At 43.5% G+C, this 72089-nt stretch overlaps 1 protein-coding gene across 2 annotated transcripts; it reads left to right on the top strand.

The window, feature by feature from the left end:
- Nucleotides 1-21113: 21113 nt before the first annotated feature.
- Nucleotides 21114-45209, top strand: LOC147614526 (uncharacterized). 2 transcript variants are annotated; one of them, XM_086781080.1, is made up of 7 exons: nt 21114-21332; nt 21570-21764; nt 22173-22239; nt 22348-22682; nt 39975-40116; nt 40251-40376; nt 44677-45209. In XM_086781080.1, exons 1-7 carry the CDS (start codon nt 21251-21253, stop codon nt 45053-45055), a joined length of 1326 nt encoding a protein of 441 aa, XP_086637206.1. In that variant the 5' UTR covers nt 21114-21250; the 3' UTR covers nt 45056-45209. The 2 variants fall into 2 exon arrangements, with proteins under 2 accessions (XP_086637206.1, XP_086637208.1); XM_086781082.1 differs by lacking the exon at nt 21570-21764 and having other exon boundaries at nt 21139-21332.
- The last annotated feature ends 26880 nt before the right edge of the window (nt 45210-72089 follow it).

Here is a 72089-nt window from a genome sequence, read left to right as displayed (position 1 = left end):
ACAAGTGGCCAGTCCACTTTGTGCCTCCAAAAAGTGCTCCTGCTCCTATCCCTCTACCCATGGCTGCCATGATTCAAGGTCACCCTGGGAACAACCCTCCAGTTTGAGAACCCTTGTCAGTGGTGTTGGGCTCGATTAACATCAAGTTTCCCATGTTCAAGGGTTCCACCTCAGAAGATGGGGATGACCACGTGCGGCACTTCATCTCTATGTGCAAAAGTTGTGGTCTCGAGTGGGAGGATGCCTACTTGGCTTTATTCCCATCCACTCTAGAAATCTCCACTGACAAGTGGTTTAGTTAGTTCGCGAGTGACCATTTCGTGGACTGGCCCACCTTGAGGGATACCTTCCTTCACACCTTCAGGCTAGGCAACTATGAAGACCGCATTCTTCAAGACTTGGGAAGACTTCAACTCTTGCCCGGTGGGGAGAGCGTGTCTAAGCTGATGATGCAGACAAGGGTCTTGGTATCTCGTCTGCCAACCTACCCAAGTGACCTTATGGTTAATGGGCGCTGCAAGCCTGCCCCGATCCACCCAACAAAAGATCAAAGAAAGCAAGCCTGCACCTTACTGGACTTCCAAGAGCTGGCCTCTCAACTAGAGAATGCCCTCTTGACTCCCCACCCCATACCTTCAATAGCTTCCCTGGCTGATCTCCTCAAGGAGAGCAAGGTGGGGATGTCACTCTAGCAATTGCTCCAATTTAGACCGACTACCCAAATGCAATTGGATCTGCTACTACTGCACCAACTAGAGGAGGAGTCAAAGCTTCCAGGTAGTGATGAGCCACAGATTCGGGTGGGCCTGCAACAAGTGGCCAAATGTCTTGGCATCACTCACGCCATCAGTGCCCTCATTGATTTTAAGAGCCCTCATCTCACAATACAAATCAAGGGTACCCTCTCTCTGGAGCCATTATGGATGGTGGATCCGGAGTCAACCTAATGCCGGAGTTCACTCTCAAAGTCATTGGTCTGTAGATCACCAAACCAGCCAACTTCCATGTCCAAATGGCTGACCAGTGTGAGGTGACACCTCTGGGGCTAGTGGAGGGAGTACCAGCCAAATTCAAGCAGTTGCCTTCTCTCTTAATTTTGTGGTCATCCATCTTCCCAAAGTCAAAGGGGCATACTCCTTTTCACTGATTGGCTAGCAATGGCTGCGAAGTGTTGACGTGTTGCACGACTGGGGTACCGGTAGGTTGTGGATCCCTGAGTCCCATGGCTAAAAGGAGTTCAAACTTGAAGAAGGTCTAGACCAGGCGGTGCATGGCGTGGTGGTCACACCCACACCAATGGAGGAAGGCATAGTGCCTTACGGGGACGACTCAAAGCTCTTGGAATGGCTCCAGGCTACAGGGGATCTCTCCTACTACATGGTGGACATCACGGAGATTCATGACGCTTCCATACCTCATGACCTCATGATTGAGCACTTTGAGGTGATTAGCTTGGGAGAGCCTATCTCACTGATAGGAGTCATGGCAAGCACTCCACCTCCATCACATCTGAACCATTGGCCACCACCAAGGGAGCAGCCACAACAAAGGCGCACTCAAATCCACCCGTAGCCAAACCCATCTCGGGCCAACCCAAGGTCACGGGATACCGTGGAGCCCCCAATCCCTCTAGAGGAACTGCCTCCATCTTGGCCCATGGAGCAGTTTGGTGACTTTCCCCTGGACCAACAACTAGCACATGGCCCTGGCATCCTTTCTAACTCCGCGGCCACTGGAGAGACTCTCCCACTTCCTTCATGTCAAGGAGTTCAACCTAGGCACCTTGAGGATCCACGTCCCATTCTGCTGGCTTCCTGGTTATGGGATCACCCTGCTTTACTCGACTAGTAGGCCACCACTTTTTTCCACTCTCACAAGAATGTATTCACCTCTGGACCTACGAGGATCTAGATGACGTGCCAGCTAACATAGGCGTGCACACCAGGGTACCCATCCAGTTCGAGACCACGCCTGCAAAGTCAACCCCAAGTATGCAGAAGCCGTGAAGGTGGAACTCGAGAAAATGGAGGCCGCTTGCATCATTGCCCTGATGGAATACATCGAGTGGCTCTCCCCCATGGTGATCACCCCCAAGAAGAAGATTAACAAAATTCGGGTCTGTGTTGACTTCCATACTCTCAAGGCCACAATCAAAGATGGATTCCCCATCCCCTTCATGGATAGGGTGTTGGAAGATGTAGCTGGTCATGCTCTCTATAGTTTCATGGATGGTTTCAGTGGCTACAACCAAGTGGCCATCCATCCAGATGACTAGTCAAAAACAGCCTTTGTCACCCAATGGGACACCTACCTCTACAACAAAATGTCATTTGGGTTGTGTAACGCTCCGGCCACCTTCCAACCCATCGTCACCATCTTTCGGGAATTTCTCACCAGCTTCCTCATAGCATTTGTGGATGACTTCCCCAACTTCACCGGCACACATCTTGCAACGTGTCTAGAATCCTTTGTTGACCATCTCCACCAATTAGCCTTAGTCTTTGGTAAATGTCGCTCCTCTCATCTCCATCTCAACCCCTTCAAATGTCACTTCTTAGTTGTGCAGGGTACACTTTTGGGCCACATAGTCTCCGCCCAAGGCCTCACCCCCAAATCCCAACAAGATAGTTGCCATCTTGAGATTACCCCCTCCCATCACTCCTAATGGCACTCACGTCTTTGTTGGCGGCACACCAGCTATCACCATTGCTTCATCTGCATGTATGCCGACATTGCCTTACCCCTCACCCGCCTTGTTAGTCCTACCACCCCATTCCTTTGGTCCACCTCTGAGTCCTATGCCTTCTCCTATCTTAAGCATTGTCTCACACACACACCCATCCTCATACCTCCCAATTGGTCCATCATATTTCACGTGTGTATAGATGCTAGCCTCACTGTCATGGGTGCAGTACTAGCCCAACCCAATGAGAAGTACCAGATTGACTAGCCCATCTACTATGGTAGTCACCTCCTCAACACTGAAAGAAACTACAGCACCACCGAAAGGGAGGTTCTGGCCATAGTGTATGCCTGTCAAATGTTTCGCCACTTCATAGTCATCACCGATCATCATGCTCTCAAGTACCTCCTCAACAAATCCCAAGTAACGGGCCGAGTGTGGAGATGACTCCTCTTATTCCAAGAGTTCGACTTTGAAATCCTTCTGTGGCAGCTTGGCAAACACCATGTGACGGCGGATCATCTCTCACGTATCGACTCCGACGAGCCTGCCACCCCTGTATCCATGATGATCTTCCTGAAAGTGTGCTTTTCAAGGTAGATGATGCCCCAACTTGGTATGGGGATGTGGTTGCTCTTTTGTCCACATGTGAATTTCCTACTGGTCTCTCTCCCAAGGACAAGCGTCGTCTCGTTGAAAAGCTGTCCATTTCAACTGGTGGTTGGCCAACTCTACAAAGCTAGTCAAGATGGCATCCTCTGTCGGTGTGTCAACCCCCACAAGGCCCCTGCGGTTCTGGAGGATGCTCGTGATAGTCCATCTGGGGGTCACTATCCTGGTCACACCACTGCTAAACGCCTTTTTAACTCAGGACTCTAGTGGCCCTCCATGTTCAAGGATTGCCGGGTTTATGTCCAATCTTGTGACATTTGTCAACGGTGTGCTCCCAAGCTGAGTAAGCAGGCCAACATACCTCTCCACATCTCCTAGGATGGTCTCCATTTGAAAAATGGGGACTAGACTTCGTGGTTCCCATTGAACCCATGGCCCACCCCAGTCGATGCAGGTACATCCTTGTGGCCACGGATTATGCCACTAAATGGGCTGAAGCCAAAGCCACCTAGTGTACCTATAGCAGATTGGGATGCCCGTCGTGCAAGCACACTAAATCACTAGGGTCCTCTCTAGGGCAGTATACCCTCAGGAGTTGGCGTAGGCTAGGGAGATGGCGACCTCTCTATCCCACTCCACTACACACACACAGACTCAAGAATGGAACACCACACAAGACCTACCTCAGTGACATACCATGTATTGCATTGGGGATCCTCTCTTGTTACAACAGGCTCTCTATATACAATGGGCGTGCCTCTTTGGCTATTATGAGCTAGGTGCTAAAAGTGGTCACTGACAGATGCCTTTAGAGTAGGTGAGAGCGTCGAGCACAAGTAGGTGACAGATGCCGTTGGAGTGGGTGTGAGGCGCCTAGACGAGTAGGTGGGCGCTGTTTTGTAGGTCAGGTGGGTAGCCAAACTTGGAAGTGGGGTTGCCGGAGATTCCCACTTTGTGTGGCTGGTGGTTGGCCTTGTGGGCACCCTTGAGGTTCACGAACTCTGGGATGCCTAATCTTGGGGGTGCCTAATCTTGGGGTTCACATAGGGAGGATGCCGACTTGGGGATGCCTGATCTTGGGGGTTCACACAGTTAGGATGCCAACTTGGGGATGCTCGATCTTGGGGATTCACAGGGCTTGGGTTCCAGACCACGGGCAGTGAGGGTGACTACAGGTCCCCCAATTAACTCGTTCATCGTCCGGTGAACACTCGGAGTGGAGAGGCGTATGAGGGGAACCTGCAAAGGGAAGGGGAAGGTGCTGAAGAAGCAGAACCACCAAACCACCAAACCACCAAAGGTTCAGGATGGTGAGGTGTTGAAGAAGTAGAACCCCCATGGGATTGTAGAGATGATAGACTACTAGAGAAGGTTCAGGATGGTGAGGTGTTGAAGAAGTAGAACCACCATGGGATTGTAGAGATGGTAGACTACCAGAGAAGGTTCTGAAGAAGTAGAACCACCACAGGTTTAGGATGACGAAGACCAGAGACCACCACAGGTCAAGAGTGTTGTGGAAGAAGTGTGACACCAGATGCTCCCAAGAAAGATGGAGGAGGAGAGAGGCGGCCACCACAGGCCACTACCACCTTGAGAAGTAACCATGGTGCATGCTGGTGTGTGGAACAAAGTAAGCAACAGGAAATGATTCATATATAGCACTAACCATGTAGCGTAACCAAGTAGCAGTATATACAATGAGCTACCAAGACAGGCATAATAACATGAAAAAAAACATATGGGGTAAAGTAAAGACTAAGAAGCAAAACTAAAAGTGCTACGGTCCACCCAAGGCACTGCCAGAAGGGTCCTGTACGCCGAAACGAGTGGGAGGGGGGAAGAGATGCTGCCAATGTGGGGGGTGAGGTGAAGAAGGAAGACAGTGAGGGCAGCCTCGAGGCGAGAGCGAGTGGCCACAAGATCGGTCTCGGTGGTGGTGACACGCTCGAAGGGAGGCTAACTCACCCTCTAATAATGCGGACCGCCCGCTCTCGGATGCTGTAAGAAGGTGACACAACTCAATGCACTCCTGGCGTGACTCCATGAGAGAGGCCCGGGCCTGCTAAAGATGGTGTTGGAGAGGTGCGACAAAGTCGAGTGAAGGGCAAGATGTTCCGAGGCAGGTCCGGGTAGCATCAGTGAAAGGGGAGCGACTACGAGCGGGATGGCGAGGAAGAGGATGGGGGAGTACCAATGGAAGAGGGGGTCTCAAAAGAGGATGGGGAGGGTGGGGTGTCATGCAAATGGGTGGAGAGGCCCATAGAAGTGTGAACAGGTACGATGGGGCAAGGAGGGGATGTCTTCCAGTGAAGGAAGTAGCTCGAGGTCGAAGGGAAGTGGGGTGTGGGTGACAGCCGGAGGTGGCGAAGAAGTGGGGACGCAAACTGTAGTAGTAGGCATGGAGAGAGTGTAGGTAGTGGTGCCAGGTGCGATGGAGGCAAAAGCAGTGTATATCTAGGACCTGAAGATAGTGGTGGCGCGGCAACTGTGGGGAGAAGGAAGCAAAGGGGACCATAGGATGAGGATAAATGAAGAAAGATGTGATGAGATGAAAAATGATGTGATGAGAATGGGAATGGGAATGGGAATATATATGAAATGAATATGGATTAAGTAATGTGGATTGATATGGAACAATGTGGAAAGATGAGAGTTCGTTATAGAAACTATATTTATGACCTTTTTAAATGACTATTTTATGTCAAGAATGCTAGGGAAGCATTTTTACCGTCTTGTGAATGAGGTCGTGGAGACCTAACTGATAAAGTTGCAACAGTTGATGGAGAGTCAACGGAGGACGTCTCGCGTAGCAAGGTCGGGTCTTGACTAGCCTCGGTTCGATTTTTCGAAGCTCAGTAATGTGGGCTTCGCATGCTGGCCTAGACCAATTTCTCTTACAGCAGGGAGCATAATCGGGTTCTACTTGGAAGTGGATGTCCACCTTTTTCTTCTTTTGCTTCACAGGTTCCATTGCATTGTTCTGTGCTTTAACAACACCAAAAAGCATCATGAACTCACACTTTAACCAAAAAAAACCAAAGATATTACACTTATCTCCCGTGAAGAAGATTGCTTCATTAAAACCAAAAGACAACATCACTAAATAATACCTCCTTGTCCATCAAACAAACTTGTTGGTATCCTGGATGAACCAAAATGTACAGAGTACTTGTAAGCACAACCCTCACTTGAAAAAGGTAAGAAATGGGATTGTTATTCATGCACAAGCAGGTATGGCGCATGAAGAACAAATACTTTTCCATTTAGCGTTGGTGAGGGCGAGGGGAATCCTGACGTACCCTTGCCCAAATCCGATGGCATTGATGGCAAGGTGAGGAAGGGATGTTGCCGGGGTGGGCGAGCCGAAGAAGGATGGCAGTGATGAAGAAGCAGATGGAACCCCAACGAATTTTGAGCCATTTGGAGTGTGGTATTGAATGCGGAAGTTACGGCATTTGGCATAGATGGATTTGTAGATGAAGTGGCCGAAGGGAAAGGGTGTGGCGGTGGAGAGGCAGTAGAAAGCCTCCATGGTGTGGGTGGAGATGAGAGGGTGGGGGTAGAAGGGATGTCGCGGAAGAAGAAGTAGTGGAAAAAGGTGTAGAGGTGGAGGTTGCATGGGTCGGGTGGAGAGGGATGTTGCGGAAGAGGAAGTAGTAGTGGAAAAAGGTGTAGAGGTGGAGGTTGCATGGGTTGGGTGGAGAGGAACTAGAACCATGGAGGAGGGAGATGGTGGCAGCACTGAGCTCAGTGGATGATGGTGGGTGAAGAAGATATGGGAAGGTTGTCCACGTGTAGGTCATTGTCTGAAGTGATGGAGATGAGAGGGGCAACAGGGGGACGGGCTGCATGAGTGAAGTGAGTAGGCTCTGGCAAAGGGTGTGGCTAGGGCGCCAGCCTGGATGGGGACTACGGGGGCAGGGAGTATTCAGGATGGAGTGGTTGAGGGGGGTTGGGAGTTTCCATGGGTAAGAAGAGGTGAAGTCAGTAAGATGGTGGATGGTGGTGGGGTTCGCAAAAAGAGAGGGGAGGATTAAGGTTGCAGAGGAGGATGCGCAAGGGGGTTGACATGCAACACGACACTATGGAGAGAGGGCTGTTGAGGGTTCACGAGAGGGGTAAGACCCACAAGTTTGCGAGGGGAGGGGTGGGTATGTGCGAGAGATGCGAGGGAGGGGGGGCGGTGGAGGTTGCACGAGAGGGGATGCGCTTTTGATGAGGGAGCGAAGGGTGGGGGTGGGGGGGCATAGAGGAAGGTGCGCAAGGGGGTTGGGATGCGGGGTGCACTTCTGATGAGGAAATGGTGCGCAAGGGGTTGGGATCCATCCCCCTGTTGTCCCTCTCATCTCCATCACTTCCAACAATGACCTGCAGGTGGACAGCCTTCCCATATCTTCTTCACCCACCACCACCCCCACCAACTCCTCTCCATCTGCTCCTAATGATGGCTCTGGTGAGGACGATGGTCCCACTTATGTTCCTATCCCCACCAATACTCACCCTCTGTCTGCCTCTTCCAATACCCTTCTCTTCATGGTCATGCCCTTCCCTATCACCCCTCATCACACCTCCCACTACTATTCCTTTCAAATTAACTTCCATGAGCCACATCCCTTTCCATGTCCTCCTGTCACCACCACCACTCTCTCCACTTCCAATTAGCTTGTTTCTCTTGGCCTTATAGGTCTCGCATCCCTACCCCTTCCCACTGGGTGACCCCTCTCTCTGCGCATCCCTCATCAATAATTTTCCATCTTTCAGCCACCTTTCTCTCCTGGATCGCCTCTCCGCCCAGCACATCACTGCCCTCCTTGGTCCCCCACACCCTTCCATGGCCCTCGCCACAGTTCCACCACCATGATTACCGGTAGATCATCCACTAAGCTCAGTGCCACCACCATCTCCCTCCTCCATGGTTCTGGTTCCTCTCCACTTGACCCACGCAACCTCCACCTCTACACCTTTTTCCACTACTACTTCCTCTTCCGGCGACATCCCTTCCACCCCCCGCCCTCTCATCTCCACCCACACCATGGAGTCTTTTTACTACCTCTGCAACGCCACACCCTTTCCCTTTGGCCACTTCATCTATGAATCCATGCGGGCCAAATGTTGTCACGTCCGCATCCGATACCACACTCCAAATGGCTCGAACTTTTCCTAGCGTTTCATCTCGTTGGGAGCAAGCCTTGTAGCTTCATGGGATTCAACAAACCCTACAGCTCGCTTTTGGTGGTCTCGGTCTTGTTCCTACAGCGCCACCCTCCAGCACTACTTCTACGGCACCATTGCTACCACCCAAGGGCTTCCAACCGCCATTTCGGCGTCTAGTTTTGCTTCTTAGTCTTTACTTTTCCCCATATGTTTTTTTTCATGTTATTTTGCCTATCTTGGTAGCTCATTGTATATATTATCAGAACTGCTACTTGGTTATGCTACATGGTTACTGCTATATATGGATCATTTCTTATTGATTACTTTGTTCCACACACACCAGCATGCACCAGGGTTACTTCTCAAGGTGGAAGTGGCCTGTGGTGGCCGCCTCTCTCCTCCTTCATCTTTCTTGGGAACATCTGGTGTCACACTTCTTCCACAACTTTCTTGAGCTATGGTGGTCTCCGGTCTTCACCGTCCTGAACCTATGGTGGTTCTACTTCTTCAGCACCTTCTCCGGTAGTCTCCCGTCGTCTCTGCAGTCCCATGGTGGTTCTCCTTCAAATCCTATCATTTAATGATTGGGTTAAGCTACTGACTACTATAGACAAAAACAAAGAAGATGGAAATTTTTCCATTTTCGATTTACTTACCCAGATTCCGGTAATTACCAAATCATATCAGATATCACCTCCTTTGCGTTAAATGGCACTGATTTATCCAATTTTCTAAAGAAGTTCTATGTTCTCAACCCCACATTCATGTCCACTCCCTCTACATCGGTCATCCCCACAACCGGTAGCATTTTCAATAGGGATCCAACTACTCTGGAAGCGGTTCAGGACATTCAGATGGATATGTGGACCCTAAATAAATCTTGCCTCTTGGAGATGGTTCCCAAAGTTTCTAGGTGTTATCCTTTTCTCCCTCTTAGACAAGTAGAGGTCGAGTCTGTAAGTGTCAACCATCGACTATGGACACTTATCAACAAGAGCTTCATGGCCCCCCTACAGGTTGAAACTTGGATTTTTCTAGCTTATCTCTTGGCCTCAACTTTAGAAGAATGCAGGATGAATACCCTGAAAGGGGTCCTTAAGGCTCCCTTCTCTATGTCTTTTCTTGATCCTGCAAAATGCTCATCACCTACTACGGGCATCTACGGACGTACAAAGGGATCTATGGCCTTCACCAAGGCAAGTGTTGATTACTACTCTGAGAGCATCTCAAGCATCTATAGACCCTAGCTCAAATGTGCCTAAAATTCTTGGATCCAAAGGTGCCTTGTGAATCTAGCATTATCTGGTTTGACCATGCTATTTGGTTTGTCCTTAATCATCTAGAAAGTTTGTTTCTTGACAAACCAATTGTTTTTCACTTACTATGCTCTTGGCTGGGGGGACAAGCAAGAAACTTGGAACCTTTGGTGGCTTGGTGGTTCTGCTTCTTCAGCACCTTTCTCTTCCCTTTACAGGTTCCCCTCACACGCCTCTCCGCTCGTAGTGTTCACTGGGATGGTGAATGGATTAATTGGTGGGGGACCTGTAGTCACCCTTAGTGCCCATGGTCTGGCACCCAAGCCCCGTGAATCCCCAAGATCGGGCATCCCCAAGTTGGCATCCTCACTGTGTGAACCCCCAAGATTAGGCATACCCAAGTCGGCATCCTCACTGTGTGAACCCCAACATCGGGCACCCCCAAGATCAGGCATCCCAAAGTTCGTGAACCTCAAGGATGCCCACAAGGCCAAACACTAGCCACACAATGGGAATCTCTAGCGATCCCACTTCCAAGTTTGGCTACCCACTTGACTAACAAAGCGGTGCCCACCTGCTTGTCGGCGCCTCTCACCCACTCCAACGGCATTTGTCACCTACTTGTGCTCGGCACTCTCACCTACTCCAAAGGCATTTGTCAATGACCACTTTTAGCACCTGACTCATGATAGCCAAAGGGGCATGCCCATTGTATATAGAGAGCCTGCTATACCGAGAGAGTATCCCCAATGCAATACATGGTCTTGTGATGTCCCAACTATTGCCTACTTCCATCTTGTGTTGCATGTATGTCACTGAGGTAGCTCTTGTGTGGTGTTCCGTTCTTGAGTCTGTGTGAGTGCATAGTGGACTGGGGGACAGAGAGGTCGCCATCTCCCTGGCCTGTGTTAACTCCTGAGGGTATACTGCCCTAGAGAGGACCCTAGAGATTTAGTGTGCCTGCGTGATGGGCATCCTAGTCCGCTACATCTTGCTTTGTGTATTCACTCCGTGATGTACATTACCATTAAGTAGATATTCATGGGGACATCATTAAGTGTACTGAGATTATTATTAAATTCCAAAACAAATACATTTATTTCCAAGATATTATTTGCAAGAGCATCCACCCCATGATGATCTCTCCTTGTTACATGCAAAATTTGAGTTTTCCCAAACCATTTTAATTCCTACATAACTTTGTCAAAGAATATTTAAAGGTTACAATTCCATACCTTCCAAACACCCTCTGCAATTGCTTGATCATAAGCAAAGAATCACCTTTAATCGGTAGCTGTTGAATCCCAGGATTTTTACATTTCTATAGTCCACAAAGCAAGGCACTATACTCTGCTTCATTGTTATGTTGATTTGAGCTTACAATTATTACAAGGTCCTAGACCTAGCCTACCCAACTTTTATAGACCTGGAGGGAAATTTTATGTCATGAAGAGGACATATAAGAACTAATTGTCCTAGGAGGTTGCGCCAAATCCTAAGCCTCAATGTAGAGTTGAAAGAATAGAGCTAAGGAATCCAAATGGGTATGTTAGAATCAAAGAAGCAAGAGAAACCCCTCTACATGCAATTAATATTGAAGAAGAGGAAGTGAAGGTATTAGATAACAAAAGCGAAAGACCTCCTCTAGATCTCCTGTAGATCATGGAGAAGTACGAGAAAGTAGCAGGAGAAAGAGAAAGAAGAAATCCATAAAAAAGATTGGCCTTGGGGATTTCAAGTTAGGGGATGAAGTCCAAATCTTTAAGATGATCTTAAAGGAAGAAAGGTAGATATTCCTCAACTATTGGCCTTTTTCCTAGTGTTAGAAAACAACTAACCAAGATTGTGAGTACTAGAACTCATCTCAGTTGGAGGGAAAAAAATGTGCATAAAGTGGATATTGAATTAACAGATGATATCTCTTATCTCATTGATGCCTTATAAGTGGTATGATAGTTCAAAGGGTGGATATTGATAGAGGTGTAGCATTGAATGTCATGAGCCAGGATACAATGAAAAGTCTTGGTCTTGTTTATCTTTACCCTTCAAAATTAAATTAGTCGATAGCTCAAGGGTGAAAGCCTTAGGGGCTATCCTTAATCTACAAATGAATGTGCTGGGTGTGGAAGTCACGAGTAATTTTCATGTTATCCCTACAAAATCAAATAGCTTAGGTTATCCAATTATATTAGGGAGACGATGGTTGAGGGAAGTAAAAGCTACACAAGACTAGGTAGAAGTGAACTAATTTCTCCTTGATTCACTCCACCTCTGCTAGAATATCTCCACCTCTTTTGGTTGATTCTCTCCACCTCTATGATGGAAAAAATAAACTCAAATATAGCTTGAAGTCTAGATAGAAAATAACTCTTCACCCCCACTAGCTTAGCCAATGATAATGAGTTTTCTATTGAGGCTTCTGGAGATAGTTCATCTTTAGTTACATCTACTGAGGAAGATATTGAAAGTGAGTCTGAGCTGATGCATTTATCACTTGATTTGTTTGGAGTCTCAATTAAAGAAACTCATAGAGATGTTATTTTTAACCTAGAGAGAAAAGGAAGAGAGCCATAATAGAAGAGAGATAAACACAAAAATGTTGGCCTTCACCCTCACTGAGAAAGAGAGGGAAGAATATTTGGATATGTTGGAAGGATTTCCACAACTCTTTGCTATAGAATACACTCAGCTTAGAGGAATGACTACTATTAAGCATGAAATAGAACTTAAAATAGGATCTAAACATGTTGTTCAAAAGCTTAGAAGACTTGGGAAAGTTCAATGTGACACTTTTTCAATGGACATCCAAAGACTTTTGGTAGTAGATTTTATCTTTCATGTGGACAATTTTAAATGGGTTTCTCTAGTGGTGGTAACACCAAATAAAGGAAATAAATGGAGAATATGTGTTGATATGAGACCTCCTAATCAATACACAAGAAGGGATACTCTTTCAAGATGAAATCCTTAACCAAGTAGCAAGATATGAGAGATACCTTAGTAATTTCTTAGATACTTTATCACAGCTCTTATTTCCTCTTCACATCATCTTTCTCAATAGAATGTTATCTTCTCATGGAATGATATGCATCAAGAGGCCTTTGAAGTGGTGAAGTTAACCAATGATATGCTTAAAGAGGCCTTTGAAGTAGTGAAGCTAGCCATTAGCAATGCACTAGTATTAATGCCACCTGATTGGGATAAGGAATTCTTTGCTAATCTTAGAATCAGCATAGATGCATTAGGGACAATCCTATTGTAAAAAGATCATAGAGGTTTCATGAGGCCTATTTACTTTGTAAAAAGGGTTCTTTTTCTTCCTCAAAAGAAATATGGTGATGTGGGAAAAAATTAAATTGGCCCTATCTTTGTGGTCATGAAATTTAGGGCTTATCTTCTTCCTAAGCCTTTTACTTTCATTTCAAATTATTATGTACTTCCTCATATGGTTAAGAAGATGACCCCTTCTAGGAAATTATCCAACTAGCTAATGGAAATACAGGAATATGACTTCACCTTTCTCATAGAAGACTCCACTAGAGCCACTCTAGCAAATCTTATGGCTAGGAAAGAGTATCATGAGTAGTTAGAATATACAAAGAAGGTTCAATCAGTTCCTAGTCATAAGCCTATGATATTGGATAATGCATACACACGTTTTTAAATGGGGCATTTAAAAGGAGAAGAAACAAAGGCAATGGTGGCATTGTCATCTATAATCATGAGATGTAGGGACATGGTTGCTAAAACTATTAAACTCTTGGATGCCCTTATTGATGTCCTTTTCTTCCCCTTTATTAAGAGTTTGTAATTCCTTCCCTAAGGTCTCAGGTGTGCTATAAAATCCCTTTCTAAGGCTTGGGTAACCATATCCCAGTCACGAGAAATGTCTTCAAGTAGATCTAGGAACCATGAGAGAGTATTCCCTTTAGGGAACATTGATACATCCTCTAAAATTTGGGTTGGTAATCCTTTTCCCAATATAAAACAAGAGCATCTAAAATTCATAAGAAAGTACGAGGGTTCTCATTTGATTCACCACAAAACACCAGAAATTTCCTTCTTTATTTCTCCTTGACAACTTGAATCTAGTGTCCCAGTAGGACCTCCAAAAATTTCACTTGTAGAAATTTCTTAGATTTAAACAGCAATGGGTTTAGTGTAGGGGTACGATTCCTGATGGGTGGTTGTCTAATTATTGGTATTTGATACTTAAAGCTTTAGGAGTTTACTATGTTCACACAAAAGTAAGCAAATCCAAAATACACTAGACTTAATGTGCATTCTAAGGAGAAAAAAAATTCACTTCCAAGTTACTCCGAATCCAAGTTTTCCATGCCACATCACATACTCATAAAGCGGGAAAATCCCATCTTTCTAGCACTTCCAAGGTAAAAAGGATATTGAGTTCTTTTCTTTTTGAGGATCTTGGTGACATGTAATTTCTCCTATAGCTTAGGTTTAGAACTAGATTTTTTGTTATTCTATGGCATGATTGTTGGAAAATTGTAACAGACTTTATTTGAAGAGTTTTATAAGTGAAGAGAGCTTCCGTAGCCTTGTTTTGTCACTAACCAAGATATATGTATGCACAAAAGACCTGCCAATTTACTCCTTTGTCTCAACTTTTTGTCAAAGAAGATTTTTGTCCAATTACAAGAGAGGAAGAAACATCAGGCATGGACTCAAACCAGTGCAAGCCTCAAATAACATGAAATATATACATTAAGTCATCAACAAAATAATGATGTCACCTTTGATATTCTGATCACTGATAATTATTTGTGATGATCCCTTCCACCTCATATACATACAACAACAAACACAACCCACTGACTCTGCCAGTTGCACCTAAACTCACTATCCTCCTACATGCTACCTTATGATTCTCACTCAGTAAACCAAGGTGGCATCTCTATGTGTAACATCTTTGTGCCTGTGCAATCCCGTGTCTCTCTGAGTACAAGCACATTCTTGTTGCTTTCTAGCTGCCTCATAGTCACAAGGCTCTCTAATAGCCTCTAGTTCTTTCCTGATACAACCCCTGAGCACATTCTTGTTGCTTTCTAGCTGCCTCATAGTCACAAGGCTCTCTAATAGCCTCTAGTTCTTTCCTGATACAACCCCTGAGCACACTTGCTCTAGTAACCCCTCATAGGTAGCAACAACAAGGTGTCTTTTGTTGATGCTCATCACAAATAACTGCCCTCTCCTGTTGTGTTTGACATTTGTCACACACATGCCTCTTTCTCTCTTCACCTTTTAAGCATTCTCCTCACAATTCTCACTATTGGTGGCTATTCCCTCTCCTTATTATTGATCCATACTAGGATTTTCCTAGTACACTAATCTCTTTCTCATTCACATAGTTGCCATGATCATAATAGATCTCCCTCACTCCTTGTCGCACACATGGAGTTAACTTCCTGTTATGTTCCTGGTCATTACCATATGTACATGTGCACACTAGATGATTCGGTTTCTCACATAGCATGGATAGAACAACAAGCACACTAGATGATTCGGTTTCTCACATAGCATGGATAGAACAACAAGCACACTAGATGATGGATAAATTACCATAATTATATATTCACTAGGCCTTGATAATATACACACACACGTATTAAGGAAGAATGCCAATACTTTGAAATAAGGTTAATATATATCAATGCTCTTCAGAACCCATAACCCACCCATGATGGTTTTAAAAAAAAACCATGTACTTGTATGAAGACCACTGCCAAATTAGCTTTTTCCCAATTGTGGATAACATTTGACTATCAACCAAGTGAATAAAAGGCACCCAAACATTGAAAGCATGGTAGTAATGAGCATATGTCTAGGCATTTCATGATTCTTCAAACCTCAATCCACATTGCTTACAAGCATATATTATCATGTCCTCTCCCAAAGAGGTCTCACATTTGCTTTAGTGTAAGAAACTAGGTTCTAAAAGGTAGATACCACCACTACAATTGCATTTGAAAGAAGCCATTGCTGCACACTGTTATTTACAAAAACCTCAACTATAATTTTTTCAACAAAGTAAACATCATCTAAATGCAAACTAGAATGCAGGAAAAACACCAACAATCTCATGCATTTGTACATACAAGTGTTTGGTTGTAACCTTTTCCACTAACATTGTTCTTTGTAATGCACATCTTTACTTATATTGTAACCCCCTTCATTTGACATTGTAGGCACTTTTAAGATGCTCTCGAGTCTTATACATCAAGGTCATAACATGAGAAACTTGGCTAGAAAGGCCACACACTTGTAAAATCCCTTTAATTGGTCATGGGCACCACTTACTCTAAGGTAGCCTAGTGAGAAAAGACTTACAAAGTATAAAATCTGATTTCTCTATTTGTAATGATACTCCCCATTCATGCACAATAGAGTTTAGTATTCTCTATACTCTCTCTTTTCTAGCACGTGTGGATGTGATTAGGATTAGGGTTTGGGGCATGCTTTCTATTGATTGACTCGTCTCCTCTTGCTTCATCTTCTTCTTTTGCTTTATCTTCTTCTCTTGCTTCATCTTCTTCTCTTGCTTTATCTTCTGCTCTTACTTCATCTTCTTCTCTTGCTTTGTGCTAATCGGTTCGTTCTTCTCTTCTCTTCCCTCTTTCTTGAGCAACTTCTTTTGCTTTATCTTCTTCTCTTGCTTCATCTTCTTCTCTTGCTTTATCTTCTGCTCTTACTTCATCTTCTTCTCTTGCTTTGTGCTAATCGGTTCGTCTCCTCTTGCTTTATCTTCTTCTCTTCTCTTCCCTCTTTCTTGAGCAATGAAGAATAGCATAGACATTGGATTCATGTGAGGATTGCCACTCCAATCATCATGAGGAACCACCTATTGGAGGAAGATATGCATCGATGTGAAAATGATTGTGGGAGAGGAGCAGAACTAAGTATCTCTCCACACTCGGGGTGAAGCTCTTTCTTGAGCAATTGAGAATTGCATAGACATTGGCTTCATATGAGGATTTCCACTGATCATCGTGTGAGGAACCACCAATTTGAGGAAGATTCACATCGGTGTGAAAATGATTGTGGAAGAAGAGCAGAATCAAGTAACTCTCCACACTCGAGGGTGAAGCTCTTAACCAGTTTGAGCTTGGAAATTTGGTGAGTTTCCCACATGATTAAGGTTAACATATTTGGTTCCACTATCAAGGAGAGAACCTTATTGCTTTCCAGTTGTAGGGCTTCTTATTTTGAATCCAATGAAGTTTGCCATTGCTACCAATGGCATCTACCATTATGCTTGGTGTTGACACCACAAAAGGCATACCAATTTGAAAGTTTTTTGTGTACAATTCATATTGATTTTGTGTTGTTTTTTAGATTTATGCTTTGATTTCATGATTTATTTTGTGTTTAGAGTAGATTAGAATAAAAAATTACAAGGTTTAAAGCATTTAGGAAGAGGGTTTTTGCCTAATCTTGGAGAGAAATCTCTAATTTTGGGCTTTAATCTGGCATTTTTGCTTAAGTTAATTGCATATAGATGTCTAGCAAGGTGCTTAAACCATGATTTAGCTTAGATTTTGTTCAAAACTTGCATTGTTTTCTTTATTTTCACTAATTAGGTCTTCATTAGCTAGGCTAATTTGGCATTTTGATGTTTTCATTAGCCAGGCTAATTTGGCATTGAAAAACCTAAAAAATAAAAAGCAAAGCTTAATTCACCAACCATTGATCACTTGGGTAAGTTTATGAGAGCCCACTAGTAGGAGGATTTGCATTCATTTACATCATCAAACACACCCTTAATTGATCAATGTTGAGCCGTAACCATATAATTAAAAAGCAAGGGAGGGAAGCCTTAATTAACATTAATAAAATAATCAAAAGCCTTAATTGGCATTCATCTAAAAACTTATCATTTTGGGTGTTGGCATTTATGCATGACATCTAGTACGATCTTATCTAATCACAATAGCTAGATCCAACGTGCATCAATTCCAAGCAAATAACACATTACTAAAAAATGATACATCCTATTAGGTCTTGTTGATGATAGCTTCTTTGTCATAGGGATTTAAAGTAGAGGTAGTAAACATGATTATGGATTGTTGTGGATAAAAGATGATGCACCAATCTAAGGTAAAGAAAATGAGGAAACTATCTTTTAATAACATATATCATTGAACATAGAATTATTCCCCAAACGTTGGAGGACACCATGAATGCATTGTTATAAAACATCATGAAAGAAAAGAAATAATGCATGTAGGCTTAGATTCCCATAGCCATTGATGAGGTGCACTTACTTACTATGGCTAATCCATACATATAACAGTTACACAAATATGGTACACTACAAAATACTAATAATACAAATCTATACATATTGCAACACAAAGATGATACAATACAAAATACTAATAATACAAATCAAACAAATGACTATAAGACACGAGTATGAAAACCATTAGCCATCAAAATTGACTCCAAAAACTTGAGATGAATGAAGTAGAATATATTAGAGCTCTACATTATGATATTTCCAAACAAGTTTTTGTCAAACACACACACTTAAAGATATTAACATGAATTTTTTTTAATGTAGGCATAATATAACATAATGAAATGGAGACATATATATATATATATATATATATTGATACCTTATGGAGCCACAAGTTATTATATATCATTCATGTTGACAAAGGTAGACAAAATAGTTTCCAAACAAGCATTCAAAGTAATGAATCTAACAATATATCAATAAGTTAGTGAGTTCAAAATATGCGCATAGCCATCTTAAGCACTCAACTAAGTTTGTAACAAGTAATCTATGTATCATTGTCACTTTCTTTATTGTTCACTACTTGTTAATTCACATTCATGAACACCAACCTATCAAAAGAATGTGTCCTTATTAACTTCTTCTTCAAAAAATCATTTGATATATTTGTGAAGATATCATCACTAAGTATACAAAACATAAGACATCCCTTCATGTGTGTAGTGCTTAGTGGAGTTTGCAAGATCTAGTCCTAGACAACTTGACCTTGTAATATCAACTAGATGGTATTGTAACCATGAAGATGGTTGTTTGACTCTTGGGTATTCATACCCATAAGTGCCCATAAATATATGTTGGGCTACCTTCATTTGTGTAGTGTTTAGTGCAGTTTGCAAGATCTCGTCCTAGACAAGGTGACCTTATAATATCAACTAGATGGTATTGTAACCATGAAGATGGTTGTTTGACTCTTGGGTATTCGTACCCATAAGTGCCCACCCATAAGTATATGCTGGGCTGCCTTTTGTGACAATAGCACGCTAGTATTGTTCAGGGTATAGAGAGTGTTACTTTAAATTATAAATATTTAACTAGTAAGACTTAAAAGGCTGATAAAAATATTTGATACGTTTGATGCACCAAATGTGGAGAGCCTAAAAACTATTTTTGTAAATAATTCTTGTTATTCCTAAAATAATTTGCATGTGCAACAGATGTAAACTTACAAAATTAAATGCCATAGGAGGATAAAAGAATTGAGTACATTTTTTTACAAACAAAACAATGTGCAAAAATGAAATGAGACTGATGAAGAAACTCTTCTTTATTTAGATTGATTGAAAGGATAGTTCTTTTAAAAAGAGAGAGCATATCTAAATTTGGCATTTAGATAGAAATGGAAAGAGAAAATATCAAAGACACACCATTTAATCTAGTGTGACATTGATTTATGAAATAAGAGGAATACCACAAGTGTTTGTTAGGCTTGAATAAAAAACAACACTTGCTCTTCACTATGTGTCACACTTTATAAAAGAATCAACCCCAATGAAAAAATATGAAATTATGAACAAACTCTTCTTGATACAGAGGAGGACTCTTTTATGAGTAAAAAAAGAGAGAACACGTCTAAATTTGGCCTTGAGATAGAAATGGAAAGAGAAAAAAATCAAAGAGACATAATTTAATCTACTGTGTAAGACATTGATTTATGAAACAAATTGAATATCATAAGTGATTGCAATAAGGATTGAATAAAAAACAACACTTGCTCTTGATTGATGTCACACTACATATAAAAGAATCAACCCTAGTGAAAAATTCCATTTGTTTCTCACTGATGGTGTTAGCACACACACACATCCTTGCTTATTATTCAAGGCCTCCTTAGAATATACATAGAAAGAAAAATGAAATTTTGATCCAAAAAACCATAAGCATATTTATGATGCACATAGGGAAGATACCCTTCAATGTAAACAAATAATCGTTCATTCAATAGATTAACCAAAATAAGCCATCACAAAACAAATAATCATTCATTCAAAGCTAGCATACGACAAAAATTAAAGATATACTTCAATGTAAATAAATAATCATTCATTCAATAGATTAACCAAAATAAGCTAGCACAAAACAAAAATTTGACACAAGGGTGACATAAGAGATAACAAAATTTTAAATGACTACAAATGATAACAAAATTTTAAATGACATAAGAGATAACAAAAATTTGACACAAGGGTGACATAAGAGATAACAAAATTTTAAATGACTACAAATGGATATGTAAACAAAGAACATTGTAAGACAATAATGTGAACATCAAAGGTATTATAGAATCCTTGAACACTATCCATTAAGAAGCACGTTGAAGATATAAAGGTGAATGATAGCCTTCTAGCTATGAGTTACCTTACTTGCTATATCGAAAAGTGTTACCGCACCAAAATTCTTAACAAATGTTAGTGTTGGTGTTACCACACCAACATTCTTAATGAATGTACATAAGAGCAAGCCACCTCAACATGAAAATCCATATCATGGAAGGACTTAAAGCTGTAGAGGCATACCTTCATGTTGGCTATATAACCACAATCCATGGCAATAAAATATCAATAAAATCTTGGCTATATAACCACAATCCAACATGGCAATAAAATGTCAATACTACTAAATATTCTTGAAGATCACTTGGAGAAAATCAACCACATATGCAACACGAGATCATGATTGTAGGGATTTCAATGCTGACAACATGTGAAACACATAGTTGCAATAGACTTAAAGTGCTACTCATGCTGTACAATTGCATCCAAAAAATCTATAATGCAACCCACATCTTGCCTCGAAACGAAAACCACTTTTACTATTTTGATCACTTTAGCCGATACATTTTGCTCAACAAATTCTTGTAGGATAAGTTACTTTGTAACTTGTAATTTGCACATATTTCATATCCATAGGCCTAATCAAGCAATAATAATTTGCTCAACAAATTCTTGTAGGGAAATTCATTGTGTAATTTGCACCTATTTATCCATAGGCCTAATCATGCACTAATTTGGTCTCCTTATTACATGTCAAAACAGGTGTGTGGGAAAAGGTTTGAAAGCGTTTGAAACTGGCCACTTGTACACCTTGCGCGTGAAGCAATTGCTTCTTACTACCCTCTCTTCACACACGCGCACACTCTCGTCCCTCTCTCTCTCTCTCTCTCTCTCACTCACACACACACACAATCAATCGATTGAATCTTGTGTGTGTACAAGAGCTCTCGTGGCTATGGCGGATGATCCAACGCAACCCCTCCTAGAATCTGCCCCTTCTGCCCTCTTTGCAGATTTTCAGGCTACTCCTGCTTCAGGTATGTCACAAACCCTCTGTACACATTGCATTTTTTTTAGCTTCAATCTCTTCAATTAACTCTAAAATGATAAACTAAAGAAATTGATGCATTGCTTCGGGTTATCCGCAATCTCTTCAATAAACTGTAAAATAATGGCAGATTAGAAAAAAAATATTGATATGGTTACATTGGTAGACATTATCACATGGGTATATTACACTTTGTGTATTGATGGACTTATCTGCATACACTCAGTGGAGAAGGAAGGCCAACTGTCTGAGTGGGCCCAGTATGAGTATGTGAGCACATCTCTGAGCAAACCCACTGCCGTAGAAGCTGACACTGCAGTCAGCGGAAATGAAATCCGAGCAGCCGCATCTGTCGATCCTTATCCGGTGTGGATTTATGGTGCCCTTATCACTCCTGAAGATCCAGCAGATGGTGTTTCTGGTACTGCACACATGCGATTTTTTGAGGTCACATCTCATGTTTGGCATCGTTGTCATCACCGCTCATGATATATGCATTCACGTGATTTGAATTATGTACTCAAATAGGTGAAGTGGTCACATTTTTTCACCACCGTAAGTAAACGTGGATTCTGTAAAATTTACTAGTGTTGGAGGGACAGTAGTTCATAATTTATATGCTCAAATGTATGGTCTTTAAATCTGACAAGCTAAAGTTGATACCAGCGTGTTTTCAATATGAGACTTTGAAATACATACTCTGTGTGTGGATGGATGGATTTATTCATGCATGTATATTTGTTTGTTTGATGCGGAGCCATACACTAGAACTGTGCTATGCGTTTTCTACCCTTTGAATGCCAATGCTTTAAATTTCATGTGTCTCCAGGAAGAGCAGAGCCTTTCACAGGTCCAAGTACACCAGCACTGCAGCTGCAGGATGAGGGTCAGAGAAGGTTTCGAATCTAGTCTTTTATAAAATCCTGACTAGGCTTTTATCACGTGCTTGTGCAAATTTGGCTTCTCAACATGAGGAATTCACTGATGTTTTGTTGTCATTCCAGTGTCCAGATCTTAGAAGAAGGAGAGATAAGAGAGTTGCTGACTGATCATGTGGGTCACCATTGCTGTTGGGGTGGGTTCCCAGCCAGAAGGTGGGGCATTCAAAAAATAGAGGATTGCAATTCGTATATTGGTACACTGGAGACATTCATTGAAGAAAGGGATGTGGTCGATGAAGTGGAACCCTATACAGGAGGGATTGTTGATGGTAAAGATAGTGGCAGAATGCTGGGCGCGTGGGAAGTGGATATGAAAGCAGAGTTTCCTTTACTCTTTGTCTCTAGAAAAGAGGCTCAAAAAAAGCTTCCACATTCAGAAGTTGTGGAAAAATGCCAAGGTATTTTTTTACTAAACTCCTTACGTTTGTATCACATGTAGGGCATCTAGCACGGCATTGCAGAGAGAGAGAGAGAGAGAGAGAGAGAGAGAGAGAGAGAGTTATATTAACGTCTTCAAATGACCCAAAGGGTCCATGAGACCAAAATGATGTGTAGATAGTGTCCATGAAATCTGGTCATGGATGAAATAAGAAAAAGCAACAGTAAACTAAAACTGAAAACTGAAAGCTAAGATCTCAGACTCTGAGATTATACAAGATGAAAAAATCTAGATCCTACTGTGCCAGGTATAGGGTACAATAAGTGATGGGATATGGGAGAGCTCAATACAAACTGTCAATCAACCATGTATGTCAGGCAAGGGCCCATCCAGGATATCCATCATGGGTGATACAAGAAGGCTAGAGATGTCAATAGTCTGTTGTAGGGATGAGGCTGCTCGATGGCGGGCCAGAATCTCTTGAATCTGGGGCTGATGAGCTGGGGGTGCTCGGGGTCTAACAGGACGAGGGCGTCTAGCTCTCTGGAGTGTGTCCATTACGTCTACAAAAGACCAAAGGGCTATGAAACCAAAAGTGTTACAATGTGTCCATGAAGTGACAAAACCATGGGGAAAAACATGATAAAAAGCAAAACCCAGTTAGAGCTGAGAAAAGAAACAACAGCCCTGTAAGTGCCACTGGTACAATGCTACATTGATATAATGTGGGGATCCAAGTGGGTCCTTCACATCTATTACTGCATAGAGGCTCTCCACATCCATTGCCTATGGAGGGCCACTCCTGTATCTCTGGACGATCTCAGATCTGAAGCTGTGGGGTGGAGCATCTCCTTGGACCAATGGGTGTCTTGGCCGTCTAGCTTGCTGCACCTGAATTGCTGTCTAGGGAGACTGGCACATGTTCTATAGCCAGGCTTCTGAATGAAGTCAGCCTCATAAAGTGATCCCAGTAAAACTGCATCTTTGTAGGAAGCCACAAGGCATGAGTTGTTGAAGATCATAACCTAGGCCTTTCCAGGTTAACTGTGAGGTCCCGTTGCTCATAAAAGGTCTGCAATGTGATCAAGTGTATCTGTAGCCCCTCTGCTGAGATCAATACTATGTCATCTGCATAAAGCAAAATGGGTGCCAACGTATCACAGTGTGTGGAGACTGGCCCACCAAATCTGTCAATGAAGTCAGAGATCTCATCTATGTAAAGGCCAAAGAGTGCTGGAGAGAGACGGCATCCCTGCTTTACCCCTATGGTGCGAATGATCACATCTGACGTGCCTCCTAGTGCTCGGACTCTCCCTGTCACTGAATCATATAATGCCATGACTCCCCATATCATCTCCACTGGAAGGGCCAACTCCTAAAGGTGTCTAAGAAGATGCACTCAGGGTATTGTCATGTGCATGCCCATGCCATGGCTAATCTTCGGCATGAACAGTGTTAATCCCTGATTAGTGCAGCAGTTAGGACAGCATATAGCAGTAGCATCAGAAGCATCGTCATCATCATCAGATCATTATTATCATCATCATCGTAATCATCAGTAGTACCATCGTCATCAGCACCAGCATTGTTAGCATCATCACGAGGAGGTTCAGAAGGGCTGTCGGCTGGCAGCAGGCCTCTGTACACCAGTTGGCTAAGGGCTAGATGGTGGGCAGCAGGAGTGGCAGGGGCAACAGTCAAAAAGCGCATATTTAATGAAGTATTTCATTTAGGTCCTTGTCCACAGCAGGCCGACACGGTTTAGCAGCGCATCCCTCAGCAATCATCAAGTCATTATTCAGTCATTCAGCAGTTCATTCATCGCATCCTTGTCCACAGCAGGCCGACATGGTTTAGCAGCGCATCCCGCAGCAATCATCAAGTCATTATTCAGTCATTCAGCAGTTCATCGATCACATTCATCAGTAGAAGCTATGTAGAAGGGCTAGGGCATAGTTGTCACGGTACGAAAATACGATACGGTACGGTACGATACCGTACGGGAATATTCGGTACGATATGAAATTTTGGGATACGGTACGATAAAATACGGTTTTTATTTTTTACACTTACAAGCTATGGAGCTTCAAGCTTGAATGTGAGGGAAGGTTGGGAGGGGAGGAGTCCACAGTGCTTGAGAAACCAGTACATGGATATGTGTCTCTCCCGGTTGGATCTCCCGATTGTCTCCAAAAAAGAACCTGGATGGGTAATGCAATACCAAAGGTCTCCCAGTGTAGCGTTTATGACTAAGGGACCATCCTTGCACAAATACGAGGAGTGCATCTAGGGTGATAAGTTTAGGGACTCCTCTCTAGATCAAAATGGCCATGTCCAAATGTTCTCCCTTGTGCATAACTTGAGAATCTAATTGTCTAGCCTACCTATACCAGGGATCCCCAAGTGATGTAGCAAGATTCTCTCATCCTACCAATCAAGTGTACACTACCAGTCTACCTCGCCAGATTTTTTAGGTCTCTCCACAACCCCATATGGAATACTGAGTGGACACGAAAGTTGCGAAGTATTGCGAGCATTTGGGATCTTCGTACAGCAGGGTTTCTATTTTTTTTTGCATTTGGAATTTTTTTTTCAAGGAAAATTTTTTTTTTTTGGGGGGGGGGGGGGGAACCTAACTCGTACCGTACGATATCGTACGAATCCGTACGGTATCGTACCGTACGACTCGTACGTACGAACAGGTTCGTACGCGTACGAGAAACAACTATGGGCTAGGGTCACCCCTACGGGGCTGACCATAGCCCTAAGTCATGTACAAGCATCATGTAATCTTTTTAAGTATCAAAGGTCTTGCGGAAGTCCACAAAGCAGCAATAGACCTTCCGCCCCTTCAATTGGGCCTCCTCAATGACAGCTCTCAATGTAAAAATATTATCCACGGTGGAATAGGTCTTCCGGAAACCTGCCTGTCTCCTAGGTCTAGCCCATGTCTCTCTCAAAGGCGCTAACCTCAGACTTCAACACTGACCTGTAAAGTTTGGCCAATGTGTGGCCAATCATGGTGATTTTTATTTGGATCTAATGGGTTTTTGGCCTTATGGATTGGCACAATGGTGTACTAGAACATGAGGGTGGAATGGAAAACCTTGGCAAAGGGCTATGTTGAACATATCAGCTAGGAAGGGGGCCATAGTGTCACAGGCATGAGCGACATGCTCAGCTAGTAAGTCCTCGTGGTCCTTGGCCTTCCCATGATTTGTCCTGTTGCTTTATCATGTAAGATGTGTAGGCATGTGGTCTTGCACTCGTCATCATACCAACTATGTTGAGGCAGGGTCCACTGGGAGGCTTGGTGGTAGAGTGGTCTGTGGATGGGACAAAGATGCGGGCTGTATCATGCAAAAAGGTGGTGATCTGGGCCATAATGGTGGATAGTGGAGCAGAAAGATCAAGAGTGGAGAGTTGGGGCTCTAGATGACCTTGATAAACATTATCTAGGTCATGGTGAAAGTGGATCTTTGTGTGGGCGGAAATGTGTCTGTGAGGGGCTGTTTGGAAAGATGGCTGAGATTGCAAGAGACAAGTGTGATCTGCATTCATGGGTGGGGGAGATGCTTGAGATCGTGAAAGGCAAGTAAGTGTGATCTGCATTCATGGGTAGGGGAGGGACGGAGAAGTCAAGGATGCGTCAGGTTAAGGCAATGGACCCCATCAAATAGTCAACTATACTAGTGGCCCCCTTTATGGGGAAAGCTTGTGAGACCTCCTGAGAGAAAGAAAGTTATATTAATGCTTCCAAAAGACCTAAAGGGTCTATGAGACCAAAAAAATGATGCATACGTAGTGTCCATGAAATCTCGTCATGGATGAAAAAAGAAACAGCAACAACAAACTAAAATTGAAATCTAAAAGCTAAGATCTCAGACTTTAAGATTATACAAGATGAAAAATCTAGATCCTACTATGCCAGGTATAGGGTACGATAAGTGATGGGATAAACAAAAACAGTCAATCAACCCTGTATGCCGGGCAAGGGCCCATCTAGGATGTCCATCATGGGCTAGAGATGTCGATAATCTGTTGTGAGGATGAGGCCGCTCAATTGGATGCCAGGATCTCCTGAATTTGGGGCTGATGAGTTGGGGGTTGCCAGGGTTCGATAGGACAAGGGTGTCTAGCTCTCTGGAGTGTGTGCACCCAAATTGATGCGACTCCCATGGGCCTGCTATGAGGGGGCATTGTGGTATAGGCTCCTGTATCCACCGTGGTGGGCTTTGGTGCCTCCCTATCCACCCCTCTAGGCTGGAAAGAACTGGTGATGGTAAGCTAAGAGGAGTGTTTGGGGTGATGATCTTTGAGTAGTTACTTTCTGTGTCGGCTGAGGTCGAGTAGGAAGAGTCCAAGGCACCTCTGATCTAGGTACTCCATGATCTGGGATAAGGGTCCAAAGCCCTCTCTCAATTGACAGTGAAATCTCCCTCTGATCTCATAGAAGACTGGGCAGTGGCAAACATAGTGCTCCTCAACCCCGTTTGACACAGTCTACATGTCCTGTCCTCTTTGGGCATCTGTTCAGCTTTGCCAGTCTCTATCCTCAATCGATGGGATGATACCCTAAGCTAGCCAATGGCTATCCTCATAGCATGGGACATGAAGACATCGAGATAACTTGGTCACTATATGAAACCATCTGCTATGAATCTAGGAAACATCTTTGTAGTACTACATCTTGGTAGGGTGTCATCCATGTGTTACGTGTATAAACCCAGTAGATTGTATCGGAACATCTGGTTCTTGTCCTCATGTGTAAGCCTAATGTATGGGGAATCTTGATCAGACTAAAATGGAGGGAGCTGGTCCATCTATAGTCCATGTGCCTGAAACCAAGTGAGTACTGTGCCATACCAGGTTGAATGCTCTCCTTTGGTTGCTATTCGTTGTGATGAATGCAGTGAACGTTGGGGGAGTTGAAGTGGATCCATCTTCTTCACCCTGTGTATATAAGTGACTGTGTGGAACAGGGCCTCCATCAACATAGGAGCCACAATAAACTCTGCTTGGATGATCTGGTGTGGGCAGATGGTTTGCTGCGTATCATCCGTGATAACGTCATAATCTGAGGACGCTCTATGTGCTGCCAATCCTCTAGGGATAAATCTGGTGCCTAGAAGGGAGCTGCATACATAAGTGCTTGGGTGACTAGGGTGTCAAAAAGCCAACCCTTCGTCCTTGGCTCCTAAAAATGCGCCTGGAAATACTACCTCTCCGATAGGGCTAGAGCCGCATATCCTCTAGTCAATCTATCCTTTGCTGCTTGTATCATAGGGAAGAGTGGACTAGTGAAGGTAGCTCTGAGTGCACCACCCATGTAAGTGATCTCAGTATGGCCTGCAAGTGGGTAGGAGATGTTGAATACCATAACCTTGGTTTTTCCAAGGTTGATTGAGAGCCCCCTCTGTGTGCAAGAATCCTGTAAAGCATCCATGTTCTCTCATCAGTGATCACCTAGAATGGGTCATCCGAGGAGGCCAGGAGGCTAATGCTAAACAAGGAGCCTTAGATAATGCAACCTTAAGGTCCTCGAAAGCCTGTAATCCATGAGGGCTCATGTGAATCCTTTTCCTCTGAGTCTTGACACCTTTAAGCAGATCAGTGAGAGCTGCCGAGACGCCAGAAAACTTGTTGATGTGGGTGGAATATGCCTGGCAAATGCCACAAACGACTGAATGTCATAAGCGGTTTTCAGGATCTCCCAATTAAGGATTTTCGCCACCTTTGCAGGGTCTAATTGGATGCCTTTGGCACTGATTATATATCCAAGGTAATGAACCTCGTATAGGTAAAACTGTGATTTTTCTCATTCACATAAATCTCATTGCTTTCTAGCAATTTCATCACTCTTTCTACGTCAATGTTGTGCTGCTCTTCCATAGCTTGAAAAAATTAGTATGTTGTCCAAAATGATAAAGACACACTTGCCTATCGAGTCCCTAAAAACTCGCATCATCATGTAGCTGGGGCGTTTGTCAGACCGAAGGGCATGACCACAAACCCGTAGTGGGCCCGGCCCGCTCAGTTCAAAATGCTGTCTTGGGGATGTCCCCATTGGCACATGCACTTTGCACTGGGGTGATATGTTGGCTCATCATTCATTGCTACATTGTACATCATTAGTACCCATTTAGGCATATGTTGTGCCCCATTGTGAGCGCAGTCTGGGACATGTTAGGCATGAGCTATGTAGGTTAGTCTCCCAGCCTTAGGTGTTAGGTCAAGTCCCTTAACCCACTTGGAGAGCAAAGCATACAGGTCATATCCAAGGTTATGTCACATTGGCTGACATCTAATGTTAGCACACATGTGGAGCCATTATCAGAGTGACCAGCCATTCATCTTGATCACAACAGTTTAAGCAGCCCAAACAGCCTTACAAAGTAGGGATTATGAACTTTTGGTGCATTAAATGCTAAGTGCTGGCATTTAATGTTATCCAAACTTGTCCTTTCAGCATTTTCTGCTGGCCAACAGGCTCTATGTCACGTGCTCCCATGCACTGTGGTACACGGTGACAAACTGCCTCATCAACAATGCAAGATTCATGTAGTGAAGTAGTACCTTTTAGGTTTATTTGTCGTATGCCGTGACCCCTTTGTGAGCCCAGTCCGGGACATGTCAGGCACAAGCTACATAGGTCAGGTCAATCCTCTTAACCCACTGTGGAGAATTCAGCAAGCATTCATCATTCAGAAGCATGTAGAGGTCAATCGTAGCAGTAGATCTCATTTAGAAGGGGGCAGCCCTAAGGCCAGCCCCAAGGCAGTCCCAAGTGGTGGCCAGCCTTGCAAGTAGAGGTCAATCGTAGCAATAGATCTCATTTAGAAGGGGGCAGCCCTAAGGCCAGCCCCAAGGCAGTCCCAAGTGGTGGCCAGCCTTGCAAGAGGTAGCCAAACCCCTTGCCATGCTCACAGGACCCTATCGGCCAGGACAGGCAACCAGCCGACCAGCCATTTAATCAAACAAGAGCCAATCAAATGCTTGCAGCAGCCAACTAGCATTAAATTCTAGTCGTGAGCAGTTGCTGCAGCCGATTGACATTTAATGCCAATTGAGAGACTTTTCTGCCAGCCGACTGGGCAAGCATTAAAAGCATTTAATGCCAAATGAAGCAGTCGTGAGCATAATTTGCAGGCCGACAGCCTCTACAGGCAGCCTCTCAATTGGCAGTTGCTGCAGCCGATTGACATTTAATACCAATTGAGAGACTTTTCTGCCAGCCGACTGGGCAAGCATTAAAAGCATTTAATGCCAAATGAAGCAGTCGTGAGCATAATTTGCAGGCCGACAGCCTCTACATTAAAAGCATTTAATGCCAAATGAAGCAGTCGTGAGCATAATTTGCAGGCCGACAGCCTCTACAGGCAGCTGACCAGCACCCCTAGGGCATATAAAAAGGCAAGAGCAAATTCAGTCCCTAATTTAGTCAGAAAATCAATAGATAATCTTCAGCAGTCAAGCATGTATGCTTAGGCTTGTGCCTGTGCATACTTTCAGCCTACTTGTGCTCTTTGCCCAAGGCATAGAAGCTCAGTCTCTTCAGGAGTTTTGTAGCACACCTTCCCTTAGTCCGCGGGCCGGGTGTATTACTCTCGAAGATAGCTTCAGACGCCTAAAGCTTATGCACAGTTCTGCCCATCGTTTGGTCACTTTGTCCTTGTATTTGGCGGTCAGTCAGTCAGTTTGTTCCGCTCAGTCTTGTGGACACAATTTAACTTGTTTACAGTTCTCCAGAAGAAGAAATAAAGCAAATACTCCTGCTTGCAGAGGGGGGGGGGGGGGGGGGGGGGGGGGGGGGGGGGCACTTCAGTGGGTAATTCAGGACCCCATCTGGTGTCGACTGTAACTTGTTTGAACACAATGCTAATCAATACACTTAAATACACTAAGATTTGATGGACACATGCTCAATACAAGAAGTAGTTTGCTGAATTGACAAGAGACACACAATGAGCCGGAACGGCCGGCCCCTCCCTCAAATAAAGTATATTGATCTTGGGAGAATCAAGTACATAGTGTCATGGGCATTTCTGACTAGATTTCTATATCAATGCATATGAATACAGTATTGCAAACAAGTGGTTGTCGATGTAGACTTGCAACTCACACTACCCTCTCAAGTGCCCATGTTCCCAAGCATCTGCTCTCTATTGTTCCACCAACACATGGTAGCAACAATATGCAAGAGAGCACGTAGGACAAGAGAACACTACACAAGGTATGTGATCTTGTAATCCGGTTCCTCCCTCTTGCTACTTGCTTCCATATTTAAGCATAAAAGCTTACCAATTACAAGTAGAGTTGATGACAGTGGAAGTCTTCGCGATGGAAGTCCTTGGAGTGATGAGATCTTCGATTTGTCGCATTTCTTCACGACAAAAGTCTTCAAGAGGATGAAGGGAACATTGGGAATGCTTCCCCTATGGTTCAACTTGAGAAAGGAGAGTTGAAATTAGGGTTTTCAGCAAAAAGACCAGAAATTATAGCAATAAAGAGAGTTGTTTTGCTGAATTTCAGTCATTGGGGGTGTGTAGGAGAGTGATTAGCACCCGGAAATACTCTTGGAAGCTTGAGAAACACTTTAGCAAGCTTGGATATGGAGTTGGGAAGGAGAGAGTGCAGAAAATACAGTCCAAATGCCCTCATGAAGGAGGTGCCAATCTCTAGAGAGGAGGAGTGAGGTGGTGAGTTGTCCAGTGTAGGTGGCAGGCAGGTGCTTTGTAGAGCAAGCTAGAAAGAAAGAAAGAAGAAAGAAAGTTATATTAACGTCCACGGGAGGCCGAATCCGACCTATGGGACAGATTAGGTACATCCATTTACATTCCACTCTGGGTATCGATGCCAAAGAGGCATAAAACTGAAAAAAAAAAAACTGAAAATGAACTCTTAAGACTCTTAAGAGTTTAAATTACAATGGGTTCTATTGCATCTAGTTCGAAATTGAGGTTCAAAATAAAAATAGCTATATTTCATCCATGGATGGATTTGCTCTTGAGGGGGGTGGGGTACGGAATTCTTTAATGATTGCTTGTCCTCCTCTGTATATTGCCCATTTGCCATTCTTTCTTGCTTCTTTAACTTTATTCAGCTCTGCCGATTTGTTCTTGAGTTGTAGCGGGGTGAGTTCATCAGCTATCCATACCTTTGTCCCTTGGAGAGACCTTGTTTGCTTCATCACTGCTATTTTCTCATTGTTGTCCATATAGGAGACTTTTGCCTGTGTACACATGGCTGGTTACTCCCTTTGTGGACACATGGCTGGTTACTCCCTTTGTACAAAGGGGATAAGGTTTGGTCGGTGGACATTGGGTTTTGTCCACCTCGGGACATCAGTGTGTGAACACCAGGCTGGTCATAATTTATAAGTGAGTTTTGGTCGTCCAAAACTTAATGAAGTGTGTACACACTCCCTTATAAATTAGCGTTAACTCCTAAGGCTAGGTTTATGACCAATACTTATCACCTGTCACATGCCACATAACCATGTCAGCAGACAGTTTCACACGCAGGGTTTACGGGCGGGGGTCCCCTTACCCAGAACTACACATTGGTCAAACAAGCATGAAAACAGCATGCAATTTCAATTGTAAGCAAGTACATAAAGATGCTATGCAATGCAGCATTGGTATGGATAATCCTCGTTCATGAGACTACACCAAAATAGACGTGCTCCAGGCAAGTAAACGAGGTACCAGACCCAATGGAATACCAATCCACCAGGCATTTCCGGGCATGTACACAGAGGCACAAGTCCCAACAGAAAGCCAAGTCCACAGTATCACATGAGTGGCACTAATCCCCGGCATAAACAACTGCCATGGACACCAGTCCAATGTACATACATGATAAGAAAGCACGGGTGGACCAATTGGGTGGCCAAATGGTGACATCGACTCTTCTACATCTATTTTCAGTTTCGTGTATACTATTTTAAAGGATTGCTAAACTCACTAAACGTATGTTTAAAGAAAAGGCCTTGTTGTTTCACACGTTCCTAGCTCAACGCATGCTACATTGGTTTCAGAGCTTGGGATGTGGTTCAACCAGGCAACTTAAGGTGAGGGCATCTATTGGATGGTAAAGCTGAGATCGGGAAAAACCACTCGCCCATCCACAATGGGATCAAGCTCCGAAGACATCACAAAAGAAGAAGAACTAGTTGAAGAAACGCTTTTGCAAAAAGAAGACGAAGACAACCAAAAGCTAAAGGAGCAGATACGGCAACTTCAAATTCAACTCGAAAGAGTGTCGATGGACAAAAAACTGGCAGAATTACAGGAACCTAGGCCTAGCAGGAGACACCTAAAGAACAAAGTTCCTCCATGGAACTATGGTGGTGTTGGATGATTGAAAAGGAAGAGAGAGACCGTGAAGCAAGACTGGCCGAACAGTCGGCGGAGAAAGCCAAATGCAAGGCCAAAGAGGAGCGATTGCGGTCAGAGCTCTCGCAGGTGAAGGCGTACCACGAGCAACAGGCATGAGAAGACTTGAGGGACCAGTTCCAACAAATGCTTCGGTGTCACATGCACTCTGCACTGTAGTGCATGGTGACAAGTTGGCTCATCATCATCAGTGTAACATTGTACAGTAGTAGCACCTTTTAGGATGATATTTGTCATACACCGTGACCCCATTGTAATCCTCAGTCCAAGATACGTTAGGCACGAGTTACGTAGGTCATTCTCAGCCTTAGAGAGTCACTACGTCAGTCCAAGTTCCTTAACCCACTTGAAGAGACGCATTCATGCATGTAGAGTCAGTAGAAACCTTAGGGTTTGCATTAGAAAGCACTCTCCATATTGCATATCATTCATCCATTGCATATAGTTCATTGCAGAAGCCTTGAAATAGCATTTGGTAGCCTTAGAATATTTATTAGGATTTATTTGGCATTTTTTCCATAATTTTCAGCATTTAATACTATTTATCCATCATCTACAAGTCGTGTAGCATTTAATATTCACTCGGCCAGCATCTAGTGCCAACCGACCAGCCTCAGTGTAGTATAAATAGGAGTGCTTTGCTCATTCATTCATATCATATCATATCATAATTCAGCAATCTAGTCTCAAGCGTTGGAGCCTTTAGCCTAAGGAGCATCAACGATTGAAGATTCAGCATCTAGCACTTCAGCCCTCAATGTTTTCAGCCAGCGTTTCATCCTTCAGTCACTAGGAGCATCAACGCATGTGCTTTCAGCATCCATCATCAAAACGCAGCAGTTTTCAGCATTCAGCCATCAGTAAACCTTGCATTTTCTGCATACCCATAGTTTTCAGCATTCATCTCTTCATCGTTTTGCTACAACCAATTGGTGAAGATAAAACTCAGCATTCATGTTCATTTACAACATTCATCCATAGCCTAGAACAGTCCCAAACAGCCCCTATCTCAGCCTCAGATTTGCAGCCCTTCCTCATTCCATTGGGAAGAGTGCAGAGGCTCGAGATTGGACATCATTGGTGCTTCTATAGCTGTGTACAGTTCAGCCCGACTCTTGGTCTTCAGAGATCTTGCGTTTGGCTTATCGTCGTTAGTCACACCGTCAGTCTCTTCAAAGTAATAAAGCAAATACTATTCCAGTAATGGGATAGGGGACCCTTAGTACCATATCATTTGGATGTAGATGGGTTCACACTTGGTCTCCGCATCCACATATCTCAGAAGGCACAACAGTTTGCCTTTGAAGTTCAGAAGGCCTTATTCCAACGAGATTTCATTGTCTCGCCTCTTTTGGGGTCTGACATGATCTTGGGAATCCAGTGGTTTCGCCAATATGAGCTTATTTCCGATTGGGGGCAGGACACTTTTACTATCTGTAAAGGTTTTCCTGAGCCCGTCATGATTCGTGGGGATAGAAGCATTCTCGGCATCCCATTGATTTCGCATCTCCAGGCCCGACGAGCTATCTGCAAGGGAGCAGAAGGAGCACTACTTTATGTTCGTGCTCAGACAGCCTCTACCTCATCGGTAGCATCTATCTCATCTTCAGTCCCACAGTTAGCAGACCTCCTGTCTAGACATCAGGACATTATGCTTAGGGACGACCTTCCACCCAGTCTCCCTCCATCCTGTCCTGAGGACCATCATATTGATTTGGTCCTTGGATCAGAACCTCCTAGCAGGTTTCCCTATCGTCTCTAAGCATCTACCTCATCGGTAGCATCTATCTCAGGTTATCCTCAAGGAGGCATGGGAATGCAAGGGGATTTTGATGCTAGTTTTCAGCCTCGAATGCAAGGTAGCATGTATGGTGGTATGCAGCCCGGAATGCAAGGAAATACGTGTGGGGGCATGCAACCCGGAATGCAAGGAAATTTGTATGGGGACATGCAGCTCGGAATGCATAGTGGCATATTTGGAAACATGGGAGGGTCAACAAGATTGCATGGTATGCAGGGTGTGGGAACTCGCAATGTTGACCCTAGTATGGGTATGAATGTAGGAGGTAGCAACCTTGTAAAGCCACTTCCTTACGATAATCTAATGCCTTTGGGTAAGGTGAAGGATTATAAGGAAGGGGGAGCTGCAGTGAAATTTGACACATTTAGTGGGGAAAAAGACAGGTTCAAGGCTCTTACCTTCCTACAACAGTTTGATGTTACTTTTCTGATTTGTCTATGTTAGATAAAGACAAGACCGATTTCCTACGTAAGTACCAAGATTGCTTTTCTGAGTCATTGCTAGGAGAGTTTCCTCCGAAAAGGCTAGAAGATCATGCCATTGATCTTATTCCGGGGAGTATCCCGCCAAATAGACCGCCATACCGCATTAGTGCAGCCCAATAAGAGGAAATTATGAGCCAAGTATAGGAGTTGTTGAAAAAGGGGCTAATTCAGTCAAGCTCATCACCCTTTTGCTCACGTGTTCTCTTTGTGCAAAAGAAAGATGGTTCTTGGCGCATGTGCATAGATTATAGGGCGCTAAACAAGAACACCATCAAGAATCGATTCCCTATTCCGAGGATCGATGACATTTTGGACCGTTTACAGGGCTCTACAGTCTTTAGTCAGATAGACTTGAAAAGCGGGTATCACCAGAACTGCATTAGATCCGAGGATGTGCATAAGATAGCCTTTCGGACCACCTTTGGACTATATGAGTTCTTGGTCATGCCCTTTGGCTTGACAAATGCTCCCGCTACCTTTAACAGGATGATGGACAGGATTTTACGGCCTCATCAAGCGTTTGTGGGCACATTCTTTGATGATATGATTGTGCATTCACGCTCAGAGGAGCATAGGGAACATTTGGCCACAATGTTTGAGGAACTCTAGAAGCATAGGTTGGTCATAAATGGCAAGAAGAGTGAGTTCTTCTTGGAAGAAATACACTTTTTGGGACACATCGTGTCAAAAGACGGGAGTCCGTATGGATCCTTCGAAGGTAGAAGCAATTCTTAATTGGCCAGATTGGAGGACCGTGCATGATGTACGCAGATTTTTGGGATTATGTTCCTATTACAGGCAATACATATACGGTATTTTGCTGAGATTGTTTCGCCCCTTCATGCTTTGACAAAGAAGGAAACCGTGTTTCGATGGGCTAATCAAGAAATTGCAGCTTTTAAGAAGCTCAAGGAAAAGCTTACTTCGGATCCCGTATGGTGCTACTGGATCTCCGAAAAGCTTTTGTTGTCCAGTGTGATGCATGTGGGAACAACATTGGGGCAGTTCTCATGCAAGGACATGTGATAGCGTATGAGAGTCGCATATTGCAGAATGCCAAGAAGCATGTACAGGTCTATGAGAAGCATAAACAACAATGGGAAAAGTATCTTCCTTTGGTGGAGTTCGCTTATAACAACACCATCCATACCTCGACGGGCAAGGCACCTTTTGAGCTTGTGTGGAAGGAGGGAAGAAGGTACCACCCATTTTGCACACAAGGGATAAGATCTTTCAGGCTGACCAGTATGTGGAGAGTATGGATGAAGCTTATAGGAGAGTTAAGTTGGCACTCCAAAGAACTCAACAAAAGCAAAAGAAGGCAGTAGACCGTCACAGGCGTGCATTAGAGTTTGCAATGGGTGATTGGGTTCTTTTGCGTTTTGAGAAAGCTAGGCTCAAGAAGGTGAAGGGTAAAGAGCGCTTATTCCCTAAGTTGAGCATGCACTACTATGGACCTTTTCAGGTATTGGAAAAGATCGGTGAGGTGGCCTGTCGTTTGAAGCTACTAGATCACTGGAGGATTCACAATGCATTTCATGTGAGTCTTCTTAGACCTTTCGGAGGGGATGTGCCTGAGGATGTATTAAATGAGGCTCAGCTGCTGGAAGTGGAGGAACTTGATGAGGTCCTTATTCTAGAGTAGATACTGGCACACAAGGAAAGAAAGGTATGAGGTAAAGTTTCCCGTCGCTATCTTGTGAAGTTCAAGAACTATTCACTGATGGATGCGAAGTGGATGGAGGAGGGTGACTTAGCAGATTCACCTCAGGTATTGCAGCTTTATCTTGATGCCTTCGAGTTGGAGCTAACTCTTGCAATGGCTCATTTAGGTTCAACAGAGAATAGGTTTGGAGCATTGCTTGATGCTCAAGAGGGGAGCAACACCTCTGCTCCCTTGTTATAGATAGGCTCAGATGTCATCTCTACAACCAGATCAAGGCGGAGCTGAAGAATTCGGATCCCAGCTTAGGGAAGACTAAGATAGCGCCCTACCTCCATTTTCTTCATGAGGTCCCATCAGCTGTCAACTCAGTGCCCCTGATTACTGCTGCAGCATGCCAAGGAGGCACACTTGTTGTAAAAAAGATGAATATTGGCAGTGGCAGTGAAGTGGCACAGAAAGTGGAGGCGGAGGCAGCAACCAAGTGGGCAGAAGCAGAAGCTGCCCAAAAGAAGTCTGAGGCAGAGGTTGCCTAGCAGAAGGTAGAGGCAGAGTTAGTAGAAGTTCCTCTGCTATCCGGTCTAAGGTCGCTGCTCGTGAGACCGAGCACATGGCATGTGCCAGAGCATAGAAAATCTCCAGGACCTACAGCAGGTTACGACGGACCACTAGTAGCTGCAAGGGGAGCTCTCAAGTCCCTACAAAAGTACACAAACTTTGAGATCCGTTCCCAACAAAACAAGGCAGCAACACCTTTTTGCAATGAATGAGGTCAAGTGTGCTGCAAAGCCGGATTGCTGCCATGGAATCCATGGAAGACATCGAGGTCTATAAGCTCGCATCCGAGGCAACAGGTTCTGCCTATTCCGGTTGCCACCCAGCAACAAACAACCCTCGGAGATCCTACTAGTTCATCCGAGGCAAGCAGGCCATGGTAGCGCAACAAGACCTTGCTGCCCCATTGTTGGTTCCACCTGCAGTTCAGGCCAAGCACAATACAGAATTATCGATTTTCAGAGAGTAGGCATTGGTTATGCACAAAGGGTCAAGAAGCTGACAGATAAAAATCTAGCTCTGAAGATGTCAAACCAGCAGCTTGAAAAAAGCCAAGCTGAAACGATTGAGCAACAGAAGCTGGATGAAGAGAAGATTCAACTTCTTCAAAAAGAATGCTCAATGAAGTGCAGAGCTCCAGGCAAATTCGATGAAGCAGCAGCTAGTGACGTATAGGAGTGGCCACGAACTAGATAGTCTGGACCAATTGGAAAAATCATTAATGTTAGCTAAGAGAACTGAATTTGATGCACCCTGATCGGGGAGCAAAGATTCTATAGTGAGAATATGAGGAGCGATGCGCCAAATGCAAACAGCGCATGCAGAGGAGGTGCAGACCTTATAGCTCTTCAAAAATTTGTTAAAGGAGCGGGCAGATATGCTGACCAATTCAGCCAAAGTGCTGTAGAGAAAGATAGCCAAGTGCTGCACCTCATTCAACATTCTGCTGAAATTCTTTCAGGCAATAATTTATAGTTTCCATCAAATTGGAACATTATACAAATGATTGTAACCCATTTTAGCAAGGATGTGCTTTCTCTGGATCAGTACTCGTCACCTGCTGGATCAGCCCTTCGGTTCCTGCCATCCTCCAACCCCAGTTTTGCACTTGGGCCCATAATTGAGTGCTGTCACCTGACTACATGGCCAGGATGCTGAGACATGCTGGCGAGTTACAGAGCATCCTGAAGAACTGGAGCCGTCCCTCTGCAGTGGCGGCATTCTTTTCCAGATTATCTTATTCACAATTTATTTCATATAGGCACATTCATCCTTTAGCTTAGATAATTGAAATCACTATTAGACACCCACAAGACAGGACAGGATTAGGATTTACTTCTCATTCTTCACTTCAACAAGAAGTTTTATCAACCGGCTATATCATTTCTTATTTGCACAATAATCCTCGCATTTCTATGGGTCCAAATTATGTTTGAGGGTTAGACAGTCCACCGCACCGGGCGGATACTGATTCGGATTTGGATAATACTTGGTCTCGCTTTTTACCACTCCACTCTAATGATTATATTGTACTGGCGGCAGTTCTATACCACTGTTGTAAGTAAATAGACATTATACAAGGTAACCTCGGTGCCGCCGGCACAATCTTGTAGCAGCCAGGCCAAGGAAGATATAAGCGGTTGGCCAGCCCTGTATGGGGATGCTTCTAGGAAGTTTCTTCTGTGGTTCCAAAACCCAGTTTCACAATTGTGAGGACTGTTAACTTATATGACCTTATCTTGAACGTTTCTGTGCAGTTATTTATGTCCATTGTATAAAATCTGTCTTTTAAGTAGTCTCCAAATTCTCTCTTGCATTTTACTGTAATCATATTGTTCATACTAGGAATGTGTTGTCAAGGCAGCAACAAGAAGAGGCTGAATTTCTTCGAAATCTGGTGTCTTAAGAGACCCCCTTTTGAAACCCTCCTTAACATGGTAGGCTGTATGGAGGGCTGTGTAGGACTACTGTACAGGAGGCCAGAGACTATACAGATGCTGCATGCTGCAAGGGGAGGGGATTAGGGAGGACTGTGTGGAGTCAACAAGTGCGTTGCCCTGCAGTGCGAATTTGGAACTTGGATGCGGGAGGTCCCGCTGGCCACCTGTTGGTGTTGCAGCCATGGTCACAAGGTCTAATCTCCTATGGGCAGATGTGTAAAAAATCGCCTCCAACGCCTCCAGGTGGGTATCCAATATGGTGACTACAGGTGGATCTACTCAAGGGAAAAAAAGGGAGGATCGTATGGGATGCAGACAGTACAGATGTTAGCCGCTGCTATGTTGAACAGCAGGAGATTGTGCACGTGTATACCCTTAAGCTACGCAAGAGGCAATATTCTCGTGTTAATGATGGATGTTAAGCTAAGATTTCCTGGTGTAAATAAATCTCTTTTCAATGTTGTTCACAGGTTGTTCAGGGCGAGGTGAACTTCCATGCCCCAAATGCAATCCAAATTTGGAGCCAGGCCATTATATAGCAGGTCAGATGAGCATATGCTTGGTGTGCCGTGGAAGAGGTCTCATTGCTCACATCGACGGATCTGATACTATGTAGGTATTTAGTCTTTTCCTCCCGTTGTTTTTAATTTCAGATTGGTATTTTTTATAGAACAATTTGTTAGGCTTGAAATGTCTTGGATGTTCTTGCTGCTGGCTCTAAAGCTTATGTTTTGATTGCTTGCCAGATGTGAGAACTGTAAAGGTGAAGGGAAGCTCCCTTGCTCAAGCTGCAGTTCACGTGGTCTCATTAAATGTGAGAAGTGTTGTGGAGAGGGTGCCTTACTTCATAGAAAGATCCTTGTGGTTAGATGGTGAGAAGCCTGACTCCATGATTCAAGTCTTGCTTTCGTTTTTTTTTTAAAATGGGAAAGAGATCCTTCTATTAGCTACCAAGCAAAACAAACATGCTGCCGAAGTACAAACTCAGCTCCATGGAGGGGATAATCAAGAAAACTGAAAAGTGGGGAAAGGGTGCTTTTCTCCCTTGGCTGTCTGCTTTGGGAGGAGAAGGCTACCTCATACATTGAAGAGAGAGGGGAAGAGGGGGGGGCGGGGGGGGGGGGGGGTGTGGGGGGGGCGGTTTTGGGGTCAATGATGGCCACCTTAAGTGCAACCCCCCCCTCCCCCCCCCCCTTCCGGCGCATGTCGAGGCTGGATGATCACTAACTAGGCCACCTTGGTTCGTGGAGCTTCCCATCACCACCAGCCCAAAGAAAGTTGCGGATCAATCGTTGAACTTGACCAATGCAAGCTCCGGAAAAGGCCCAGCAAGAGGTACCGCATTATAGTGGCGAGAAGAACTTGGTTCGCCACCATGACCCTTCAGCTAAGGAAATCCTGGTTGAACTCCAGTATAGCAACTTCTTCCAAATGCTCAGAAGAAGAGGGGCTAACTGCTACTCTGGGGAAATATGGATACCACTTGGCATCCAAGATAGCAAACTGGAGTGCCATTTGGGATCCACTAAAAAGCCTCAACTGGTCTCCAAGTCAAGGCGGGCGTGGAGTTGAGCAACTTCTTTCGAATGATCAGAAGAAGAGGGGCTAACTACTGCTCTGGGGAAATATTGATACCAACTTGGCATCCAAGAGAGTGAACTGGATGCCGCTTGGGATCCAATGAAAAGCCTCAATTGGCCTCCAAGTTGAGGCGGGCAAACAGCCAACCGAGAATACACACGACTTGTGCCAGTTGATCTGCGTGTTGGATGTTAGCCGAAGATCTCAATCGCATTAGGCGAATCTTTGGAGATTCCCCTCACCCCCGAATAAGTATGCTACTATGTCATCGGCAAACTCTGAGTCAAGCAGCACCTCCTGTGAGCGGATGGGAAGATGCAACCCCTGAAGCCATGTCTCCTGAGCAGTGAGAAAACTGATCATGGCCTCAGCAACAAGCAAGAAGAGAAAAGGTGCCAAAGGGCAGCCTTGCCGGACCGAGCGAGAAAGTGGAAATCTGTCACCTTTTCTCCCTTGAATGAGAACATGGCTATGCGAAGCTGAATAGAGCCCAGAAACACCTCGAACCCACTCCTCTGGAAATCCCATCTGGCACATCGTTCTCTCAAGAAAGCCCCAATCCACCCTGTCATAGACTTTCTCAAAATGAAGTAGGAGAACTATCAAATCTTGCTGCCTCAACCTGGCCGAAGCGGTCACCTCCCAAAAAGTGAAGATGATTTTGAGAATGCTCTGATCTTGAACAAAACCTGTCTGTGTGCCATGAATCAAATCAGGGAGGAAAGGCTACGGTCTCACCGGCTGATGGATTTGGCTAAGATTTTGTATGCGGTCCTAGGAGGGTGGTGATGGGCCTCCATTGCCAAATCTCCAATTTGTCACCACACAACTTGGGAATCAAATGAATCAATCCCTCTAACAGCCTCTCCAGCATGGCATGGTCATAATCTCATTGAAGGCAGCTTTGAAGTCGCCTTCCATGAGATCCCAATGACGAAGAAATAAGGAAACAGGAAGCCCATCCTCTCCAGGGCATTTGCCTCTGGGGGAGAGCCAGTAGAGCCTACACAAGCTCCTATGAAGTAAAGGGTGTCAATAGGAAGGTTTGGAGAGTGAGGGGACTACCTCTCTCCTATGCCGCCAAACCCGCTCACACACATCCATCACCTGAGAGGATAGGGGCCCACCTGTGAGTAGGGAACATAAGAAATCCATGGCAATGGCTCACACACTTGGGGGGGGGGGGGGGGGATCAACAACTATGGATCGATCTTGGCCTCGCAATGTGCGGATGAAAAAATGTTTGCAGAAGTCTTTCCATGATGATTATGAAATTGTGAGCAGCAGCGAAATGCAAAATAGATTCCCTTACCTAGAAACAGAAAGCTAGAAGGACAAAAGCCTAATCCTAGAGATTCAAAACAGTGGGTAGCCTAACCCTAAGCTTGGAGACCTGGGGAGGGAGAGTGATGGAAAACTCCCCCTTCCCAGCAGGATCGCCGAAAATTATGCCACACCTTTAGCACAATGGATTTCCCAAAATAAAGAGAATCAACAAACAAACTAGATTGTATCGATTGCCTTCAAATGTGAGGAAGTCCCCTTTTTATACAACTTGCACCACCAAGGCATTACAATTCCTTGCATATGGGATAACTCATACACACTTCGTGGATAACTCCCAGTCCGCTTTTTATACAACTTGCACCAAGGCATTACAATCCCTTGCATGTGGGATAACTCACACACACTTCGTGGATAACTGCAGGCAACCTACCCCTCTACAGGGCCAAAAGCATGGGACCAAAAGGTGTGACTCCTGCCTTGAAGAATCTTCTAGCAGCAGGTACGACCCTCGATAGATGATGCTCCTGAAGGAAGAGAATGTCAATAGGTCCACCAACTATGGCTCTGTGAAGCTCCTCTTTGAGGATCCCGCGCCTCTGCAAACACTGCGGTCCTCCCAAACTTTGAATGTTCTATGAGACAATCCGCATAACTAAGAGTGGTGCGTGGCGGAACTATCGGAACTGCACTCCACTCCAAGAGTCTTGGGCATGGGTTTGGATGGAGTAATCACAAGCTGTTTTGGGGTGAAGCCTCGCGAGGTGGGCACTAATCCTGCCCTCCATGTGGAGCCACACTTTCCGGGCCCTAGAATATGCATACTTTGTTCTCCATTTGTCACATTGAAGGTATCTATAGCAAGGAGGGAGAGGTATTGCCACCGAAACATGAAGAAATACAAAGAGAAGCATCTCCAGACTGGAGGACACCAGCTCCCCTCGCGGGTCCTTGTGGCTAGAGTCATCCATCTCCATCCGTGCCAGTGGTGAGTGAGCACGTCGGTGATGCACAGATCCTGCAGATGATGTGAGAGCTCTATTGCCTATCCATGAATAGCGGCAGTCACAAACTCCATTGTCCAGTTCGTTCCCCCAGCACCGCACTCAGAGGGAAGGAGAAGATCATCACACCACTCTCAGGGGTGAAGGTCTGGAGTGATGCAAAAGCATGCAGATATGAACAGGGGTCCACTATCTCCTCGAAGATGCCCCCTCCCTCGACGAGGAGGCATCAAAAGAAGCTTTAGTCAACTAGCACTGGAGGGAGAGCATGCGCCAAAGAGGCAACGATCAAGTGGCGAGAACCAAGCTAGACTCCACCTATCTTCGGGAGAAGTGGAAGATATTCCTTCCTAAGGCCAGGAAAGCAAATTGTAATAAGAAAGCTTGAAAGGCCGCCCAGGGGTTGCCACCTTGCAAAAAAGGCATGGGCCGTACGCAGTGTGACGGGGCTCAGCTGCATGATTTGTCCAACGCTGCAGGCAAGCCAAACTCGACCTGGTAGTATCCACGCCCCAGAGGATGAATATCAGTGAGCTTTCCATGCTTGCCACTGAGGCTAGCCTGCAGAAGATCGTGAGCTGTCCACGTGCCAAGCAGCTACCGACTAGCTTGCATACCAATGTGGAGACCTCAAGGGAGGCAATTGTCGAGGAGCTGGAGGTCCACTTCAGAAAAAGACGGGCAGGGAGGGGCGGCCTCGGGCGGGGTTGACGGAGCGTTTGCTGTGGAGTCCTGAGGGAAAAGACCAAAGGCGGCGACACCGTGCTACAAAGGAAAAAACCGAGCCCTTACCTTCACTGGAGGTGCACGAACCGGGTGGGCAGGAGACATAGCAGGAGTTTTAAATTGCGAGGAAGATGAGGATGGGGGTAGCATGGGGACAAGATGCGAGAAGGCGGAAGAGGCGGTAAAAGAAGGGAGCAGACCAGGGAGGGAGGCGGCATCGGAAGGAAGAAACGAGGGGGGAGGAGGAAAGGATGACGGAAGCAAAAAGAAGCGCAGGGAGGCGGATGGTGGGGGCAGCAAGGGCGCAGGCTATAGCGAGGGGAGGATGAGGGGGTGGGCTCACAGAAGCGTGTGTGCGCGCCGCCCATGGGGGAGCGGGGGGGGGGGGGGGGGGGGGGGGGGCAGGCTGAAGCGAGGGGATGGGGAGGGGGGCGTACAAACGCAGGCAGAAGGGGGGGGGGGGTTCCCCAGCTCGCTAATGGGGTCTTGCTTTTGTTGGTGTTTGTTTGCCCATATACTTTATGATTGTATATTTTCATGTGAATATGGTGCTGCTCTTTTGCATGTTCGCATACAGGAGGACGATACTACATAAACGTGTTAGTGCAATGAAAAATGCTGCCTCTGTCCCAGATGAAGTTTTTCACAGAGCAAAAGGAGTTCAGCTATATCAGAGCCAAAGCTATCAGTGTGAACCGGCCTACTTTCCCAGGTCACCTGGTCTCAGCAAATTTTCTGCATCTATAATTTCAGAGCGTGTCCTCATTCCTCCTGCTGCCCGCGTGATTTGTGAAAGGCACCAGATCAGCCTGGTGCCAGTCACCAGAGTGGTCATGGGCAAGGGCAGCAGGTCATTCATGTTCTACATCATTGGGTTGAGGAGGGAGGTTTATTTGAAAGATTATCCGGCAAGTGGGTGTTTGGGCTTGTGTTGTGGAGCATGCACTATCTGCTGAAAAGCAAAAATGACAGTTATGACAGCCAGGTTTCTATTGCTTGTGGCATGAGGTGTGTCAGAAATTTGGACTAGGATTACCGTGAACTGGATGTTTTGAAAGACCTCTCTTTGAGGATCATTGAATGTCTTCTAATTAATGGTGAGTTTGGTTAGCCTTGAATTTTTTAAAATTTGTGTTGACCTTTGTGAGATGGGATTGATGATTGGGCACCAAGCACCACTTTTCCATTGTTGGATAATAGTAAACTAGGGAGGGTAAACTAGAGTTGTTGACAGCGATTAGAGATTTTTTCGACGTTAAAATAAACTAGGAAATTGCTAAATTAAGGATGGTAAACTCGGGAGATGCGTCTGCATGTCACATTTTCAATCTAAAAACAAGGCTAGCAACAATGAAGGCTCGGTGAAATGGTTAGTATGAAAGCGTTAGGGAATGTTAGGTCTTTGTTTTAAGTCTTGGTTCATGAATCCTTTTGTTGAGAAGTTATAAAAAAAAAGCTTCAGGGAATGTTAGGTCTTGGGTTTGAGTCATTGCCCATGCAGTCTTTTAATAACTTCTCAACAAAAAAGCCGGCATGAGTCAAGACTGGAACGCAAGACCTAACATTCCCTTAAGCTTTCATACTTCTTTTCTCACCAAGTCGTCGTTGCTGCTGCATGATTGACAGCCCTAGTTTACTGTCCTTAGTTTGCTGTCCTTAATTTAATAATTTATCTAGTTTACTTTTAATGTTGAGAAATTCTGGACTCGTCGTCGATACTCCTAGTTTATCCTCCCTAGTTTTCTATCTCAAGTTTACTAGAGTATTCGACCACAAAAAAGTGATGCTCGGGGCTATGACCATTTTTTATCCTCCCTAGTTTTCTATCTCAAGTTTACAATAGTATTCGACCATGAAAAAGTGCTGCTTGGGGCTTTGATCGTTTTTTATTGTCAATCCCCTCTAGTAAGGGTCTTTAGGATCTTGTGCCTAATGCTAAGACAAACAATGAGAGTTTATGGGAGGAGCTCCATGATGTTGGCAGAGAATACTTATTCATTTGTGGGAACTTTAACACATGTGAATGTGTTGTGGACTACCAAGTGCGTAATTGCAAGGTAGTTTGAGGTAATGAAGTAGTAGGGAGGTATGCTCTCATCCTACAGGGATGCAAACCTCAAATGGTCCAATAGGCAACAAAGCCAACAGATCGAGGCAAGACTACACATGTTTTTACATTGACAAGAACCTAGAAATGGATGTCTTTCAACACGGAATTTTCAACCTTGTGAGTGCAAGAATGGGAGAGATGGAGACGGAGAAGGAGAGGTAGAAAATGAGATCAAGCAATCTTCACTAAATACACTCACATACAATCCACAAGCAAGCAAGCAAGCATGAAGAGAGCAAACAAGCAAGCAAGCCTTACCACAAGAGCGAATCCGTTGAGGGCTGTAGGAGTACATCTTTTATGGTGCCCATAATTGTGTCAAATGTGGCTGAAATCTATGATACAATGCATAGGGAATCATTGCACCCGTTGTGGTAGTATCGAACTTGGTTGATGTCAAAGGCAAAGCCCATAAACAGGATGGGAAAGGTTGATGTCAAAGGCAAGCCCATGAATAGTAGTTGGGAAAGGCTAAGATGAGATCCTTGATAAGTCGGAAGAGCCTAATGGTGACTATGATTGCTGGGTTCGGGAGACCTGGTCATCATACATTTCACAGAAGTGTTCCATGCTCTGGATATCAGCTAGTCTAAAGTGGTCTATTGTGCTTCTTTGTGGGGGTGGGCGGGATATAGGAAAATTGTATAGCATCTTTCCCTCGTTTTCTTCTTGGCTTTGTAGAAATCTCCTCAAGACCATTGACACTTGATTAACCCGAGGACCCTCGTCAGATAAGTGGGTGCTTTGCACTAGACCACCCAATGCTTCTTTTGAAGAAGGTAAGAGATTTGCCACCTTGGTTGGCCGTGTAGCTCCTTGCGGGTGGTGGTGGGCACTGTGTGCTCGTTTGGGTGCTCCCATCCAGCTCGCTCATGGATGTTGTAGTTCTTTGAGACATAAGTGTTGTGATTGAGGAGGAGATACTTGTAGATAATTTGGAGCTCCAATTTGTTAGAAAAGAAATCCCTTTCTCAGGTCAACTATGTTCACTTATATGGGAACTGTTGTGCTTGCAGGAGGGAGAAGAAGGGATGAATGCATAGCAGGTTTGCACTCTTTTTTCCGTTCAAGATTGAACAACCCTCTCTTATGGAGAAGCAAGGGTCCTCAGGCTTTCCTCCATTGTTGTCTTGACAATGGAGCTATGCATTTGGGTATGGAGCAAGGAGGGAGATAGTTGTGGAGATCTCAAAAGGAGAACATGAAAGTAAGCAATCTTCACTCAATACACTCACATACACATCCACAAGCAAGAAAGGAAGCATCAAGAGACCAAACAAGCAAGCAAGTCTCACTGCGCAAGAACACAAAGCTAGAATTAATTGTGATAATGGGATTATGTGTATTCTCGTTAGTAAAAATTGACATATATAAAAGTCTCATGGATGTTCACCAAAATGGGAACTCTTGTACTTTGTACGAGGGAGAAGAAGAGATGAATGCTAGGGTCATAGCCTATTTGCACCCTTAGCTATTTAAGATTGAACAACCTGAAGCAAGGGTCCTCAACCTTGCCTCCATCACCACAATGGAGCTATGCATTTGGGTATGGATCAAGGAAGGAGAGACCTATGGAAAGCTTAATCTCTACCACAATGCTCATAGTGAGTGCAAGAATGGGGGAGAGATGGAGATGAAGAACGAGAGTGAGAAGATGAAAGAAAGCAACACTCCAAGGGTCCTCAACCTTGCCTCCATTACCACAATGGAGCTATGCATTTGGGTATGGATCAAGGAGGGAGAGACCTATGGAGAGCTTAGTCTCTACCACAATGTTCATAGTGAGTGCAAGAATGGGGGAGAAGTGGAGATGAAGAATGAGAATGAGAAGATGAGAGAGAGAAACATTCCACACAATCCATAAGTAAACAAGCAAGTATTAGGAGAGAACAAACAGGCAAACAAGCCTTACCACAAGAGCCCAAAGTTAGACTCAATTGTGATAGCTGGAATATGTGTACTCACATTAGTAAAAAATGACTTATATACAAGCCTCATATTTACAATGCTCGGTTGCCTAAGGAATTTTAACCTAAAATGAGTTGATTTCCTAGGCTATGTATAAGTTACTAGCATTACACATATTGTAAGCTTAGTAAATATGGATCGACCAATATTACACAAGTCGTAAGCACGGTGATATCCCAAAATTATTACATGAAGCACAAAAGATTGTGTCAAAAAAAGTGTAGCTGTATGTTTGGAGTAATGATTAACAAGTGTGGTTAACATAACTCTCCTCCCTAATTGCAATTTTGTTCTTGAAACTGCGTTGAGGAGCTTGAATACCATAGTTGTGCGAAGAGGGTCATGAAATTGTGATGGGCATCGAGGGTGCATGGGTAGCCGCATGGGAGAACATCTTTGTATGGTGCTCAGAATTGTGTGTCAAACATGTCCTCAAAATCTATCAAAATCTACGGTGTGTAGGAAATCACTACACCCACTGGTAGTAGCCAAAAATTTGATGGAGGGTGAGGCCATGGTTGATGTCAAAGAAGGAAAGCCCATGAACATGATGGGAGATGTGGTTATCCAATTAGAAAAGGCTTGGAGGGTGTGATTTTTTGGTGAGCTTGCTTGGCGAGCTATTGAAAATGGTGCGCTTTTGGATATTTCTTATCTTTTGTGTGCTTGTTAAGCTCATTGCACCCATTCCATTGTATGTAAAAGAATATATAAGTGAACTATCATTTAAGATAACCAAATCTAATGAAGAGTAAAAGGCATACACCATACCATCATCATGAGGAGACTATCTATAAACATTGCATTTCAATAGACAATAAATGGTTAGTGCATTATTTAATTGTTCACCTTTATAAATAATGCGCCATAAATATAATATACTCATGCTCAAGTCAACCATAAATCATAATACAAGTCTTGTAGTTGTAACTCAAAAGCAAACATGATACACACATTTAAGATTAAAGCATTTCAATATGATCTCCATAATGATCCTCAAGTTAATCCTAAATCATAGTAATTGTTTTTTATTCACAATATAGAACATAACATGCATGATAACCACAATCAATATTACTCATATTTCAATAACATTTACAACACAACATATCAATGTTTACGTCGACCAAAATCTCAATTCAAAAATAACAATCCCAACTCTTCAAGCCAAACTAACAATCCCAAAAGGACAATGTTCACATGACTAACAATCCTAAAAGGACAATGTCCATAATCCCAAAAAGACAATGTCCAAAATTCCAAAAAGACAATGCATGACTAACAATCCCACAATGTCCACATGACTAACACTCTATAATAAATCCCAAAAAGATAATGCATGACTAACAATCCTAAAAAGACAACCTCCACATGACTAACACTCTAAACTATGTGCTTGTGGTAGGACTTGGATGATTGTTTATCTTGAGATTGCATGTATCACCACTTTGGAGCTCCTTCTTGAGACACTTATTATAAATTGCCTTGTTTTTCTTGACACACACATAGAAGCACATCATAAGTTCACATACTCTTTCCATGCATCTACATCCCACATGCATATTAAATACTATGTCATCCTTCTTTGTAAAGGTTGCCACTACAACCACCATCTATCAAAATTGGTCACAAGATACACATACAAAGGTCACACACATGTGAGTACTCTCCCATACATAGAAGCTCACACACATTTACTCGAGCATTTTCTCTCCCACACATATTGTTACCATATTATAGTAGTGATGTGTGTGAACACACTTAGGACCGCCGGGGCACTTTTTCCCTCACTAGGAGGTTTTTTCCCCCGTGCATTGTATATACGCCCATTATCTTCTAGGGCTTGTTATCTTTCATTTTAGGCACTCATAATACACTACTGTGTTGTGCTCAAGCTTCCTCATCTTCTTGAAGTTGTGTGTGCATTCCTGCAACCCTAATTCCAACAATTGGTATCAGAGCAGGCTTCCTCCTCCCGGGCAGCATCACCGGCACCTGCCGCTTCATCTCCTCCGATTGCGACGAGGTTTCACGAGCGTCTGCAGGTTAGTATATGCCGTGGGAAAGCCAGTAGGGCTTGTTCGTTTCAGAATTTTGATCTGAAGTCATTTCGCCCTCCGTTTTTGCATTCCAAGTACTGTGCAGGCAAAATCGTCCTACTGTGCAGATTTTCTGTCAAGATTAAAATCTGCAGGACAGGTGCCCATTCGTCTGTTTTGGGCTGTGCTACATAGCACAGGTCGATTTTATACAGGTTTACCTCTTACAGACAGCATTTACATCTAGTAGTACAGTCATTGGCCATGGCTGACAACAATGATGTATTCCGCATGTTGGCTGCTGAGGATAAGTTGGATGGCACCAACTATCCATTGTGGGCATATATGATGCGACATGTATTGGTAGCAAAGGGGTTATGGAACATTGTGCAGGGTATTGATGCACGTCCTATTGTGGCTGGGAATGCTGCAAACACATCAGAAACAGGTACTGTTGATGATGGTGCAGGCACAAGTGCTGTAGCAGCTGTTCGAGAACCACCACTTTCAGCAGAGCAGATTCGTTGGGATGGTAGAGATGCGCAGGCTCATGCCTTGATTGCGCTGTCTGTCAAACGTACCATTATCCCACATATTCGCTCCTGCAGGACTTCTAAGGATGCTTGGGATGTACTTGCCACATTGTATCAGGCAAGAAATGAGGCTCGTGTTGCTTATCTCCGAAAACAGTTGGAGAGTGAGCATATGAACGAAGGTGATTCTATGGATAGCTTTTTGACAAAGATCAAGGATTTCAAAGAGCAGCTCATTTCTGCAGATGAAATCCTGTCAGACAGTTCACTTGTGCAGACTGTTTTGAATGGTCTACCAGATTCTTATCAGGGTTTTGCTTCCACTCTTCGCTTGATGATGAAAGGCAATCCCAATGCCTTATCATTTGAGGAGTTAGTTTCTGTTTTGCTGCAAGAAGACCAATCAAGGCAAAACAGGAATATTATGCGTGTCGCAGATCAAGCTTTCGTTGCTAGTCAGAGAAGCGGGAAAGGTAAAGCTGGCTTTTCTTCTAGTAAGCAGAAATCTGCAAATGCTGCGCAACCAAAGAAGGAAGACAAAGATGAGAAGAAGGGTGACAAACAGAAGACATTTTGCAAGTACTGTAAGGGAAATGATCATGTCATCAAAGCGTGTCCTAAGCTGGCTGCGAAAGAGGCTAAGAAGAAAGAGGCTGGTATGGCTGTTGCAGATGCCTCTCCTTCTAACAATGAATCTGCTAATGTTGTGCTAGATACAGAATGGGCATTCAATGCGCAGTGCAGTTATGACCCATCTTTGCATGACACATGTATGTCTGCAGTAGATTCAGATGTATGGTACTTTGACAGTGGTGCCACTAAGCATATCACCTCGCAGCGCAGTTTATTCACTTTCCTTGAGTCTGCTCCCACAGGGAATACTGTCACTTGTGCCAATAAGTCCTCTTATCCCGTTGAAGGAGTTGGACAGATTGTGCTGAATGTTGCAAATGGCAACACCTTTACACTTTTTGATGCATTGTATGTGCCAGGGATCAAAAAGAATCTGCTGTCAGTCTCCGCATTTGCCAAAACAGGTTTGGTTGTAAAATTTGTGGATGACAGATGTACTGTTCATGATCTCTCTTGTGGTGACATCATTGTAGCATCTGGTTCACTATGTCGAGGGCTGTATAAGCTCAATATGGATGGCAAATGTGTAGAGGATTCAGCATGTGCTATTATGGATACGCAGGCTATTTCAAATGCAAAACTGTGGCATGCACGTTTTGGTCATCTGAATTTTGCAAGTTTGCTGCGCCTGCAGAAATCTGAAATGGTGTCTTCTTTGCCTAAGCTTGAGGCACCTGTCAAGCATGTTTGTGAGGGCTGCATATTGGGTAAAATGCAGCGTGCTTCCTTTCCCAAAGATGGATCAGTGAGAGCTGAACGCAGATTGCAGCTTGTTCACAGTGATGTTTGTGGTCCCATGCAAACTCCATCATTTGGAAACTACCTTTACTTCGTGACTTTCATTGATGATTTTACCAGGCATGCATGGGTATATCCTTTGAAGGCAAAGTCCGAAGTGTTTTTGTGCTTCAAACAGTTTTTGGTTATGGCTGAAAATGTGTCAGAAAGTAAGATGGGCACCCTCCGTTCAGATCGAGGGGGGGAGTATATGTCTTCAGAATTTAATGCATTTCTGGCTGAGCGTGGGATAAAACACCAATGTACAGTGCCGTATACACTACAGCAAAATGGTGTGGCTGAGAGAAAAAACAGGTCTCTCATGGAAATGGCAAGATGTATGGTTAAGAGTCAAAGTCTACCACATAGTTTTTGGCTTGAGGCTGTCATGTGTGCCACTTATGTACTAAACAGGTGTCCCACCAAAGCATTACAGGTTGTCACTCCATATGAGGCTTGGCATAGCCGCAAGCCATCTGTTGGCCATTTACGTGTTTTTGGTTGCCTGGCATATGCATTAGTGCCTGTGCAACATCGCAGAAAATTGGATGACAAAGCTGTCAAATGTATTTTTGTTGGATATAGTGCTGAGAGCAAAGGCTATCGTTTGTATCATCCACAGACAAAGCGCATTTTGGTTAGCCGTGATGTTGTATTTGTGGAAGATGCAGTTCAGCCCTTGGTTTCATGTACTAAGGAGACAGATATCAGCTCACGTGATGTCTATGATACATTGTTGCCTCTTTTCAGTGGTGCACAATCAAGTGCAATACCTCATGAGGCAGTTTTTCAGCCTATGCAGGTTTTAAATGATGACACAGATCAGCCTATATCTGATGCAGATGTGCATGATGCACTTGAGGATGAGAGACAAGAGATTGAGGGCTCTAGGAATATGCCTAGATGGCTGGTGCAGACTTTGCGTGACAGCAAGTTGGATGCCCCTTTGTCTAGTCGCACTCGTTCTGGCTCTCATGGTGCCTCTTATGCGTCAGATTGTTATGCATTGGCTGTTTCTAGTATGTGCGATGAAAGTGAGCCTGTTTCATTTGATGAGGCACAAAGTTCAGAAAATTGGATGGCTGCTATGCAAGCAGAATACGATGCTATTATGAAGAATGGTACATGGTCTTTATGTGACTTGCCCCCTGGCAAGAAGGCCATTGGCACTAAGTGGGTATACAAATTGAAGCGTAAGCCTGATGGCACAGTGGATCGCCATAAGGCTAGGCTTGTTGCAAAAGGTTATGCTCAAGAGAAGGGCATTGATTTTGATGAGACTTTTGCTCCCACATGTCGTATGACCACTGTTCGTAGCATCTGTGCATTAGCAGCTCATAATGGTTGGAATGTACATCAGCTGGACATAAAGACTGCGTTCTTAAATGGAGATTTGCATGAGGAGGTGTATGTATCGCAGCCTCGTGGTTTTGTTCAAAGAGGGCAGGAAAACAAAGTGTGCAGGTTAAAAAAGGCTTTATATGGTTTAAAGCAAGCTCCACGAGCTTGGTATGAAAAAATACATGCATATTTGACTGCACATGGGTTTCAGAATAGTCCAACAGAAAGCACTTTGTATGTTAAACGTGTGGATGGTGTACATCTAATCATTGCTCTCTATGTCGATGACATGCTGCTCACAGGACCAAATGAGAGTCATATTGCTGATTTTAAGGCTGATTTGAATGCCTCTTTTGAGATGTCAGATTTGGGGCATTTGCATCATTATTTGGGGATACAATTTAAGCAGTGTGATGGAGGTATTGCTTTGTGTCAGACAAAGTATATTGAAACATTGTTGCGGAGATTTGGCCTTGAAGACTGCAAGCCTATTGCTACTCCAATGGAGACAGGTTTGAAGTTGAGTCTTCATGATGCTGGAGATCACTTTGATGTCACACTCTATCAGACAGCTGTTGGTTGCCTCATTTATGTATGCATTACGAGGCCAGACATTCAGTTTGCAGTCTCACAGGTGAGCAGATTTATGCATAGCCCAGGCATTAAGCATTGGCAGGCAGTGAAGCGTATCTTTCGCTATTTGAGTGGTACTCGGCATCTTGGGTTGTTTTATCCCAAGGGGGGATCATTGCCGCCAGATTTACATGTTTTTTCAGATTCTGACTGGGCTGGTTGTTATGACACACGCGTGTCCACGAGTGGTTTTTGCTTCATGCTTGGAAGCTCATGCATATCATGGTTGAGCAAGAAGCAGCCTACTGTGGCCACTTCTAGTTGTGAAGCTGAGTACAGGGCAGCTTTCACAGCTACGGTTGAGTGTGTGTGGCTCAGACGCCTTATGGCTGATTTGGGTGTTGGGCAGCCATCTGCCACCACCATCTTCACTGACAGTCAGAGCGCATTGGCAGTTGCGCGGAACCCAGTGTTCCATGCTCGTACGAAGCACATTGAGGTGCACTATCATTATGTCAGGGAGAGACTCTCTGCAGGAGAGATCAGTTTGGCTTATGTGCCAACACAGGATAACCTTGCAGACCTTTTCACAAAGGCTCTGCCTCGTGAGAAGTTCGAAGCTTTTCGCAAAGCTTTGGGCTTACTCCCTTTTGTGGATTCGTCCACATAGCTAGACACTTCCCTATACATGAGTGCTAGCTCTTGTTCACCGCATCACTCCAGGGGGGATTTGTTACCATATTATAGTAGTGATGTGTGTGAACACACTTAGGACCGCCGGGGCACTTTTTCCCTCACTAGGAGGTTTTTTCCCCCGTGCATTGTATATACGCCCATTATCTTCTAGGGCTTGTTATCTTTCATTTTAGGCACTCATAATACACTACTGTGTTGTGCTCAAGCTTCCTCATCTTCTTGAAGTTGTGTGTGCATTCCTGCAACCCTAATTCCAACACATATTAGGTCACACATATTAGGTCACACATACTTTTGCATTAATAGAACCTCACACACATATACTCTCCCACACATACAAGGTCCGGGAACATATGTACAAAATAAGTGATAAAAACAGCAATGCCAAAAGAACATCTACGTACTTGCAAAAGAATGATGATCGTTTAGTCCCTCCAAGATATGGCCCACTTGGATCACTAGTGCATGTTGGATTGATATTAGGTGGCAACTCCAAGCTGAAGCTTTTGGTTGCACGAAATTCTTGAGCATCAATATTCTCTCCATCTTCTCGATCCATCCATGGCCTTGGGTATCCTTTTTTATGAAAGAGACAGACCGCCAAAGTAGCCACCTACATGAAGATACATGAAATCAAATGAAAAAGCTTCACTTACATAGAGGTACACATAAAATTACTTTCTTACTATATATACACTCACTTATATACATCAAAAACTTACATATATATATAAGCTTACTATGTGCTTACATACATTTATGCTTATTAACATATAAGATTAATCTCTTATGTTTTCAACTTACATTTTAGGTTTAATTCTCACGAGTGTTAATCCCATTTTGGATTAACAAGCATGCTCCTCCAATTGAGGACATTAATAAGTGTCATGAAACGGCACTATAAAAGTTGTACATTATGAGATATTGGCCACCCAAGGCCTAGTTAAGTAAGTTTTGGTGGGCACCCAAGTGTGAATAAGAGCCAAATGTATATAAAGCATTTTCTCATAATGAAAAGACACAATCCCCCTTTGTGCTATAGAGATCTCTTCTTTGTGTCTTGAGAGAGATTGGGAGAGAGAGCATTCTAGGATTGTGCCTCTTCTATGCTTGTATGATTCATGCTTGTGTGGGGAAGTGAGAGAGAGTGATTTCCTTATGCGATGATGTGAGCGACTCTACAGTGATAGCGTGGAGGTGGAGCTTGGAGGTTTGGAGCTTTACAAGTGAGCTTGGAGGCCTTAAGGGACTCAAGTTCGAAGCATTGGTAAGTGCCCTACGACGGTTGTGATCTATTGCTCATCCTTTAGGTGAATGCATTGAGTTTCCTCTTGGAGGTGTGGTAGCCCATAACATTTTTGGCGCTGCTGCTTGCTGGGGAAACACCTTTGTTTCTTCCTTCCTCTTGGAGTTTCAGCTCCCAGTGTATAAGATTCATGATTGCCCTTGCATTCTGGTAGTGCATTGTGTAGAAAATAAATGGATAAGATTTGTGTAGAAAATGAATGGATAAGATTTGTGTGAAAGTAAAAAATCGTGTGAAATTGGTTGTGTTTGTTGTGTATATGTGTGGTGGAGTGGTCTTAGAATAGAGCTTCACTATTTTTTCTAGTTAATGTTGATATTTGCATCATTGAAAGCATCAACGTGAATGAGCAGGTTGGTGTTCTGTTTTTCTTCTTTTCCAAAAATTAACAAAAATAAAAAAATAAGGAGACATTGACTGTGCCTTGAACTTGTATTCCACTCCTTAGACGTGGCACAATCATTTTGGAAACTGTTGGATAAGTATTTTGCACCCAGAAGAATCACCTTAGTCGACACAGGAAGTTTCCATGTGAAACTACAGGAAAACGTTCACTTCATGAACCGTTTTCTGTAACTTCATGCTGCGAACCTTATCCTGACACCTCTGACGCCACGAGGTCTGACAAGATTAAGAATCATGAAAGTGTAGAAATTCGTTCACGCCGTGAACTTTTTCAAAACTCTTCATGGCGTGAACCAATTCGTTCATGACGTGAGCCATTTTAGAAGCCCTTCATGGCGTGAACTCTTTTTTGTTCACAACGTGAAGTTTTCTTGCAAACTCACGGTTTAGTCTAATCCAACGCACGAGTAAAGCTACGAAGGTTTGGAAAGGAGTGACGCTTATGACAAGGACGAGGAATTCTAACCCCAAGAGAAAAAAATTTCGAACACGTGCAGAAAAACGATCATGCGGTGAACTATTTTTTGACACTTCACGCCGTGAACTATTCTCTGCAATCTCACGGCCTCAGAAACAAATCGACAGAATCTGATCAAAACTAAATTGGGTCATCAAAGTAGCTTATCAAATCATACATACATGCACTTAAGATTTGGAAAGCTCATCGAAAATGATCTTACACCTTGACGATAGTCCATGGAAGAAGGGCTAAGGTACTCCGGGTTTGGGGAAGAGGAGAAACCACCCTCCCCAACTAGATCCAGTCGTATCATTGATATCACTCGGGGATTTTTTGGTCTCCAAATCAGTCATGATGAAGAAGTGCAATCTGCGAGCATGAGCACTGGACTTGGTCCAAGACAAGAAGTGCCCATCCAAACGTCAAATTCAAGGCTGTTGTACACCGGAACCCCTCGAATGAGATGGGACATGGAAAGTGCAGCTAGGATGGGTCAAGTATTCTTTCCCACCTCAGAGGAAGTAGACTTAGATCTCAGAAGGAGCGAGGTGGAACGACAGCTATACAAGAGTTGAGCTTAAGGAAACAAGATCTCGATACTTGAAGGGCAAGAGATTGACAAAAGGAGATAGGAAGTTTAAACCTACTCGAATCACGGGGTAAGGAGCCGGAATTAGTAATGGGAAGAAGTGAGGGAGAAATTCCAAACTTAGAACCCATAAATGAGGATCCTAGAGCTGAGGAAGAGTTTGTAACCCTAGAAGAAGAGGATAATCTAGCAAGAGTGGCGGGTGAAGTGGAGGATCGTCTGTACACCAAAAAAGATATTGAGCAGATGATCAATCATCCTACGTTCCTACATGACATGGAACTTTTAATTCTGCAAAGGTGTACAGAGGCAACTAATGATGAACCACTCCAAGGTACAGTGGCAGGACCATCCCATGGACCGGAGATACCTAGAAGAGCCAACATAGGAAGAGGACGAGGTCTAGGAAGGGGGGAACAGCTCCTCAAGATCAAGGGTGGATCTAACCATTGACCTTAATGCAGCCACCAGGACAGATCTGTTGAATATAGCAGCATAGATGGGCCGAGGAATGGTCAGGGAACTAGGCACTGCTCTAGAATCCCGACCCTCCTACATATCATTTCCAAACTCATCCAAAAATTATCCGGGGACGGAGATCCTATCCATGTAGAGATTTTTGAATCCACATGCAAAACATGCGGACTTGTCAGTGATGTGACAATGATTCATGCTTTCTCACTAACCCTGGAAGGGAAAGCGCATCAATGGTTCTGAACCCTCAAACCCAAGGATAAGGTTAACTTCACACGACTCAAGAATGTGTTTGTGCCCAGCCTTGCCCACCAGAAGTGGTGACAGATGGAGCCCTGTGTGGCACAACTACACCATATCAAACAAAAGGAAATGGAGTCGATGAGAGACTATGTGTGAAGTAGAGGTGCATGATTATTTGGTACTAGCCCGACCAGCCACTCTTGATGTATGTTGCAAATTGGCAATTGAATATGAAGATAATATGCTGGAATTTCTGCAATGAGAAGATCTTAGAATATCTTCAGAGCAACTACGACTTCTCGTGTCTTCAGTCACCAAGAAATTGGAACTCAGAGCAAGCAAGTTGGAAACATGACTGTGGACGAAATAGGTAATGCAATACTAGAGAAATTGAAGGTAAATGAGGGAAGAGAAACATCTGGGCACAGGCATAACCATCTTTACCCCTCTGTAGGGAATTGGTGTGGTGCTCTATGTGCAGATTGAATCACACTACCACCGAATGTCCACAATTAAGAGCAAGGCCATTACTCTATTGTGCACACTATGTAAAATTAGGAAATCATGACACTTCAATGTGCAGATATCCAAGATTCCAAAATGTTGCATAGCTACTAGCACCTAGAGCTCCATTGGCTTTACCAACGCCACCTAGACAAATCACTACAACAGGATAACCCAACTCTTCCTATTTACCTAGGGGGATGTTCCGGGTACATAGCACTTCACCCCTACCACCACCTATTCTACTACCACAACCACCACAGGCTAAGATCAACCAAGTATTAATTGAAGAGCCATCGGAAGATATTGATATGGTGCGTGAAGTAGAACTTAGCAAAGAGTACTATGAAGAAGCTGCGGAGGTCACACCAGAATTCTATGTCCTACAGAGAATAACATGCCAATACCTCTGTTTCAAACCACGGTACAATGGAAGGGCAAGGACATGAACTCGAACATAAGGAGAGGACCGCTACAATGTTTTAGCTGTGGAGGGCCGCATCGAATCGTTGAGTGCCCAAACAAGAATATGGTTCATACGCACCAACCCCAAAACAAGTGACTACTTCACCTAATTACATGCTAGTACAATGTGGTATTGATCATTTGATCAAGGATTGTCCATATCGCGTAAGTGGTTTGGCTTCCACTTTGAATCAGGCCACCATCCGACCATTAGTGTGCTGCCTGGAAATATCACACCATTCAATGTTCTGACACAAGCCCAAGTCCAATTAGGAGACAAGGGAAAGAACTGAGCAGATGTGACTATTTCTAGGACTATTGGCCATAGGAGAAGAGTGAAAAAAGTGGGTAAGCGTGACATAAGGGTCACAATCCAAGATGGATCCGAAGAAGATACGATCGACACGGATCCACCCAATCGAGAGAAGAGGGGGATCAAAGGATCAATCATCACAAAGGGCTAGACCTAGAGGAGCAAAGGGAGCAACCATCAACTCCTAAAGGCGTCGGTGAGTACCCCAATGCCGATGAGGAAATAAGAAATCTCGAAGACGCCAGGGCCTTAGTAGAAGAATGCCAACTGCTTCATGAAGCCAAGCTAAGGGCTATAGCTAAGGGCTAACTGGGTTAGGGATACAATGTATCCACACGAAACGAGCCAACAAGGGAAAGGGAATTAGACGTACCTACTCCAATTTCAAAAGAAACAAAAGAGGGATCTCAAGCAAACACAATGTCCAAAATGTTTGAGGAAAATGTGCTGGGTGAGTCCATCCATTCCTTCCCTATGGATGAATGCGAGACACACACTTGGGGGGGAACCCTCAATCTCCAAAGAACCCTGAGACATAGGAAGTCTCGTGGGGGGGGCGACTGTACTGTCCACGTGGTGTACAAATGCCATTAGGGCAATTGTTACGCAATTCACCAACCCTATGGATAGACATAAAGGAATGGGTAGAAGGCAGCCAATACTATAGAGGAGGTTCTGTCACCTCTGGCCCAGAAAGAACCCTAAGACACGCAAGGAAAACCTGAGTCATTTAAGATATGAGTTAATCAGCTAGGAAGTTATTACAAAAGTGACGACACAAATGCTACAATCTCGATTCATCATAGTGGGTACCAAGCACTGGCTATCCTGGATGGTGGGGTGGGGGTTAGCATCATCACAAAATGTTGCTAGGAGAACTGGGGAAAACTTGATCTAAAAATGGCAGATCTAATGGTTACAATGGCTGACGGAAAATCTTCAAGGCCCATTGGACTTCTGGAGAATGTGAAACTCAAACTCTTTACGTTTCGTTACCATCATACATTTGTGGTAATGGACTTCTTGCGCCAACTTGATTCATATGACATAATATTGGGGAGACCCTTCGTGAGGGAATCCAAATTGGTGCATGATTGGACATTAGATCACGTGTATGTGCGTAAGGATTCACAAATTTTAAAGATAGATATGAGAACATGAAAAGAACATCCCATGGAAGGGCATTTGTTCGGTAATGATTCGGTCACAACGGAATGGACCACATCCCAGCTCATGGTAGAAAATTCCAAGGAAGAAGAGGAAACGGAAATGTATGCATCACTTCCTCCTTCAGACTTCAGTGAAAACTGAATGCATGTGCTAGCTACCATAGATGTGAAGCAACCCAGGGGGACCAAGTATGTGGAATCTGGAACTGTCCCTACTACGACCTCTATCTGTATGGTTAATTGGCTAACCATTGATGAAGCATCAGAAGAGGAGACCTCTAGCATAGAAGGGACCATAACACAAGGCCATACCAATGCTTAACGCCTCAGAAGATGGAGAAAATAGAAACAATATATTGCCTAACGAAATGCCCTATTATGAAGAAAACTCACCGATGCCCAGTGGCTAAGATACCTTGAGGCCACTAAGGTGCACGATGAGTTTTCTAAGGATTGGGGTGAGGAGTTGAGTAAGATATCACTGGAAGGAAGACACAAGGAGATAGTCACCCTTCAAGAGAGCGAGAAACAAAAGCTGGGTTTTGAAAACGAAATAAAGCTTTGGGAGAAGCTGAACGTGAGACTCGAAAGATCATGACTAAAACAATGCTCTCAGTACCTGACCACTTCAAAACCTACACTCTTTAACGAATAGAAAGTGGTCTGACTGACGGCAACAAGGGTTAAGGAGGATGGGCTATCCACATCATACGATGGCCCGACGGAAGTCATGGAAGTTGATATTGTAGGATCAGGGGAGGAAGCCAGACCCGTATACATTGCTAAGGACTTGGCTTTGACTGAAGAAGATGAGCTCGTTGCCCTCCTTAAGGAATTTAAGGACCGTTTCACCTAGAATTACAAGGAGATGAAGGATGTACCACCTAAGGTAGTGTAGCATATGATTCCAATCATGGAAGGATCAAGACCAACAACCAGGCAAAAACCATACTAGATAAATCCTAAGTATGCGGCAATTGTAAAAAAGAGGAAATAGACAAGCTCATTGCTATGGATTTCATCTATGAGATAAACTTAGGGTGTGTGTTGATCTTAAAAAGGTCAACGCAACTACTAGTAGGAAAGACCATTATCCATTACCCTACACGAAACATGTTTTGGAGAGAGTGGCTAGTGAAGAAGCTTACAGCTTCTTGGATGGATTCTCTGGCTACAATCAGGTGTCCATTGCACCAGAAGATCATTATAAGACAGCTTTCAATACAATGTGGGGGACATTTGCATACAAGGTTATGCCCTTCGGTCTCATCAATGCCCTAGCAACATTCAACGATTGATGTGCACAGCCTTCAAAGGCTACCTACAGAAGTGGTTGGAGGTATTCATTGATGATTTGTGTGCACACTCTTGATGGGTGGACCATCTGGCTTACTTAAGGAAAGTGTTCGAGAGATGTCGATTATATCATATATCCCTGAACCCTTTAAAATGTCAATTTTGGGTCAAACATGGTGTGATATTGGGACACATTGTCTCAAAGAATGGTATATCCACGGATGATAGCAAGGTCAAGTTGATATTGGAGCTGCCACGGCCCACTAATTACAAAGGTGTGCAAAGATTTATGGGCCACGTGGGGTATTACCACCACTTCATAATCTTCTATGCTGAAATCACCATGCCATTGTACAAGCTACTCATTGTCTTTGAATGGACTGAGGAATGCTAGGAAGCATATGATCGATTCAAGCAGGCATTGGCTAGCGTGCCAATTCTACGACCCCCCAATTGGGACCTCAAATTTCATGTGCATATTGATGCATCAAACTTTGCTATTGGATGCGTACTAGCCTAGCCCGGTGAGTTCAAATTAGACTATCCAGTCTGCTTCGCTAGTCGTCAATTAAATGATGCTTGCAGAGGTGAACTACACCACCACAAAGAGAGAAGGATTGGCCATGGTTTACACTGTCAAGAAGTATCGACATTACCTATTGGCCAACAAATTCATATTCTTTGTGGACCATCAAGCCTTATTATACTTAGTGAATAAGCCTTGCACCACGGGAAGAATCACACGATGGTTGCTATTATTGCTGGAGTTCAACTTTACGGTTATGGTAAGAAAAGGGACACAGCATGTGTAGCTGATCATATGTCAAGAATTCCAAATGGAGCGAGGAGATATCTGATTACCTAGCTCATGGTTTTCCACACAGGGAATACCCTTGAACAAAGATAAAATGCGACGGCTTATCAAGCTTGCTGCACCTTATCAACTCATTGCGGGAGAACTATATAAGCTAGGTAAAGATAATGTGCTAAGAAGATGTGTGACAGAAGATGAGTTCGTCCTCACGATATTGGATGAAGCTCATTTAGGGATAGTAGGCGGGCATTTTACTGGAGAGATCACGACTCAAAAGGTACTTCAAGTAGGATTATGGTGGCCTGCGTTATTTAGAGCCGCCATAGAATTATCGCGCAACAAAGGGACAAGATACTGCTCACCCCTATTATTGTAAGACAACCCTTCGAAAAATGGGGAGTAGATTTTGTTGGACCTATTAGTCCAGAAACACATCCATCCAAGCCCAATATATGATCGTGGCCACGGACTATTTCACCAAATGGGCAAAAGCCAGAGCCTCGAAAAGCAAGATGATGCAACGAACAACAGCAAAATTCTTATATGAGTAGATTATCTCGAGGTTTCGGCTGCCCATTAGAATTAGTTAGTGATCGCGGCTCACATTTTATTAATGAGGTGATCGATCATTTACTTGTGGGATTCTTAGGGGTCCATCGAAAATCATCACCTTATTATCCAAAGGCTAATGGTCAAGCAGAGAGTACAAACAAAATTTTGTGTACTATCTTGACAAAAGCCTTGGAAGCAAGTTAGACGGACTGGGAACATAAGCTGACAGCAGCCCTATGGGCATATCGAACATCTTATAAGGTAGCGAGACGAGATACACTACTTTCCGTCTAGTTTATGGTGTTGAGGTAGTAATGCCTATGGAATACCTAGCTCCGAGCCTAAGGATTGCAGTGCCAGAACGTATGATGGAGAATGCATTAGTTGAAAGGCTAATCGACTTAGAGAAGCTTGATGAGACCATGCTAATAGCATCGCATGGACTCATGGTCGAGAAACTACGCAAGAAGCATTGGTTCGTTAAAAATTTGAAATAAAAAGAACTAGAAACGGGGGACCTTGTCCTCATGTATGGTGTAGGAAGCACCAGGAAAAAGAAACTCAAATACAGAGGCCTAGGACCCTTCCGAGTGTCTGAGATCACACGTCAGGGGTTGGTTAGAATTGAGACGATTGACGACATACAGATTGAGAGTTACGTCAATGGAAGCAAACTCAAAAAATATTTTAGACCACTGACCTAAGAGATGCTCTTGCAAGAACATCTCTTAAAACAACAAAAAATAGCTCGCAAAGGAAAAAATCCACCAAGCTCAAGAAGAGGCTAAGGCAAGGGAGGCCAAAGCTAAACGAATACTCCAGAAGAGATTGTTACATGTCAACAAAAAATAGCTCGAAAAGGAAAAAATCCACCAAGCTCAAGAAGAGGCTAAGGCAAGGGAGGCCAAAGCTAAACGAATACTCCAGAAGAGATTGTTACATGTCAACATGGCCTCCTTGACTCTCTCAGGAGACGAAGAGGAACTGAACATTGAGCTAGCACGACTCAAGGTGGAACTTACTATAGCTAAAGCCCATGCAACGAGCATTGCACTAATAGATACAGGAGCAAGTCATAACTTGATCTCGTATGAAACATGGGTAGCATTAGATAGACCACACCTTGAACCCACTAATGTGTAACTTGATCTCGTATGAAACATGGGTAGCATTAGATAGACCACACCTTGAACCCACTAATGTGTAAGTACGTAGTGTACACTTGATAACTACGAGAGCTGAGGGATTTTTAAGTGTTAACATTTCCATCAGAAATAATTCCTCGGTTGTCTTTGGGAAAGTGTTTGTCATGCCTGTAGGTTCCATGGAAGAGGAAATGGTTCTAGGACGATCCTAGATTTACGCCAGCAAATGTAACATCAAATGGGAGAAGAGGACATCGTTGTTGAATGAGGGCGACAAGGTCATGTCCATACCCTTATGGAACCTGACAAGGGTGATGAAAAAACGACACCGACTACGGTAACATCAACTCATAAAATAGAACAAGCATCAGTCCCACAAAACCTACACAAACAATACCCAAAGTCGCAGGGTACACAGAAGCGGGTGCCCAAGGTTCATCAACTCAAAAACCAACCCCACAAGAAGGAGAAGAAGAATAATATGGGGACATCAAGAAAAATCCACAAAGAAATCAAAAGTCAGACCTGGCTTACACAAACAGATTGGTTGGACTCCATGCATACCAATAGTCCATAAGGTTTCCATAAGCAATGGGTCCGAAAAAACTTACTACGAGCACAAGGATACTACCAAGGCAATATGGAAATGGGTACCCAAACCCCACTTAGTGGCCACCATCACAAGCAATTCTGGTAACAAAGGAAAGAGTGGTTCAAAACGGTTCACGCTGTGAAACGGTCATTTCTCACAGGCCAATCGAAAGATGCCACGTAGCTTTCTTCATTAAGGCAGGCACCCTGTCCGACGACTGCGTTATAAAATCAAAATTTCTTAATCCACTGTCATCTATTAAAGTGGGAGCTGGGTCCATTTCTCATTCCTTTTTCGTATTCTTTTTCCTTTTTTATTTTGATTTTGATGTTTATGATTAATATCTATTTTTGTGCATAAATAGCACCCGATTCGGTGGTTATTCTGACCATTTCCTTGCTGTATCATCACTTGCATACATCACAGTCTTTTAATAACAAAAAAAATGGAAAATCGATACTAACAAAAATCTGCACCTTCACGCTGTTTCACGTAACTGTAGTCTCATAGAACGCAGTTCACGTTACTGTAGTCTCACGAAACCACTTTTCACGTAACCTCAGTCCACATAACTGTAGTCTCACGAAACCACTTTTCACGTAACCTCAGTCCACATAACTGTAGTCTCACGGAACTTGAGTTCACGACGTAACCACTTTTCATCAAGAAACCACAGTTTATGTAACTGTAGTCTCACAGAACCTCAGTTCACGTAACTATAGTCTCACGAAACCGCATTTCACGTAATTGTAGTCTCACGAAACCTGATCTCACATAACCACATTTTACGAGACTTCAATTCACGGAACCTAAGTTCACGTAACCACTTTTCACTCATGAAACCTCAGTTCATGTAACCACTTTTCATCATGAAACCTCAGTTCATGTAACTGTAGTCTCATGAAACCTCAGTTCATGTAACTGTAGTCTCATGAAACCTGATCTGACGAAACCACCTTTCATGGAACCTGAGTTCAAGTAACCACTTTTCACGTAACTGTAGTCTCACAAAACCTGATCTCACGAAACCACCTTTCATGAAACCTAGGTTCACATAACCACTTTTCACGAAACCACCTTTCATGAAACCACTTTTCATGGAATCTCATCTCATGAAACCACCTTTCATGGGACAATTTCTCACACGACCTACAAGTTCATGGAACTACTCAGACCCTGCACCTTCATGCCACAGCTATCACCTACCAATTAACGCACCTTGTGATTACTCCTACACTAACACACTTCTCATTTCAACTAACCGGTTAACCATTAACCAAATTTTAAAAAAAAAAAGAAAAAGAGAAAAAAAAAAGAAAAAGAGAAGAGAATGGTACCTACTGATGTACTTTTCATGTATAGATGTTGGCCTCGGGAAAAAAAGCTATATAGACACTAGCAGCCACTCAAGCCAGCACTACACGCTCCCCAGCAAGTCAGAAGAAGAAACTAGTGTAGGTACCCAAACTGAATTAATTGGGCCCATATGCCCAAGCCTTCCATGGGGCCATCATTAGCAAAAGTAAACCCTTACGGCCCATGGAAAGGTCACACTGCATTACCACGGCCCCGAGTGCCTCGAAATCTTGGAAGAGGCAGAGGTCAACGAGAAGGTGGAGAAAGTGGGCTTAGGGAGAATGGCGCAAATACTTACAAGGAACATCGACACGGAGATCTGTGCCGAGTATATCAACACTTATGATAAAGACACTAAACATGGCACCATCATGAAGGTCGATGGCACAACAGAGCAGCTCATGATCATAGAAGAACTACTTTGTGAAGCTCTGCAGCTCCCACCAGCAGTCAAAGTCCATGCCCACGCATTCGACAAAATGCCTCTAGACGCAATGCTAAAGAAGAGTTCTTATAACTCCAATGGGGTAGAGTACGAGAATATCTGGGATGATGAGGCTACAGAGAAAGCTTGCAGAGCTATGTCAGTGATAATGCAGGTCAAGCCAGTGGATTGGTACAACAGGGTCCCGTTGAATAGGATCGCTAAGGTACATGAAGAGAAGGAGGAGGACTGGGCATATTATATTCATAGAGAGATGGAGAACTATCTGAAGGCCCACCAGTCCAAAATATGCAACCCGTACCTGCTAACCCAAGTCCTAAATCATGTGGCAAAAAGGCCTCTCCTAGATCCCGAACTAGCAGAGCAACTGCAACTGGCATTGCTGCCAGAGCAACCAACACCAATAACTGAAGAAATGCAAGAGGGGCAAGTTGTCCTAGTGGAGACCCAGGCCATTATGAAGGAGATAAGGAAAGGGAGGAAGAAGAAGACAGACAAGAAAATGAGTGGCATCATCCCAGACATAGCTGTAGAATCACAAAAAGACTAGAGGCTGAGGTGGCATAGGAAATCAAAACATACCAAGAAGCATTGATAATGCAAGAGGCCATAGTCTTCTAGGCCACACAAGAGTACACATAGCAAGTTACTTCCTCGACGAGCCTGGCACAGCTGATTTTCACATACCTATCCCCACTTAAGGATTTACCTTTGGCAGACACATCGACACAGATAGAGCCCGAACAAGCAACATTAGTTCTAGTACAGGCTGAGGAAACACAAGGCATTGAGGTAGCAAACGGCTCAAGTGCATGAACCAGCAGCCCATAATGATACAAGAAAAAGACCAAGAAGTGTAGAACCATCAAGCCCAAGCAAAAGAAGGCGTTTGGAAGATGAGGAAAGAATACCCCAGCTGGCCTCCCTACAAAAAGTCGACTATCAACAATTCATGCAAGAAACAATGGAAGGTTTGGATGAGCTGTTGAACCAACCATAAACTTGAAGAAGGCGCTACCACAAGTGCACCATGGGAGCAAGAGCAAAAAGTCTGGCGTTGCCACCTCCTCACACAACACACATGCTCCATGATCGTAATGCTGCCCTTTGGAAGCAGGTTAATGAGTCAATCACACAAGTGAAAACCTTAAAAGACCACTTGGTAGCAGTAAAGGCCACGCACAGGGATGTCATAATGAAGAGTTTGAAGGCCACTGAGGAGCAAGAGACAAGATACAAGGCACTAGAAAGCAATAATATGCTAATAACGCCAAACAATTGTTCAGAGCATCAAAGAAAATACAAACCTCAAAGCAAAGTTGGAACAAGCTAAAGAGCAACTCCAGAAGGAGGTCACCCACAACCACGAGCTCACAGCCCTTCATGCCCAGCAAGTACAAGACCTATAGCACAAATTTAGGGCCAAACAAGAGGAGCTACAATGATAGATCCAGTTATCCTCAAATCTGAAGAAGGAAGTAGAGGACAAAGCTACTCACTTAAGCAAGAGAGAGAACAATCAAACAAGGCACATGCAGAGAAGGTAAGAGCACTTAACGACACTATCAGTGCCAGTCAAGTCGAAATGCAAAGGATGGTATTAGCACTCCAAGAAGTAATGGCACAACTTACGCAACAACTACAAGACAGTCAGAGGCTCTGGCTACTGAAAGGCTCCAAAGAATCACAGAAGCTCAAGAAAGCAAAGCAACAGTCGGCGTGCCCAAGAGAAAGCAAACCGAAGATTCGAGGAATTGGATGCTTTGCAAGGATGGTTCGTGAAAGTGCAATATCAAACCTCCTCAGCAACAATGACTCTTGCTTACAAGAGTTGGAATGCCAGTTGGCGATACAATACCAAAGTCAACGGACGGAGCCTACAGATGACCTACACCTACTCCTTGAGCGTGCCTCGGAGGTGGGTCAGTTGTTGGCAGTAACTCCTCAGGCCCCTCCTCAAACTCTTTCTCTATTTTTGTCTACACTAACCCTCTCTTTACTTCAATATGATATAAATCTATTTGAAGACCTAGCCTAGGTGATCTAGCCCTCATTAAAGCAGAATACTGAACGCGATGCAGACCTTACAATAATAATGGGAATTTTGTGAGGGGACATAGTCTTAACTAATCCACAAGATATCTTCTTTTACCCATTACATCCTATTGTGTTAAACCTTCATAGTTGGTGTCGGGTACTCCAAAATTCTAAAATTCTGGACGAGTGTCGACAAATTAGACCTGTTTGTTCCATATGACATTCCCAAGACACCGGCCAACTATGGGGTGGTAGCAAATAGCTATTAGTGGATTATAAGCCATGGGGTGCTCGAAGTTTACAATACTCACCAACATCTTAACTTATGTGAGTCTACCTTATATCATCCTCTTGGAATTATAAAGCTATACTCTAATATATACAAACACTTAGAATCCATGTTAACCAATGTACAGTAAAATTTTGATGCCACCCATATTGAATATCCTACCCTAAATTCTGAGGATATCCCTGACCTAAAAGAGTTTATGAAATCTCACAAGCCTAGCCACCCACCCCCTAGCATAGGTCATGGTTAGGAAGAAACCTCATTCTCGTCATCTTCAAAGTCCACTTACATATGCTTCGTGCGAGCATGAAAAACTAGGTTCTTGGCCAACTGTATACTGCTAATGTTGTCACAGAAAATCTGATCCTGGGGGTTCACACAGTGAGGATGCCAACTTGGGGATTCCTGACCTTGGGGATTCACGGGGCTTGGGTGCCAGACCATGGGCAGTGAGGGTGACTACATAAGAAGAAGCTACTCTATAGGGCTAGGAAATTTACATTGCTTGATGGAGTTTTATATCATATTGGCAAAGACTTAGTATATACAGGAGAGTGGTTGACTCAGAAGAGGCACAAATGATTTTTCTTCTTACCATGAAGGTTTTTATTCAAAAAAAATTGCACATGAATCTACTATTAAGAAACTTTTTATGCAAGTTACTATATAGCCTTCAATGTATAAGGATGTACAAGAATGGTGCAAAATAGTATCCTCTTTAGCATTATTTTAATCAAGGGTACTTATGCAAGAAAGCATATTATAATTCAATAATCAATTAAGATAATAATCTATTAATGGATAGATTCAAAGAATGAATTGCAGTCACCAACAAGAACATCATCTTCTTCATTGGTTAGCCCTCCTACGTAGTTTTAATACAATAAACAATGAGATTCAAAATAACTTGTGTTGCTATTTTGATTTAGTTCAATAAATCCATTATTTTACCATAAAAAATCAGAGATTTAAATATATTTTACTTGAATTTAACTTTGAATCATTGATTGGTACATTGAATCCTTCATTTCTTCATGATTTGGCTTGAGAAATCATGTCAAGAATGCATAGGAATGATGTATTTTGGGCTCTAGAAAGGCAAACTCACTTCATCCAAGGGCAACAATACATATAACATTAAATAATATGGCTAATAATGTGTAAAACTCATGTTTTTCATGACACATAACCATCATTTCATGTGAAAGGGTGTCCCATGACATATAGTGACCCTTTATGTCTCATCCCCTAGTGTCACCACCATAGGCCTAGGGGAACTTATTAATGAACCTTGTATCATTGATCAAGGATAAATTTCTATCCAAAGGTGAGGAAGTGTTAAGGTATGTGAAAACATAACTTTGGCTTTGAATCTTGACACAAGAAGCTAGGCAGTGATGGTAAAAATGGTAAGAATCAGTGGTATCAATAATGAAAATTACTAAAATTATAAAATGATTAGAAATAGTTTAGGATTGATGGAAAAATAACTGGGATGATGTTTTTATGAGTATTTAATGGAAAAAATAATTATCTTTAATTATTTTAAATAATTAATAAAATTATAAAAAATAAAAAAAGTATCAGGGTAGGTATAAAGGTATATAAAATAAGTAACAAGGAAGGAAATAAGATATGTTTATCATGGTAGAGGGTAAGTATAAAGTTATATAAAATAGGTAACATGGAAGGAAATAAGGCATGTTTAGGTTAATAAATGTCTAGGAAATGAAATGAAATTTGAATGAAAAATGTTAAAAATAATGAATAATTTAGGTATTAACATTTTTCCCATGCTTGGACGTGAAGCAACCTTGCGAACAACGTCATGACAGTTATCCAATCATCCCCATATTATCTAGAAGACCACCCTTAGGAAGGTTCGGAATGTGGTTGGTTTAGAATGAAAGGAGAAGTAGTAGGATATTTTCTTATACTTTATAAGTGTTAATGACTTAGAATATAGCTTATAAGAATAAGAGGAGAGGGTGGCACCATCACTCCAAATATGCCATATACCGACACATCACACTTATTATGATTGAGACGAGTTGGAATAGGTTATTGAAAGGGTTGGATTTTTTGAAAAGCATGTGAAAAAAGATGAAAAATGCAGGTGTATGAAAAGGTTGTGGGTAATGGCAAAGGTGCATGAGAAGAAGGGGAAAAGGATATAGGTACAAGGGACTCACCATTATTGTGGACTTTGCAAGATAATAATGAAAGCGATGTCTAATTAGTTTATAAAGAGACCAACATTAGGGGATAAATGGTAAGTATATGTCCTCCGCTCAACATGCTGAAAGAACTCATGATCAAACCAAGTGAGGGAATCTACATGACCTAAAATCTAAGTCAACATCCTAGTCTGCATAGGTCTATCCTCATGCATCCTCGTAGAGACCACTCACTTTCACATTGCTTGTGAAAGAGGAAGATGGCAAGTGACCTCATGACACCATGCAACATCAGAAGCATAATGCTAAAGAAGATCACGGCATGTGGTCTTCCTCTTTCACATTGCTTGTGAAAGAGGAAGATGGCAAGCGACCTCCTCCTGACACCATGCAACATTAGAAGCATAATGCTAAAGAAGATCACGGCATGTGGTCTACTCTAAATGATGCCAATATAACATTACTTGGAGGACGAAATCACCCATGTACCATGAGAAATCAATGTCATCCGACAAGATCAAATCTCCATAAATAAACATGAAACTCATAAGCTTTGTATGGATTCTCACCAATGACACTAAAGCAGTAAATGTTTCGAATCATCCTCACTCCATGGGTTTTGCCAATCCTGTTTATAGGAATCACATTGAAAAAATAAATATACATCATGAATGATAATTTCTCATGAT

This window comes from Cibotium barometz, chromosome 42, assembly GCF_041138505.1.
Source record: "Cibotium barometz isolate CiBa-2024 chromosome 42, ASM4113850v1, whole genome shotgun sequence".
NCBI lineage: Eukaryota > Viridiplantae > Streptophyta > Polypodiopsida > Cyatheales > Cibotiaceae > Cibotium > Cibotium barometz.
Note: the sequence above shows the minus strand (reverse complement) of the source record. Positions and strands in the feature narration are given on the sequence as shown.

Excerpts from the sequence above, each read along its gene's own strand:
- LOC147614526 (XM_086781080.1), top strand. The coding sequence starts at position 21,251 with ATGGCGGATGATCCAACGCAACCCCTCCTAGAATCTGCCCCTTCTGCC. Across the intron at positions 22,240-22,347 it reads CAGGATGAGGGTCAGAGAAG|TGTCCAGATCTTAGAAGAAG; the intron begins GTTTCGAATCTA and ends TTGTCATTCCAG. Across the intron at positions 22,683-39,974 it reads AGTTGTGGAAAAATGCCAAG|GTTGTTCAGGGCGAGGTGAA; the intron begins GTATTTTTTTAC and ends TGTTGTTCACAG.